A 71,422-nucleotide genomic window follows, 5' to 3' on the forward strand; every position below is an offset into this window, starting at 1 on the left:
TGGTATAAACTTGTTTGGGGGAAACTAACAGTTCCCAAGCACTCTTTCATTGCATGGCAACTGTTCAGTGGTAGCCTCTCCACGCAAGATAGGCTCATGAAGAAGAGGATCCTACACCACTCTCAGTGTTGTTTGTGTATGCAGGGTAGAGAGAATTCTCACCATCTTTTCTTCGACTGTCTGTACACAAAGGATATATGGTCTGAAGTTAAGAGACACTTAGGCTTAAACCCTACAGTTATGGAATCTAATCAAGAGTGGTATGATATCATGAGGATCACAAGAAACAACACTACTACATCTGAGATTATCAGAGTTATGGTGTGTGCTGTGGTGTATGGTATTTGGAATGAAAGGAACAGCAGAAGATTCAAAGGAAAGCAACACGCTGCTCATCATGTTGCCTATGACACTTTGAAAAAGATGAAAAACTACTTGCAACAAGTTCTCAGGAAGGCACCAGATTCTGACGAGACTAGAAGAATGGTGAGCTTGTTGGGGTTACGAACTGTATGGATCCCCAGAATGGTTAATCAATGTGTTTGGCAGAAACCTAGCTCTTTCATGCTCAATTCCGATGGAACTCTGCAACCACACTGTGCTGGATACGGAGGAGTGATTAGAGATAAAGATGGAAATGTACTTCTAACATACAACGGCAGCTCCAAATACAGGTCAATCTTGTTTCAGGAACTACTGGGTATCATGGAGGGCATCAAGGCAGCAAGCATGATAGGTATAAGGCAACTGGAAATCAACTCAGATTCCAAGCGAGCAATCAGCATACTGAAGGGACTAGAACCAGCACCCTGGTTATGTCTTAATGTAGTTGAGACTATCAGAATCCAAATGGAATGCTTTGAGAGGATTGAACTCAACCACATCTTCAGGGAAACTAATAGAGATGCTGACTTCATAGCAAAGACGTGTAACATGAGTAGTCATAGTGTCAACTATAGTATAGGGCCTTTCGATCAGAGACTATCTGTAATATTAGCAGAGGATGCGAATGGTACAATATACAATAGATTCTGAAATTAATGCAGGTTGAGGTCTGCCTAACCTCTAAACATTTCAAAAAAAAAAAAAAAACTTGTTACACTCTCACATACTCTTTCCCTAATGCATCATCAGTTACAATCCTCCTGAGTTCCTCAGAAAAAGAACTAGGCTCTATTTCCAACCAGTTTATATTTGGAATATGTAAAGCTAACAAATCCGCTAACCTATTAGCTTCTCTAAAAATATGGCATATAGTAAAATACTCCATTTGTCCTTTCATTCCTTCAATGCTTCTCATAGTCTTGTTTGCTATCCATGGGTGCTTTCCTCCACTCTGCATGAAGGATACCACATTGATAGAGTCTGTTTGTGATGCTAGCCGTGTTACATTATGTTTATGTGCCAGTTTTATACCTTGTTCCACACTTCGCCTAGCCGGATTCGATCACAAAGAATCTTGTGATAGTGAGACTTTCCATGTGCTACTGTTATTACTACCCCAATGTTATCTCTTATAGCAACAACCCATCCTCCTTCCTCCCCTTGAAGTGTTTCGATCACAGCAATATTGTGATAGTGAGACTTTCCATGTGCTACTGCTATTACTACCCCAATGTTATCTCTTATAGCAACACCCATCTTCCCTGTTTCCCACTTACATATCTTAGTTTCTCTTGTTATCACCTTAACATTTACATTATATCTTGACACAAAGTCTTGTAGTTCTGCTCCTTGTTCCATCTTTAGGCTCAGAGAGTGAAGCTTTGTCTTTACATCTTGTAGTACTCGTTGAATGGTGTGTATTGTGGAAAATTTAATGGTGTGTCAGATTTGTGATTTTTTGTTTTTTTAACTAACTATAACTATCAACTTAACTTGTCCACATTGATTTTTATTTTATTTTTCATTTAATTTGACCTCTAATTTTATTTTATTTTTAAATTGGGTAGAAAAGTATAAAGACTTTTTTGTAATTTAGATAAAATACAAAGACTGTTATGTAATTATCATGTAGTATAAGAACGGCCCTGTACTTATCGTAAAAACTAGTTACTGTTACGTAGTTTATACAAAGCATAGACCTAAAATTATAAATAATAATAATATAAACAAAAACTGAGAAATGATGAAAATGCCCCTATGACGGACAATGAAACGTCATCAACCCCCATATTTTTCTAATATATATATTGATTCTACGTCGCATCTATAGGCATTTTCGTCATTTTGCTTTTTTTTTTTTTTTTTTTATAATTTTAGGTTCCTATACTTTATGTAAACTATAGAACAATCCCTATTTTTCATAGTAACTAATGGATAGTCCCTATACTTTACAATAACTACATAATAGTCACTACACTTTGTCTAAATTAAAGATTAGTCCCTATATTTTATCCAACTTACATAAAAATCCTTATGCTCTTATACTCTCGATGTCCTATACTCAAATTGCCCCTATGTGCTCTCTTTTTTTTACAATATGTTTTGTTGCAATATTTCCACTAGGCTTTATACTATGTATCGCATTTTTCTCTTTGCTAATCTAAGGGCAAATAACTACTGGGACTGGGGGGGGGGGGGGAACTAGCCCATATGTTCACTGATCTTGGAAGATATATGATGAAATTGAAGAACAAATAAATAATGAAATTGAAGAATAGTTTATAAAAAGATAATGAATGGAGATTATCATTCATTATAAATTTCGTCTTCTTCATCATTATTGATCAATTTCACCTTAACACCCACCATTGTTGCTCCACCTTAACAACCACCAATGTTATGTTAAGAAACCTTAAGTATAAACTCTTAAACTTATGTGGATGGACAGTGATACGATCTAAAATATGACGATCATGATGTATTCCAATTGTTTGTAATCTCTTGTAATTTTTGATGTTGTTGCAATTCCGAATGGTATTTAAATTTTTTAACAATACAAAATTTCACTAATTTTAAAAATTATAACTATATGCATACCACATTTATTTGCTAGTAAGTTTAATTCATATCGGAGATGAAAATAGAAAGTGTGACCCGATTTGCCTTTCACAACAAAATAAAGAAACTAATTAACATAACCTGTTTCACTTTTACTTGAGACATTCAAATAAAAAAAACAACCAACTTTATTTTAGTATTTAGAGAAAAGACAATATACTAAAATAACAAAACATGCATCATTTACCCCATCAGAAATATAGTACTACAGTAAAAAAAAAAAAAAAAAAAAAAAAAAAAAACTTAAAGGGTCCTCAGTACAGTCAAAAACTTCACTTCAAAAATATAAGATTTTTTTGTAATTTTAAAAAAATATATATTGACTAATATTTAATTTAGACAAAATATAGGGATTGTTATATAATTATTATCCAGTATATCTACGATCATGTAATTACCATAAAAATTAGGAACTGTTTTGTAGTTTATACAAAGTATATACCTAAAATTATAAAAATAAAATAATTTTTTTAAAAAACTGATAAATGACAAAAATACCCCTGTGATGGACATGAAACATGGGAGGGATATAGGCACATTCATTAGCCACATTTTCGACATACAAATTAATTAAAGCCTAGTTTTTTGTGGAGATGATCTCCCCACCATAAAGATTATTCTCACAAAAAATCATAATATTTGGATATGTCTAACCATGTAAAAATTAATGTTCATTTGTGTTCATTTTTTAACTTTTCATCTAATGGTCTAAAAGTTTTGTGAGCATGTTCTAATGTTAGATTTCTTTGAATGAGTTGAATTTTTGTAAACATATTCTCCATGGTGGAGAGATCATATGTAACAAAAATCAGTCCTTAATTCAACTTTTAAATCTATGATTTTGCTTGGATTCATTTACAATGTGGCTATAATGTGCGTATAAAAATGTGCCTCTATCCCTCCCCATATACATTTTCTAATATAGTAAGATATAAAAAAAAAAAATATGGGGTCTAGTGAATAGTGATTCTACGTCACGCGTCTATGGGTATTTTTGTCATTTGTCATTTTGCATTTTTTTTTTTGTTTTTTATAATTTCAAGTTCCTATACTTTATGTAAACTATAGAACAGTTCCTATTTTTTATAGTAATTACTGGATAGTCTCTATACTTTACAATAACCACATAATAGTCACTACACTTTGTCTAAATTAAATATTAGTCCCTATATTTTATCTAAACTACATAAAAATTTTATGCTTTTCTACTCTCAATGTCCTATATTGAATATTATAAATTGCCCCTATGTGCTATTTTTTTTTACAATATGTTTTGTTGCAATATTGCCACTTTATACGTATTATGTATTCTATTGTTCTCTCTCCTAATCTAAGGGCAAATAATTACTAATTTTTCGGGGGAAAAAAATTAACCCAAATCTAATTATCTAACCTTAGTTCCAAATTTATTGGTTTTAGAATATATATGATGAAATTGAAGAACAAATAGATGATACATTATGAAATTGAAGAATAATTTAGAGCATCTCCAATAGGGAGTATGTAAACAGTATAAATTGTAATATTTACACCCCCCAAAACAAAAAACACTGTTCTAACGAAGAATGTATACCGTATCTAATAACTATCAACTAATAATAGGAGGGGGAAATTCCCTTCCACGTTTTCACATTGTTAAAAGTATGGATGTCACTTTAAGTGACGTGTGGAGCTAAAATAGCAAGGGCAACATTCGGAATGACGTTCCAGCAAACATGAATGGAAGAAAAAGTCGACATTGATTCCTTCTCTCCATCACTCCGTCTCATCCATCAATCCTCAACACAACGCAATCGAATCGACGGAAGCAACGTCAAAAAGTGAAACTAATCCAAAAGCACACATAAACTATACACAACATCAAGAATTAGGTTGTTTGATACTTTGATGTTGTTCTTCTATTGACTATTGTGAATCTGTCTACTTCTTTTTCTCACTTCATCTCTATTGCAAAAATCAAGAACTATATATAACGTCAAAATTTCAAAGTTTGATGGGGTACATTATTTTTTTATTATTAATTAATTAAATGAATTGTTGGATTTATTGAAAAAGACTGAAGAGGAAGACTTGTACGTGGTTATCTTGAATGAAGGAGAGATGATTTTAAAATTTGGGCATAGATAATTGTTTGAATCAATTGCCATTGAAGCTACTGTTTTTAGATTTGGAGCATCGGATTGTCGATTCTAGACGTTTCCATAATTTCACCCTTCTTGCTCTTTATCTTTCTCTGTCATTTGACGACAAATGAAGTAACGTCTTTATATTAAATAGCTCATACGTTATTTGAAACAGCGCCCCTCTTCTTAAGTTACACATTCATATAATTTCCCCATTGGAGAGAGTTCCGTGTGTAAATTTGCATGGTATTACATTGAAGTGGAATGGAGAGTGTAAAAGCCTAATAGCACCTATGTAGAGTAGGGGTGCAAACGGATAGGTTCGGATGCAGATATGCATGTATCCGAATCCGAAAATTTATACCGATATCCGAATCCAAATCCGAATCCGACGGATATTAAAAAAATTATCCGAATCCGATTTCGGATATCCGAAACGGATATCGGATAATATCCGATCCGAAAATTAAAATTAATTAAAATTTTATTTGCTTTAAATAATTCATTTTACCACTATAAAAACTAGTATATATATATATATATATATATATATATATATATATATATATATATATATATATATATATATATATATATTTGTTATTTATTATTATTATTTTGTTATTATAGTTTTATATTATTAGTTTATGATTTTATATAATATTTTATACAATAAAAAATTAATAAATTAATTATATATAATAATTATTAATTTTTTAAATCGGATCGGATATTATCGGATGCGGATATGGCAATATCTGAATCCATTATCAAAACCGATTAGGACATAAAAAAAATATTAGAATCAATCGAATATGAAATTTTCGGATAATATCCAATTTTTCGAATACGAATTCGAATCGGATTCGAATATTTTGATATCCACTTGCACCCCTAATGTAGAGTCTATATGTAGAGGTGTAAATTCACATACTCCATTGGATATGCCTTTGTAAAAAGATAATCAAATTGAAAAAAGTGGAGAGAAAATAGAGATTATTATTCATTAATTATAAACTTCATCACCATCATCTATCAATTTCACCTTAAGACCCATTATTGTTGCTCCACCTTAACTGTTGCCAAAATTATGTTAAGAATCCCTAAATATAAACTCTTAAACTTAAGTGGATGGACAATGATATGATCTAAAATCTAAGAATGTGTTCCAATTGTTTTCATTACTTTGTAAATTTCAATGTTTGATATTGTTGTTGCAATTCCAAATGGAATTTAGATTTTTCACCATTACAAAATTCCACTAATTTTAAAAATTGTAACTATAGAATTCCACTAATTTTAAAAACCAAAATTTCATAGCAACTGAATCTTTTGAACCGAATTTGTGAACACACTGACGTGACACTCATCAGGCAGGAGGTGCGTGTGTATTGCTCAAAGAAGTACTGCAAATCAAAGTCTCTCTGCTTGCCACGTCAATGTGTTCACAAATTCGATTCAAAAGTGTGTGTTGCTAACTTGCTATAGAAAGACTCTTTTAAAAATTGTAACTATATGCATACCACGCTCATCAAGCGCGCATATTTGCCAACAAGTTTAATTCACATGGGAGACAACTAACACGGCCTGTTTCGCTTTTACTTGAGCCATTCAAATAAAAAAAGTCAACTTGATTTTATTCTATAATTCGTACTTTCTGCCATGTTAATTAGGGCTTGGGGCTCAAATAAGTACTTGATAGTTTATTGTTACAGTTTTCTAAGTTCTAACATTGAAATTTGACTTACTGGACTTTTTCCGAAAACCTTCCAACATCTACCAGCTGATCCAACAAACTGTCTGTCAGTGATTGAACATCAAGTCAAAACAATTGGTTGGCAAGCACCATTTGCGTACAAAGTAGAGTCTTGTGTTCTACCAATACTTGCAACTTTGGAAGGAGGATTCTAATGGCAATTGCAAATAAATTACACTATTTATTTGTTTGCCACAGATTTGATATGTTTTTTACCCATAGCAAATATTTTTTAGATTTGCTTTAAGTTGTGATTTGCCATGATTTTGATGTCAAATTTTGACTGGAGGGGAGAAAGAGGTATGTAAAGAAAAAACAAAAGCCCGGGAAAATCTCACTCATGGGAGTCGCCCGCAAGCTCCAACGGTTTCTCTTCTTCTCTCTGTGTGTCTCTCTCTCATAGGTACCATTAGTCTTTACAACACGTGCAATTCCATCTTTCCATTCTCTATTTCTCTCTCTCTCTCTCTCTGTCTCATCAAATCAATGGATAGTTTGAGAACGAAAGCTAAACAAGCAATTGTACTGTGGTTTCTCGGTTTCAGAGAAGTTTGTTGTCTTATTCTGTCTAAGGTTTCCTCTTCTTTCTCTATTACTTGTTCTTTTTTCTTTTCTTTTAACTCAAAACTACTCATGTGGAGTTGTTTGTGGCATGCAGAACATCGAAGATCTATCAATAATGCTTGAATTAATAATTAGATTATGGTAAGATGCTGAGAACAGATTGCTATTGAAAGACCTTCTTATGAAGAATACTAACCAGGTAAACGATTTCGATTTCTTTTTGAAATTTCGATTGTATGGTTTTAATTTATTGATTTATAATGTTGTTGTAGAGGCCGAAAGTTCTTACAGTTGAAGATAAATTGATGCTTCTTGGGTGAAAGTAAGTTAAACTTTTATTTCTTGCATTGTTTTGTTAGTGGTTTGTTGATTTGGTTTTGAGGTTAAGGTGTTTGTTTGTGTCATTTTTAGAGATTTGGCGAAGAGGATTACCGAAGTTGAGATGGACTAGACATTGGCAAAGAGTCAGGGGTATCTTAGGAGCAAACCTAATAGTGGTACGAGACAAAAGCTTCTTGTTGTTATTGGAGTTTATACTGGTTTTGGTAGTCGGCTGAAACGGAATGTGTTCAGAGGTTCTTGGATGCCAAGGGGTATGTTGTCTTTTCACTTAATATTGTGCATTTGAATTGTAAAATGTAATGTATTCAAAATACTGTGATTTATACTTGCTAAATCAATCTTCCGAAATTTTACTTCTTAGAATCCACTTAAGGGACCATGCAGTGTTATTTGTGGTGTGAGTGTGTGCTGGCAGGTGGTGGTAGTGTGGTGTATGTGAGTGTGTGTGCAGGTGCTTCTACAGGATTATGCTTATAGGGCATTTGATCGTCCGAGGGTAAAGTCGGGTGATGTGTACAATGGGACAGTTCCTTTGAATTTGACTGGTATTAGGATTTCCGCAATGCAGCTTAGGAGTGGGAGTTTTTTTTCCAGAGGTGTGAGGTATTGGGAGTTTGAGATTCCAGTTGCAGTGGCTGTGAGACCATATGTTCAAAGGCTTGTTCTTGTTTATCAAAATTTGGGGAATTTGTCTTTGAGTTATTATCCGTTACAGGGTTATACTTACTTGACTCCAGTGGTGGGTGTTCTTGCTTATGATGCTATTAATTTATCTGCTGTGAACTTACCCGAATTGAGTTTAAGTGCACGGGGTAAACCAATCTTGATCAATTTTAGTCAAGTGGAATCAGTGCCGGATGGGTTAAGTGTGCAATGTGTTTGGATTTGATTTGAATGGTTTGCCACAATTCACTCAACCAGTATCAAGCAATGTCTGTTCAACTTTAAATCAAGGGCATTTTGTGATTGTGGCATTTTGCGATTGGTAGTCCATCACCGGCACCTCCCCCACCGATTGGTGAAGTGCCAAACGTGCCAACTGGTGGTACTAGAAATGAGGGAAACAAATCTAAGGTGTGGATAATTATGGGTTCAGTGGTTGGTGGGTTTGTATTGTTGGTATTGTTGGGTTTCTTGAGCTTTTGGGTGCAAAGATATAAGAACAGAAAGAAGATGCTAAAGATGGAAAAGGCAGCTGAAGTGGGGGAAGCTCTTCACATGGCTTCAGTTGGGAATACAAGAGCCCCAGTTGCAATGGGAACGAGAACGCAACCGGTACTGGAGAATGAATATGTGCCTTAGATTATTTTTTCTTTCTTTTTTTTCCCCTTTTTGTACAACCCACCTACCATTCATATTCAGTTTAATTCATGAAATTGTGATTTCTTCCTTTGTCCTTCAACTGTATCTTCTTTGGTTTTGCTGCTTCTGTTAGCATGATACATTTAATACAAGAATTAACTTTTAGCATTTACTCAGGTTTCGCATTGTACATAAGGCATTCTATATGCCAAAAGATTCATTAAAGAAGGATGAATTGTGGACTTGTGCACAGATGCACCTGTTTAAATGGTGAGTCTGCTTTTGTTAATTTATACCAGGTTCATGTCAACTTAGAAATATTTGGTTGTTTTGCTTGATATAACTTATTCAAGGGTTGCTTAATGCGAATTGTGATGTTATCAGGAAAAGCGCCTATTGCTTGGATGAATTACAGATATTAATAGAATCAATTATACTGGTAAAGGTATTGACAGGAATCCATTTGCATTGATAAAGTTAGGATGAATATAAGCAATGGTTTGCGGCGTTTAAATGGTGAGTCTGCTTTTGTTAATTTATACCAGGTTCATGTCAACTTAGAAATATTTGGTTGTTTTGCTTGATATAACTTATTCAAGGGTTGCTTAATGCGAATTGTGATGTTATCAGGACAAGCGCCTATTGCTTGGATGAATTACAGATATTAATAGAATCAATTATACTGGTAAAGGTATTGACAGGAATCCATTTGCATTGATAAAGTTTTAGGATGAATATAAGCAATGGTTTGCGGCTATTTGGTGCGGTAAAATCTACCTTAAATTCATCTCTAGCGACAGCTGGTTTCAATATATTTGCTGCACTGCTTGCATTATATCCCCCCCCCTGAAGTGGATTATAGCACCATTGTTTGACTTCATCCACAACGCCCATGAGATTTGAATTTGGTGAAGTCAGGAGAGTGGCTATAAATTTTAAATCTTAAATATATTAAAAGCACAAAAAATTTAAAAAAAAAATGAAATATTTACCACAGCTAATTTGGACAATCAAATAACAACAAATGGTTGTTTAAGTGGCAAATTTAAATTTGCCACAAATTACAATTGTCACATAGTGGCAAATGGTGACAAAATTTGTATTTGCCAGTCTTAGAGAAAAAATAAGGCTAAAACAATAAAAGACATTGGGAAAAAAAAATAAAAATAAAAACAATAAAAGAAATCATTTACCCATCAAGTAGAAATGGTCATTACTCATTAGTACTACAGTCAACCAACTTCACTTAAATGATCCTCATAAGTACTACAGTCAACCAACCAATATGACTAGTCATTAGTACTACAGTCAGCAACTTCACAAAATTCTCAACAGAAATACAACTAATCAACTTCACAAAATTCTCAACAGAAATACAACAGATTAAACATACCAAATAAGTCTATCAGAAGTTGTACCGATTAAACCGTTTCGTCTCCACCTTTTCTTTTTCTTTCAAAACTTCAAACATAAGACGCAAAACCGAGCTAGTAGCAGGGCAGTTGGGCAACTTCTGAGCTAGCTCCCGAAAAATGCCTTCTGTCACGAAAGTTATGAACTGACCACCAAAACGGTAAAGGAGCAACTCAAATAGCTTCAAAACATTTCCAGACCCCATGACCTCCGACGAAAGCTCAGCAGACACCAAGTCAATTGCTGGACTACCAACTCCAGTAATTGATGTGAACATCGTCAACACCCTCTGCTTCAAGTGATACTCTAAGAAATAAAACACAATAAATTTCATTAACTACCACAAAAAACCCAGCAAAGCGAAACATGTACATATAACTGTAATCAATATAGAACCACGAATAAAACCAACCAAATCTACCATGAACAAAACTAATACATATCTAGATGATGTCCACTATTATCAAGATGATCAAACTATCATCAGTTCAACAAACAATTGTTTTATTTAATAGTTAGTTACAAACATGTTGCACCCAGCAAAACAAGTATATAAAACAGCAATCAATATAAAATCACAAATAAAACCAAGCAGATCTACAATGAACAAAACCAATACATAACTAGATAATGTTCACTATTGTTCATGGATTGTGAAATTACACAAATAATATGGGATTATTTCATGCATTCTCTCAAGTTTCGTGGTGACGCATCACAAGGTCTGATGGGGGCAGTTCAACTGCAAGCCAGATGGTAGAATCTCCACTACCGGTCGGATATTGGCAAAGGTTATAGCTCACGCAGTTACATGGTCCATATGGTTGGAACGCAATCATCGAACTTTCGACGATGAGTCTAGGGATGTCCAACAGCTTATTGTGTAAAATGTAAAACACTTATGTGGGCATGGGTGTCTTTCTTACATAGTGTTAGTGGTTTGAAATTGGAAGACCTCATTTTTAGACGGGAATATGTGATTGAGGGGTAGCATTTATATGTACTTCTAGTAGTGTGAATCTCTCACACTACATTTTCATTATTATTAATATAAAATATTGTTTTGCTGATAAAAAAAAAAAAAAAAAAAAAAAAAAGATAATGTTCACTACTGTCAAGATGATCAAACTAATATGAACTCAACAAACACAATCGTTTTAGTTAAAAGTTACAAATATGCTGCAATAAATATAAACAAAACAATTTAAAAAAAAAAAACGTTTAATAAGTTCATAGTTACCAGATCCAGATGCAACAGTAGATGGTGGGGGAAGGTTAGCACGATGGAGAGTCATTGGCTCAGGCGTGGTCTTTCTTAACCCCATTTGCATACATTGAACAGCCACTGAACCCCATTTGCATACATTTTCTACGTCTTTTCCAAGTAAATCCAGCTCTGAAAGTATAGGATAATCTTTAAGTGGGTTAGACTCCTTGGTATCATAAACTTCAGTCGTCATCCTAACCCTAACATTCGCTGGACCGAGCAGAGACATCACCATCTCTTTCTCCATTGCGGCTGAGATTAGTTGAGTTAAGGTTGAATAGTAGGGTTCATAAAAAAACAAAAAAAAAAAAGACTTTATAGCAGTGAATCGGAGCTAAATTTCGGGTTTGGGACTCCAGGCCCATAAAAAACGGAGGCCCGATATTTCCAGGCGATATATCGGTTCCCCCGATAACCCCCCGCCGTGCTAGTATCGGACCACCCAACTTCATACTAGTCCACGGGTCTAAGTTAGGTTTGGGTCTGAATCAACTCCACGCCCATATAAAGCACCACACTTTTTAGGCCCATGTAAAACAGCAACACTTTTAGATCTCTAAAAACAGCCAAATGAAGTCAAATTGAAATTGAATCCCAATCCTTGGAGTTCTCGTACAACTTGCGCACACATATACCACGAAAACTTGATAAATTCCAAAGAGCATAACACAATTGCCTATCTTCCAAACCTACTGATCTCAACGGAATTAGAAAAAAATATCCCAAATTGCATTTTCTCAGTTGCCTCTCTCAATTGCAATTGGAAAAGGGATCCAGATCCAAAAGAGGGCAATTAGTTGAAGCAACAGAGAGATGAAATTGAGAGGCTTTGTTTTTCTTTTCTGTTTTTTTTATCAAGAAACTGAGAGGCCTGGTTTGTGAGAGGAGTTATACTTAATATGGATATATACACACACTCATAAATTGACACGTAGAGGTAAGCTGGGCTGGTTAATTGCTGCTTACGTCATCGTGGCCCACAAAATTCATATTTCTATTTTAAAATTTGCAACTGGGAAGGAAGGGAATCTTTCAGTTTTAAATTTTGTGACCCACAATGCCACAATAATATCTTCCAGTCTGTATCTTGTGGTTATGCGGGTTGGCACGCCGCGATGGAAAGCGAGTAATTATCGCAACAAATTTTATAGGAAAAGACAACTCGTGAGTCGTGACGGGCGCCTCAAAAGAAGTGATTGGTAACCCCTTTGGAACAGATCTACGAGATTCGAGGAACCTTTCAGACCTTAATTTTTTTTAGGCTGTCACACACGATTCAGCACAAAAACACACGTCAGAAGTCAGCTGTGATTGGGTGGTGAGGAGAGAGGAGAGAGATAAAAGAAAATTTAATTTATTATTTTAATATAATACACCAATCAGAATTGACATTGAAAGTTATTTTTTGTGCTGGACAATAGGTTTTTTTTTTTTTTTAGTAAATTTATTAACAGGAGGTTGATTTTAAAATTATAACAGGAATAATAGAAGAAAAAATTTATTCTATTTTTAGATGAATCCAAACCGGAACCATATATAGTGGTTATAGGTTTTAAAATATTAAACTCATTTAAAATAGATCTTCAAAAATCGACCCGCTAAATAACCAAACCCGTTAAAGCCAAATAGTAAAAAATCAATGGATATCCAAACTAAAATCGGAACCAATTAGTTTGATTTTGATATATAAAATTTAGTATTATATTATACTAAATAAAGACAAACCCAAACATTATTATTACATATAGTCTACATTTATTAGGTGTAAAATTATACTAAATATATATAACATTTAGCATAATAGTAAATGTATATTATTAAATGCATTTTTTATAATATTACATTAAATATGTGTATTATAAATATTAATAATAATGTTTACGTGTTTATGTCTACACGTATAGTCGTATACTATGAATTAACTAATGCACTGTCTATATTAACTAATGCAGTGAACGTGTACGTACTTGATATATTACATGTATATATATTAGATAACGAATACGTGCAATACTAACTAACAATTGTGGTACATTTGATATTTATTCTATATATGACGCATTACGTATAGTATAATATATATATGTTCGATTTAAAATATACACATGCGTATAATGTATAAGAATGTATTTAAAAATTTTAGATAACTTTCAAATATTATTATTGAATTTATTACCATTACTTCTTATGAGAGGACAAAAATATCGATGACAAGCGTTATAGTCGCCGTAAATAAACTTTTATATCGGTTATATAACTAAAAATAATAATTTTAGCAATAAAAATGTATAACCCGATAAGGAACCAAAATCAGAACCGGAACCGACTTAATTAATGTGTATGGGTCTGGGTTTTCAAAATATAAAAAAAAAAAAACCCGAAAAAATTGAACCAGATAGAAACTGCTAAAAATAGACCCAGAACCGAAACCGATAAGAACCGATCCATGAACACCCCTGTACGTAATGATAGTATGAAATATCCTAATACTCTTCTACGATATATAAATACATTGTATCTCATATGTACGATATTAGATATTATATAGTGATGTAACATTCGTATTTGGATAATCTAAAAATACATATTTAACTGAACTAAATATGATCATAGTAAAATATTATATTTCACATGTACGATATTATATGGTGTTGTTAAATGACACGTTTAACTGAACTAAATATGATCATAGTAAGACATTATAGCTCACTTGTACGACATTATGTAGTGTTGTTAAATAACATGTTTAATTAAACTAAATATTATCATATTAAGACATTGTAGCTCACTTGTACGATATTATGTGGTGTTGTTAAATTCGTATTTGGATAATCTGAAAATACACGCTTAATATGGTTTTCATCTCTATTGTTTGTCTCCCTTGTTTGATTTATCTTCTATTTTATTACATTTCATATATCAAAATATCTATATTTATATTTAGTCCAATAAAAAATGATTCTATTATTGTCACTACTGCTTTATGTCTTTTTTCAATAATCTAGTACTCATCAAATGTTCCTATCTCTACATGACTTTTCACCAAAAGTTGGTTTTATTCTCAAATAATTCGTATTTGGATAACCTGAAAATACACGTTTAACTAAAATAAAAATATGATCACAATAAGACATTGTATCTCACATGTACGACATTATGTAGTAATGTTAAATGACACGTTTAACTGAACTAAATATGATCATAGTAAGACATTGGATCTCACTTGTACGACATTATGTGGTGTTTTTAAATTCGTCTCATTCTAGCTAGTTGAGGGCTATTTTTCCTTAGCATTTTAAATCTTCATTATTATTGTAGAAATTTATTCTGAAAACGAACATAGAAACAACATAAACAAGGAATTAAGACATTATATTGGATACCCGATTATGATCGATAACGCCACCGAACAATGATACGTCCATAATCCTTTCAGTAACTCACAAGATTAGAGGGGTGTGAGAGAGCACTGATGACAAAGAGAGAGAAGTGGGAGAGAGTATTGGCCAGAGAAAAAAAGAAAAAGAATGAAAGAATATAAACGTAACAAACCGTTTGCTTTTCGTAGAGACCATGTCAACGGGGCTATTATGTCTTAATCTTAAATTCAACATCCGATTATTTCATTTACCCTTTTTTTAAGGCTAAATCTATGGTGTGCATAATGTATGGTGTGCCATCACATCTGGGCCACTCATATACAGGAGTGCGTGTGTATTGCAATACAAAAGTACTGATCCAAAGGCCCATACGACCTGCGCACCATACGACCTGCACCATACGACCTGCACTGAAGACATACTCTTTTTTTAATAGTTAAGATTTTTCAACAGCATGAGAATGAATCTAAGCATGTTACACAGTTTCACTAGCGAGTTATATGACCGTTATGTTGTGTTAAGTACATAATGATGTGTTACTTTACATCTAAGTGAACATAATACTCTCCAAAAATCACCATATGGCAAGGTGCCGTACTTTAGGATTGGATATTTGGATGATGGATCATGGATGTAGGGATCAGACAGCAGCAAGAACCATAAAGTCTGGACTGAAGCGGGGGTTTTGTCGTGGGCAGATGAATATATTGTATTAGGAGAATCTTCCAGTTTTTAATTTTGTGAGTCACAATAATATCTTCCAGTTTGTAATACAATAACTTTGTATTTTGTAGTTATGCGGGTAGTGACGCTGTGATGAAAGCGCGTAATTAATTAAAGTACTCGGGGCACAACCTATTTTATGTTGGGTAGACCCCAAGAATTTTTTTTTTTTACAAATTTGTCAATATCCTAAAAATCATGTTTTGAGTTTGTTCAGAATCCAAAACTACATAAAATAACCTATTGCAACCTCCTCTAGCCCTTCACCATACACCCACTAACTCACCAACAAGAAAGAAACAACTACATTATACATTCTTTTGCATATAAAAATACATATAAAAATTAGGATTGGGAGGAAATATTAGAATTCATCTCATTATAAAAGCTTTTTTACCAGATACATTCTTTTGCAAGTCAAAATTGAATTTGACGAATCTGAGACACTGTACAACATCTTTTCACAGTTGAGCAGGAGTCTGAGACACCGCAATGTAGAAGTAGAACTATAGAACAAACTAAACCATCTTCTCACAGTTTACAAGTAATCAGGTATGCCCAAACATTCGAATGAATCAGTGAAACATTCAGGTGTTAATACAAAGTATTATGGAAACCATATTATCTGTTATTTGTCCTTCCACAAACACTTCCATACTAATTCAATAGTCATCAAATAAAGAAATAAAAAGAAATCAGATACCTGTAACGTGAATTTGTGGTTCTTGTCATGACTACATAATTTGGAGGCCAAAACACTATAATACTTGTTGAAAACTTTCTCCTATAAACAGCAGTGTAGGAGCACTCGTATGATTTATTTCTCTATCCTGCATATGGAGATGAGATCATAATTTCATTTAACCAAGAAGTAACTGATGCGCTAGTCAAGATCACGAGAAGACTAAAACGGGCAAAAAATGTTGACCTGCTTCCCTGATAAATCCAACTTCAAAAGCATCTAAATAGTCTTTGTAAAGGTGTGGTTTAGCTTTCCCTTACACACAGTCAATTAGGGGACTGGAAAGGGTTGTTGGATGGACCGAGTTCGTCTAGGGAGCGAACTGCCTATGTATCTTGCTCTGGGTTTTTTTTGGGAGAGCAGAATCAGGTCTGGCGTAGTTCATAGGAGATGTATTTATAGATGTTGAGAGTGTATCCTTGCCCACCACGTGTAAAGGGTGTTACAAACGAGGGGTGGAGATCAGGAGAGCATGTGGAAACTTTCCTCATAGGTTTACTGTGATGATGTGGAGTGATAGTCTGTACAAGTAGCTTGCGGCAGTGGTCAGTGGCTGATGGCCAGGATCTGTGCAAGTGTACCTTTATTCATGATTGCTTCTGGAAGGGGTGTCTGAGTCGCTTCCTAGCGTAGTTCGCGTGATACTGCGAAATGTCTGGAGCGTTCTCCTAGCTCGCAGGTGCGACCTGTGTCCAAAGGTTGATGCGTTATATCCACCATGCGGGCACGCGTCTTTGGATAGAGAATATCACTCCCACCACGGCCCCCTACCGATTGGGTCGTAGGCGACTTCTCGAGAGAAGACAATAGGCGTGTGGAGCATGCCATGTGGAGAAAACCAACGATCTGTGGAAAATGGCTTGTGCCGGCGAACGAGTGAAATTTGGTGGTATGAGATGGTTGACACGATGGGGGGGCACGTGAGAAGATCCGGCGATTCAGCGGAAACATGTCGTCCCATTTTTTTGGGATTTGAAAAGACAGGACAGTTGGTTGGAAATCGTGTGTGGCTAGGGCAAGGTTGTAATCATGACACCTTGGAAACTGGAGGGGCGGTGGTTCAAAGATTTCGCTCGGTCTTTGAAGAGCCATTTTGTTGCTTCGCCTTGTAGAGACCACTTCACGAGAGCAACATCCTTTCCGAGTTAGTTTTACGCCATTGTTGAACTCCCCGTTTTCGGCGTCGTGCTTAGTCTTTGGTTTAGAGCTTGTTAGGGCCTTTCGGCTAGTCGATATTTATTTGTTAGGTCCGTAAGAGATAAAAAAGAGATGTCGACTCGGGCGACCGCCGATCTGATGAGGTTCGCGAAGTTTCTCTTGGTTGGGAAGATGAGGAAGATGAAGGCGATTCGGTTTGTAGGGTGAGTGAGGGTGATGATGGTAATGGTGGTGTTGATAGGGCTAAAAGTGGGGAAGATGATGCTCGATCTGCTGCGTCGTGGTTGCCCTTTGCCCAAAGACTTCAGTCGCGGTGAGGGTCGTCGTCTAGCGGGTTACCCTAGAGAGCTGCGGATCGCCCGTGCGTTGGTGGCATTCCCCTTTGAGGGGAGAGGTACAAATATAACCGTAAGCGATCACGGAGATCCACGAGCCCGATCGAAGACGCGACGGGTCTTTAGCGTCGTATACCCTCCGAACTATGGGGTTATAATCGTGAGGGCGGTGAGCGCGCATTACGACAATCCCTTTTTCGAAGTTGGTCTGCCAGTATCGGAACCGCTATGGCAAGGCGCCTGTTCAGTTTGTAGGTAACACTTGGCGCTTGTTTAAGGTGTTCGACCTGTTAAATGCAAGTGGTGAATACCAAATAGAGGTCGATGATGTGATCGAGCACTACTTGTTAAAGCGGTCCCGATCGTATAACTTTAGCTTGCAAATGCGACCTACACTTTCGAGTGTTATGATCGGTGTGAGTAACGAGTCTTGGGATAAAAGACCGTTGATGCTGGTTGGGAATTTCTGTGCTAGGGGGTTCAGTGTGGATAATACGAAATGTGACTTCACTGGTGGGTGTCCATTCTGTACTTGGGTGTTTTGATTCTCCGTTGGGTGAACTTTGTATTAACGTCTTTACTTTTTTTTTTTGTCGCCAGATCTCGCTTTGAGAAGGAAACGATCGTCCGAGATCGAGATGTTAAATCTTGGTTGAGTCGAAACAAAGAAACAAGTTTAAATTGCGAGGGATCGCGCATTTCTTTGAGGAAAGGGGAGGCCCCGCCATCAGGGAGAAAAGGGTAGCGCAGAAGGCGAGAGCTCGAAGTAAGGTAAACAAGGGCGTGTCAAGGAGGCCTGCCATGCACAAGCGTAAGAGTGACTTGGTGACCAGGGAAGATAGAGACCGAGGTCGTGCTGGGCCGAAGCAACCTACTGGTGGTGCTGGGTCGTCTGGAGTTGGGTTGGGGAGAGGTGAGGAGGACGCTCCCTACGACCTGGATGATAGCATCTTTGAGATCCCCGCGAGGAGTCGCTTGCCCAAGAGAAAGGGCAGCGATGCTGAGGGCCGGTCTGCTAAGGTCGCTCGGGTCGGGGTGACCATTCTTGGGGGTGGTTCTGGAGCTGGTGGTGAGGGACGTACTGGGGGGAGAGCGGCTTGCAGCTCGAGGGCGAGGCCAATGCCTGACTTTAGCGTTCTGGGGGAGGAGAGCACGGAGGTTGCTCCGCCCGAGGTCGCTGAAGAGGCTCCCAGCAAGATGAAGGGGAAGGCTGTGGTGAAAGGTGCTGGCAAAGGTCAATCCAGTTGTGGGAACGGTGAACTGGAGCGCAACCTGATGTACGTGGATGAAGTGACTGGTAAAAAACGCTCTGTGAGGAGGTCGGACTGTAGCTACAAGTCCGCCCCGATAGCTGCTTGCTTGCTTGAAGGGATGACGTTGGACGGCGATAGGAAAGACCTAGATTCGAAGGAGCTTGAGTCGAACCTGAGAGGGATGGATAAGGCGATATGTCTGGTAAATAACGCTTATGCTACGATCTGTCTTTGTTATTGTAATCTTGTAGGTTGTTATTTAATTTGTTATAATAATACGTGAGGTGTCGCGGTGATTCTTTGGGTACCAGAAATTGAAGACGGCTGCCCAGATCGTTGAACTGGAGAAGACGGAGGTCGAGTCTCTGAAGGACGAGCTTTAGATTTTGCGAGCTGTGCAACAGTCGGAGAAGAAAGAGCTGGATGCGCTGAAGCCCCAGTTCACTGCCTTGACTCTGGAGAAGACCTCTGCAGTGAACGAGTCGCTCGGACTGAAGCATGAGGTGGAGGCGTTGAGGGGCCAGCTAGTCGCAGCGAACACCTATGCTGAACGATGCAAGACTTCCACACTGCAGGCGAAAGAGGCCTATCTTGCCATCCGTGCTGAGGTGGAGGAACTGGAAAGGAAATTGGACGACTGCGGCGAGAGGAGGCGGGAATCGCGGAACCGGAGAACGCTGAAAGGCGGACTACCGAAGATGCTATACGATTCTGCATCGCGTGTCTTCCCCCCTTACTGGTGTGGTGAGTGATCAGCTTCAGGGGTCTGGCGAGCTAAATGTAGTCGCTGTCGAGGCAGTTGTGGCTTCTACTGGTGATCCGAGCTCTGCCCCAGAGTGGAATGTCGCTCTTGTAGAAAATCTTGATGATGTTGTGTGAAAGTGTGTTGGTGTTTGCGGTTGTAATTGGCCTCGGCGTAAACAATAAATTTGGTTTCACGGTTGACGGACATTTCGTTTTTGTTTTTATATGATAACTAGCGGCTAGCTATGCTGGATTTCCTGAGTACTCTCAGCAGCTTAGTTAGTCGGCGAACTAAGGTTGAACTATGGTCGTTAGTTCGCTAGTTTTCTTGTGTGAAGAGCATGTTGCTAACTTTGATTTATTATCCTTGCGTAATGTATGCCTCCTTGCATTGTATGAATTTGTGTTTGCTACTGTGGCTGGTTGTTAGAGTGACATAGGTTGTGCGAACTGTGCCTTTGTTGATCTGCCTTGCATGTTAGTTGATTTAAATGTTCTCGATTGAGATGGTTACGGGACGCTTCGAACGTTCTGTAAGCTATGGTCGCCTCAGCTATAGTGCGTGCTTGGCACGTGTGCGGATATGAGCGGTTGTGAGATATGAAATGATGGCTGCCAGGTGGGCTGGCGTTTGGCGTCTCGATGCCATAATGGTTTGCCTTGGAAAGAGACGTTTCGTGGGCATAAATATGCATGGTCCTGGGAGAGCAACGACATTTGCTCTGTTTGTTCTTTCCCTACTGCCGTTGCTTCTCTTCCCCTCTTGTGTTTTGCTTCACTTTTCTTTTCGTTCACTCAGGTATGTTTCTCCTTTCTTCTTTTGAATTATGAAGACGGTCACTGATCTCTCTAACCATCTTCTTTTTGCTTTCTGTGTTTAGCTTCTCTTATGGCCAGGTGCTTCCCGTACGTTAGGGGAGAAGGGAGTTTAAGAGAGAGTTCCCCTCTGTTAATGGAGGAGATGGAGTTCCGTCCTCATGTGCATGGGGATCGTGGCAAAAGAAAAGCTGTGGCGTCGGGGGCCAAGAAAAGCAAGCGATTTAGGAGATTAGGTCGCTCGACTGGCGGCGTTGTGTTCAGGTCGCCTCAGGGAGCAGAAGGCACCCGTCGGGCTGTTGATGAAAGCGACGACCTGGGGCAAGGTCGTGACATCGTTGGTGAGAGTTCGCTCCCTCGTGTCGGGGACGTGGGGAGCGAATTCCACTACGTGGGGAAAACGGGGGAGAAGCGTGCTATAAAGCGTTCTGATTGCAGCTTCCACTCGGCACCCATAGCGACTAGTCTTCTGAAGGGGATCGTGTTAGACGGGGACAAAGCTGAAGTCGAGGATGAAGATATGGAGACGCTGCTGGGGACCATGGACATGGCTAGTTGTTTGGTGAGTGCTTATCCATCAGCTTTGCCACTGTGCTTCTTAAGTGATTCTTATTCTTATCTTATACTTCTAGCTTTTGGCTGGGTATGACAAGTCAAGAAATTGCTCAACATGTCGATCTCGACGCCAACTCCCCGAAGTCGTTTTGGGATGTCGCGAAATGTATATGGGCCGACAAGAAGAAGTTGGATGCGATGACGAAGAAGTACCGTGCTGCTGCTGATGAGAACGCGAAATTGGTTGCGGCAATGGCTGAGCTGCAAATGGAGGTAGTAGAAGTCACTGAGTACGCCAAGCGATGTCAGGGGGTTGCCCGTAAAGCTCAAAGTGCGTATACCACGGCCTGTAATGAGTATGCCAAGCTGGATGAGAAATATTGTCAGCTAAAGAAGGCAGACGGGGCTCGAGGGACGGGTATGCGCGTTGTTTCGAGTACGTGGGGCCGCGTTCGCCGACCGATCTTTGCTCCCGGGATAAACACGTGGTTGCGGCTCCTTGATGGTGATGTCTCTTCTTTGTCTTGATAACAACTAGGTTTATTTGATAGTTAGTTGTGTCTGTCCTTCTCCCTTATGAGGGTTAAACATTAGAGATGTGTTGTCAGGCTTGCCTGAGCAGTTCGCCTTTGTTGATGTTGAGAACTGGTGTCCACGAAAGTGGCAGTTCGTTAATTGTTTCCTTTTGTTCCCCTACCCGATCTGGATTTTCTGGGTAAACCCAGCAGATCGGTGGGCTAGAACTGGTTATGTGGAGCTGATCGTGGAGCTCTTGGTAAATGCATGCTTAATATTATCTTTTGCTTGACTGCTTATAGCTATTACTCTGTTTATGAGGCTTGCTTCTGAGATGTATTCTCGTGAAGCGTTATGTTTGTGTCGTATTGCTCGGGAAAGCGATCTAGGAGATGTAAGTGCCCGATTAGTTTAGACTTAGGGGGCTCATGACCCTGTAAGTCCCTTAGTATGCCGCTCGTTCAGAGATCGTGTATAGCCCCCGTGTTGCTTTCGGCCGAGAGCTGTATGTAGCCCCCCGAGGGTGTCTTTGCTCCCGAGGCGTTCTCGCGGAGTTGATCCTAGGAGTATAGGTCCTCACTTGCGAGGCTTGGAGAGGCTAAGAGCCTGTAAGCTCTCGAGAGGCGTTCGCTCCATTTGAGCCGTATGTAGCCCCCCGAGGGCATCTTTGCTCCGAGGCGTTCTCGAGTTGATCCTAGGAGTATAGGTCCTCAACTTGCGAGACTTCGGAGAGGCTACGAGCTGTAAGCTCCCCGAGAGCGTTACGCTTGGAGAGTATGGAGCCCCGAGGCGTCTTTGCTCCTGGCGTTCTCGCGGAGTTGATCCTAGGAGTATAGGTCCTCAACTTGCGAGACTTGGAGAGGCTATGAGCCTGTAAGCTCCTGAGAGCGTTCTGCTCGCTGAGAGCGTATGTAGCCCCTGAGGGCATGCTGCTCCTGAGAGCGATCTCGCGGAGTTGATCCTAGGAGTATAGGTCCTCAACGTGCGAGACTCGGAGAGGCTATTAGAGATGTTTGCATTGCATATGTACTGATGGTGCTTGCGGTGTGAGTGGCTTGGCTTGGAGATGTGAGTAAATGCCGTAGATTTATAATAACAATCTTAATTTAACTACACTTGAATTTACAGCAAATGGGAACATAATTACACAACATGCTGATACTACTGATAGAACTTTTTTAACAAGTACGTGTTCCAAGGTCGTGGTAATAATTTCCCCTCTTGGGTTCTGATCCAGTACGCTCCATTGCCAACGACGCGGTCCACTATGTAGGGGCCTTCCCACGTTAGTGCTAGTTTAAAGTCATCTTAGGTCTTTTTCAAGACTAGATCCCCAGGTTGAAAAGATCGAGGATGTACTCATTTGTTGTAGGACCGCTTTAGAATTTGTTGGTAAGATGCTACTCTGATAGCTGCTAGGTCGCATCGTTCTTCCAGCAGATCGACTTCTCGAGCTAGTACTGAGTCATTATGTCCTGACTCGACAAGTTCAGAATGAGTTGTCGTGATTGTCAGCTCGGTGAGGATAACAGCTTCTGTACCATAACATAAGGAGAATGGTGATTCGCCTGTGCTGGAGCGAGCTGTGGTGCGGTGAGCCCATAGAATGTTCTCGAGCTGGTTTGGCCATTGGGTCTTGTTCTTTTCAATCATTTTTTTTTCAAATTCTCTAAAATTGCTTTATTGCTGGCCTCCGCCTGGCCATTGCTTTGAGTGTACTGGGGGGTGGAGAATGCATGAATGATCTTCCATTTAGCTAGGAACTCTCTGACTGTTTTGCCCTTGAACTGGGAACCATTGTCCATCACCAGTGTGTGTGGTAAGCCAAATCTGGTGATGATATGAGTCCAAATGAAATTCCTGACCTGTGACTCTTTGACGTGTGCCAATGGAACTGCTTCGACCCACTTAGTAAAGTAATCGATGGCAGCCAGGACAAAGCGGAAGCCGATGCTCTTCTGAGGGATGAATGGTCCCATAATGTCCATGCCCCACATGTGGAACGGCCAAGGGCTCGCGATGTTGATCAATTCGCGGGCTGGCTGAATGATGTTGTGCCCAAATATTTGACATTTTACACACTTGAGGACATATGTTTTGGCATCGATCTACATTCGGGGCCAGAAGTATCCTTGGGAGATCGTTTTATGGGCCAAAGAGCGACCTCCAGTATGGTTTCCACACTCTCCTTCATGAATCTCAGCGAAAATTAATTGACCTTGTCCTGGACTAATGCATCTCAGATGAGGTCCTCCAGCGGATTTGCGAAATAACCTGTTATTTACCAAACAATAGCTACGTGCCTGGTGTGGAATCTTCCTGGCCTTGGTACGCTCATCTGGGAGTGTACCGTGCTGGATGTACTGTATAATAGGCTGCATCCATGTTTGACTCATCTGATCTCCAGAGAGTGGGCACAGGTCACTGATCTCTAAGACATGGTCCGCTTGGTAAGCTGGTTGGTCGACCACTTCAATGGTCAGTTGTCTAGGGGCACAATTCGATGTATGAGTGGCCAGGTACGCTAAGCTATATGCGTGACGGTTCTCGTCCCGCAAAAAATGGTGTATCGTAGCTCTGCTGAAAGAAGGAAGTAAATCATTAACAATTTGAAGGTACTTGGAGAGGTTACCTTCGTGGGTAGTGTACTCTTTTGCAATCTGGCGAACAACCAGTTGCGAGTCACTAAAGATTTGGAGCTCCTTTACACCGAGCTGGATTGCCGCACGTAATCCCATTATTAATGCCTCGTACTCCGCTTCGTTATTGGAAGTCGCAAAGTCTATGCGAACTGCCTTCTCTACCATAGCTCCGTCGGGGGATACTAAAACAATTCCGATACCACTGCCTCCTGGGTTACTAGAACCATCGACGTAGAGGGACCAGACTGTTTTGATGTTTGCTTTTGTGGGTGCGACCTCTGCTTCTGACTCCCAACTGGGGTCGTCAACTGGAAAATCTGCTAGGAACTCTGCGACGACTTGGCCTTTCTGAGATATGCGGGGGACGAATTCGATGTGGTGCTCGCCCAATTCTTCGGCCCATACTGCCATCCTCGTAGTTTTATTCTCCTTGTGAAGGATCCACTTCAATGGAAGATCGCTAAGTACTTTGATTGGATAAGCTTGGAAGTAAGGTCTGAATTTGCGTGCCGAGTATAATAAAGTAAGCACTGTTCTTTCAATGTAGGAATAATTCTTCTCGACTGGAGTGAGCATCTTACTGGTGAAGTAGATCGGTTTTTCTGAGTTGTTTTCCTCTTTGAAGAGAACCGAACTGATGGCGAAGTCTGATACTGCCAGATAGAGCCCCAGTGTTTCTTCGTCTGTTGGTTTGGCTAAAACGGGAGGCGTTGTGAGGTATTCCTTGAGAGTGGAGAATGTTTGGTGACATTGATCGTTCCATGAGAACTGCTCGCCTTTTTTTAGGATCTGTAGGAACGGTCGGCACTTGTCTGACGCTCTCGATATGAATCAGTTGAGTGCAGCAACCATGCCTGACAGCTTTTGTATCTGTTTCTTTGTTTGTTGGTTGGACATGTCTAAGAACGCCCGGATTTGGTCTGGATTTGCTTCGATACCTCGCTGTGAAACCTGATAACCTAGAAATTTTCCGGAGGACTCTCCAAAGAGGCATTTCTCTGGGTTTAGCTTCAGTCCAGCTCGGCGTAATCTGGAGAACGCTTGCTCAAGGTGGGTAAGGTGGTCGCCTGCCTGTTTGCTTTTGATGACCATGTCGTCGATGTAGACCTCCATGGTATCTCCTAACATGTCCTGAAACATGTCAGTTACCAGTCGTTGATATATCGCCCCAGCGTTCTTGAGTCCGAACGGGAGAACGTTGTAGCAATAAATTCCTTGCTCAGTGATGAATGAGGTCTTCTCCTGATCTTCCTCAACGAGTGGTATTGGTTGTACCCACTGTATGCATCCATGAATGATAACAGCTCATGTCTACAAGTCGGTCGATCCTAAGTAGTGGGAAGATGTCTTTAGGTGTTTCTTGGTTGACGTTGGTGAAGTCGACGCACAGCCGGACTGTATCGTTCTTCTTCGGAACTGTCACTATGTTTGCTATCCAATCTGGGTAATCGACCTTCCGGATAAAACCGACTTGCTTGAGTTTATCGACCTCATCGTTGACTGCTTTTTGAAAACGTAATGACAATCTCATAGGTCGTTGTCGAACTGGTTTGGCACCAGGGTTGTCGTTTAACCTATGGCATGCAACGCTAGGATCTATACCAGGCACGTCGATATACGACCAAGCGAACACATCTTTATTCATGGATAAAAAGTTTACAAGATGAGCTTTGAGTGTGGGGTCGAGGTTAGCCCCGACATAGACGATTTTAGGGTCGTCTTCTGTTCCTAGATTCATTCGCTGCCTTTCTTCAGTCGGTGTCTGGACTTGTGCTGTTTGAGCGTTCTCTGGAGGATTGTACCTTGTAGATGTTATGCTGGTCTGTTGAGTGCCTGGAGTAGTTGTAGGAGCAGGAACGTCTTCTGTGGTTATGACAACAGGGTCAGAGATGACTTCTGTGGTTGTGACAACAGAAGCTGGAATAGTTCGCTGCAGCTGTACTAGTTGTATGGGAGCTGGCGAAGCGATCTCTAGGCTCTGCTTGCGTGGGATGCTCTCTACTGGGGCGGCCTCTAGGATTTGTAATGCTAGGACAACTGCTGCCTTAGTAGAGCTCGGTATCTGGGCTGGTGAGAGGAACTTCTTGCTAGAGCCCCCAGCGTTCTACTTTGGTGCAGTGGCTTTGACCTCGACCACTAAGTCTTTGGCCATTGTATAACTGGTGGGCTCGTTCCTGACGTTGACGGGAGTTTCAGCGATCTTGTTTGCTGCGAGGACCTGGTTACAATGATAGGCCTCGAGCTGGTTGCTCTCATGGCTCCAAAGATTCCCCCGGCCCTGGAAAAACGGATCACTTGATGCAATGTGGAAGGCACTGTCTGCATTTGATGAATCCATCGTCGTCCTAGAATGGCATTGTAGGACGACTTGGTGTCGAGGACGCTAAAGCGCGTGTTGAAGCTGACCTTGTCTTCTCGGGATCCCACCGAGACTGGGAGTATGATGTCTCCTATTGGGTCGGCCCTGGAGCCATTGAACCCAAAGAGAGGTGCGATCGGGTCGATGAAGAACGATTTTGGCAGGTTCATTCCTTGGATGGTATGGTAGAACAAAATATCACACGAGCTGCCAGGATCTATCAAAACTTCGCGGACGATCCGATTCGCTGATTTTGGCGTGGACTACGAAAGTGCATCATTGTAGCGGAGGCAAACCTTGTTGAGGTCGGCCGGCCTCGAGAAGGTAATATCTCTCGACTTGCGTCCCGAAGCTGCGTGGGTGCAAAAGTGCGGCTCGCGAAGAAAAGTTGTAAACTTCATGAAGGGCGCCAACGCGCCTTCTCTTTTCTCTAGAGGTTGGAACGGAACCATCCTGAAGTGTGATCATGTGGATGGTTCTGTCGTATTCTCGACCTGCTGACTGCAGACGACGATCTTGACGAGAGCGGTCTCGGGGACGTCCTCTGCTGTGAGAGCGATCTTGGGCCCTCCGATCATCGCGTCGAGGTGGGGACCTACTTCGTTCTCTGCGGGCCATGAGCTTGTGGCGCAGGTCACCGTCAGCTATATTGGTGTATTGCTTGATGTGTCCTGCTTCTATAAGATCCTGCAAGTAATGTTTGAGCCCCCAGCATGCATCGGTTTCATGGCACTTAGCTCGGTGGAAGCGCTTGATAGTAAATTTTGGGTCGGGCGATCTGGCCGGGTTGCTTTACCTCGTCGCCGGTAGTAGGCAACTCGTTTGATCTTCTCTAGTATGTAACTAGGAGATCGGGTAAGTATGGCGAACTCTCGATCGTTGCACGCTTTGAGTTTGGAGGGCTGCCCTTGTTGTCGGGATCGTTTTTTAGAGGATGATGTTACCTCGTAAACCTCTCCTTCTTCTTCTTCTTCTTCTTCTTCTTCTTTTGGTTATGATTTTTCAATCCTTCTTGTAATTTGATGTACCTATCAACTCGAGCATACCGCTCGGCCAGCGTTTCGGGCTGCTCCTTCAGGAGTGATCTGGTGAGCGCAGTGTTGCGGGTGCGGCAGGCGTTTGTGAAACCACTGCGGCAAATGACTCTTTGAGGCCGCTCTCCATGTCTAATAGTTCGGTTTTGAACCGACTTAAGAAGGAGCGGAAGGTTTCCTCCTTGCCGAGAGCAAGCTGAAAAAGTGAATTGAGATCTCCCTTCTTACGTCTGTTGTGGACGTATTGGCTTGCGAATAGGTCGGTGAGCTGTTCGAAATTCTTTATCGAGTCGGCCTCGAGGGAGAAGAACCAGTCGAGTGGACCATCTTTTAGACTAGCCGGAAATAGTCTGCAATGAAGGTGGTCGAACTCTGGTGCACTGTAGAGTGCTAGACTTTGAACGTACCGAGCTATATGCTGACCTGGACATGTGCGGCCATCGTACATTGGGAACCGTGGCTGGATGAAATCTGGAGGAGAGACTTTGCTGAGGACCTCAGCAGCAAATGGAGATGCGCGGTAGGTTTTCAGCATCTTTTGCACGATCTGGGTGGAGTCTCACTTTACTGTATTTTTGTCGAGCCTTTGGCTCAGCTCGTTGATCTGTTGACTGACGTTGATGACGTTGTCTTCTGCGGTGGCACCTAGTGGGTTCTGTGTGTCCACTTGTGCACGTAGTGTAACGTTCTCCTGCCTGAGTTGAGCTATTTGCTCGTTTACTGTCCCTAACTGTCCTGCTAAAATGTGGAGTTGAGCTTTGAGGCTTGCCATGCTTCGTGGGCTTGAGAGCTTTGGTTATTGACTTGTTTGGAAGTGGTTTCTCAAGTAATCGAGACCACAAATGGCGCCAATGTAAATGTGTGGTTTAGCTTTCCCTTACACACAGTCGGTTAGGGGACTGGAATGGGTTGTTGGATGGACCGAGTTCGTCTAGGGAGCGAACTGCCTACGTATCTTGCTCTGGGTTTTTTTTGGGAGAGCAGAATCAGGTCTGGCGTAGTTCATAGGAAAGGTATTTATAGATGTTGAGAGTGTATCCTTGCCCACCACGTGTAAAGGGTGTTACAAACGAGGGGTGGAGATCAGGAGAGCATGTGGGAACTGTCCTCATAGGTCTGCTGTGATGATGTGGAGTGACAATCTGTACAAGTAGCTTGCGGCAGTGGTCAGTGGCTGATGGCCAGGATCTGTGCAAGTGTACCTTTATTCATAATTGCTTCTGGAAGGGGTGTCTGAGTCGCTTCCTAGCGTAGTTCGCGTGATACTGCGAACTGTCTGGAGCGTTCTCCTAGCTCGAAGGTGCGACCTGCGTCCATAGGTCGATGCGTTATATCCACCATGTGGGGCACGTGCTGGAGAGAGAATATCACTCCCCTACAGTCCTCCCCACCCATTAAGACACAGAAGATACAACGAGATGGAAAAATAAAGATTTGTCACAACCTAAGAGATGGAGAGAGATAGACTGAGAGAGAGACTGCCCCTACAAAGAGAGATCGAGAATATGCCGCGAAGAGAAACCGAGAGATTAGACCGAATCAATCTTTAATTTGGCGGAGACCGAATCAATTTTTGGTTTTTAGTGTTTGGTGAATTAATTTTGCAGAGACTAAGGGTGATAACTGGTTTCTTCTTTGTTGGGTGTGTAACCGGTTATTTCCGGTTTGTTTTTGTTCGGGTTTGGTGATGGGGTCTCCAAATTGGGCGGGGTTTGCCCAACGCAAAATGGAGTCTGTAGGACCCTTAATTAATTACACATTACACTAACTTGAAGAAATTATACCTTACACTAGAGGAGACGTCAATCTCTCCGTGCAAACGCGACATCAATTGAAGAACCGTTAGATGGGAGTTGATTTAGAAAGAGTCCTTGTAAAGGTGTGATTTAGTGAGACCCTACTCTTATAATCGGAGAAGGACTCGAGATCTCTACAACCGGGTACAGAGATTATCTCTGTAACCATATTATCTCGCCGTTGATCCGAATCCGAGATGTGTGTGTGCCTTGATACCTGTGTGTGTGCTCCGAGATGTGTGTGTGTGCGCCGAGATACGAGATATGTGTGTGTGTGGTACAGAGATCAATCTCTGTACCCGGTTATAGAGGAACCGGTCTCATCAGAGATTGACTGAGCTATGGTACGAGATATGCTTTTCTCATCAGGTGTTTCATGCGATGAAAACTGAGCATGAAAGCTGAGAAATGAAGAGAAATGACAAATTGAGAAGTGATAGAATGGCAAAAGTAGGGATGGTTAGAACTGAGAGACATTTAACTATTCGGCTAACTTGCTACACGTGTAAGAAAAGCAGGGCTGGTTAGAACCGAGAGACAGCTTATTCAACATTCAACTAACTTGCTACACGTGTAAAAAAAGCAGGGCTGGTTAGAACCGAGAGACAGCTTATTCGGCTAACTCAACCACGCCACTTATAAGTAGTAGGGATGGTTAGAACTGAGAGACATGTAACTATTTGGCTAACTTGCTACACGTGTAAGAAAAGCAAGGCTGGTTAGAACCGAGAGACAGCTTATTCAACATTCGACTAACTTGCTACATGTGTAAAAAAATTAGGGCTAGATAGAACCGAGAGACAACTTATTTAGCTAACTCAACCATGCCACTTATAAGTAGTAGAGATAAACGATCTGTCGGGTGTCTCCAATATTTGGCCTTCGCAAGTAGATTGAACCATACAATTTGATAATTGCATCACATAAATGCCTCAACGCCTGGTTTCCAGTTTACTTGGAAATATATAATTGATCGTCAATTTGATCAGCCATCGTATAATAACCAAGAATACGCAAAGTTGTAGCCACCTTGATCAGAGGATCTATACCAGGTTTACCAACATTGTTAAATTAGGTTGAAAGTACTTAAAATGAATTTGAATATCGTTGAAGATGTGAAGGAATAAAGATTTTTTCATACGAAAGCGCCGTTTGAAATTCTCTTTCGGAAAAACAGGACGATCTACGAAGTAGTTGGCCTTCAAGATTTCCAAAGTCAAAGCATAGTTTATATGTTTCACTTTTCAACTTTTTTTTAACCACCATGTGGTGCCTTCGAAGCATGTACTTGTGCTTGTGCAAGTACAACCAAATGGTGCTTCATAAGAGGAATGACATTAACAAATTCTTCATCAAGACAATCTGTCGAGTCTTCTGTTGGAGAATATGAAGAAGAAGACGACGATGAAGATGAAGATGAAAATGAAGATTGAAGGGGGAAAATCCCATACACTTTGTAAGTGACATCCGTTCCACACTACAGTACATGTGTCCACATAACATGTCGTCCTCCTTCAGGTCGTCCAGCACCATCAGACCGTACCCAACGACCCAACACCCAGGTCATCCGAAGCATCAGTTACAGCCATTTATGGAAGGATATTAACTAGCACAATCTTGGAGTTCAGTTAATACAATAATCAAGAAGACATTTACTTTGTAACATCAGAGTAATGGCGAATCTCCAAGATAGCACACAAAGTGGATCTACACTTCATAATGGCCAGGAGCAAATAAGGAAGGTCAGCTCAAACATCTATAAGTAGATAGAGATGAACTACGTAAGACTTGATTCAAGTTTACCCCAAGAAACTTGATACGTAGGCAACTCTTATCCCAGCAAGAGTGCAGCCATTCCCAATTCTCCAAATCATCAAGTCGTTGTCCAGTAAACACAACATCTATATTGGCGTCGTCTATCGGTTCGTTTCCTTAAGAAAAGCACATTTACTCTTTTCTCAAGCCCACGAAGCTGGTAAAAACCACCATGGATACCTATCTTCAAATGTTGGCAGAACAGATGAAGACGTTACAAGATGCTTTCGTCACTTTACAACAAGAGAATCATACGATGCGCGACCAGGCCACCTCCAACACCAACAACGGCACCACAGAAGCAGTTGCGCACAACGCCATTGCAGCCCTCACCACCACTACTAATCAACGCTTAGAAGACTTCACCCAAAAATTAGAGAAGTCAAACGAAAGAGCCAGCGCGATCTAGATCGCTCAGAATATGCTAAAAACGTACAAGGCATCACCATTCACCACAGAAATCAGAGACAAGCAGCCTCCTTCAGAGTTCATCCAGCTAAAGTTCCCGTTGTACGACGGTACCTCCTGCCCAGGCGAGCACGTAGCTCGCTTCAGTCAAATCCTTGCACTCTATAGCCATCCAGACTACGACTACCTAAAGTGCAAGCTTTTTCCAGCCAGTTTGAAGGATGGAGCAATAGACTGGTTTTACACACTCCCTCCTAATTCGATCAACAACTTCGACAAACTAGCTGAGACGTTCGCAATAGAGTTCGTCCACAACAGAAAGAAGCGAGCCGACCAGGACTCCTTGTTTCAGCTCAAGCAAGCTCATGGCAAAACGATCCGAGTCTTCCTAAGACGTTTTAAGAAGGACCTCCTCTTGCTGGAATCAGGAATCAGTGACGGCTATGCAATTTCTACGTTCACAAACGCCCTTTTAGACGACTCCGACCTAGCAGGGTCCCTCATGCGTAACAAGCCAGAAACCTCAGCCGACCTGTATCACAGAGTCGACAAATACATCAAGTACGAAGAATGGATGGCTCAGCGCAAAGGCAAAGAGGTCCTCGCCGTTATCAATGAGCAAGACCCCAAGGAAAGCAAGCAATATTCAAACAACAACAACAACAACAACAGGAGATCTAGCTCCAGTAAGCCCTCATACACAAAGAGGGAATTCTCCAATTTCTCCAGGACGCCGAGTCAGATCTTGAAGAAGATATATACAACACCATACTTCAAAGTTCAAACCCAACATTAACAAGGTGATCGCCATACTAGAACGTCCATACTGCCATTTCCACAAACTCCACCACCACGACACCAATAATTGTTAGAGCCTAAAGCATTACCTCCAAGACTTAGTGGAGAATGGCAAATTGAAAGAGTTCCTGCCAGAAAGCGACCTCAGGCACAAGCTAGATGCCAAGCGCTACAGAAGCAAAAGACGTAGCAATGAACGGCCTGCCAACAACAGAAGCAGGAGCAGACCAGCCCGATGATCTAAATCTCCAGGTTGGTCGAGGCACAACAGGAAAAAAACACTCATCCGACCACGATAAGGAGAAAGTAATCAACATGATTACAAACACCTCCAACGATGAAACCTCAGGTCGGGAGAAGCGTAGACGAGTAGGAGCACTTCAAGAAATCTACCATCTCTCACATAAAGTTGAGATGATCAATCCCACCAATCCTCAAATAGCAACAACAATTTCATTCACTGAAGAGGATCTAGACAAGGTGTGCCTACCCCACAATGATGCCCTGGTAGTGCACGTCAAAATTAATGGGTGGACAGTTATAACACCCCGTGTTTTTTTATACGTATTTTTCTATTTAATTAATTAATTTAATTGTTTATTTTAAAAATTCGTCGGATTGGACTCGGGATATGTGGGCTTGGTTTTGGGCCCGAGTCGGTGTTGGGCTTGGGTTTCGGACCCAAGTATATAAACACATTTTTCTAGAAAATAGGGTTCAGAGAAATAATAAAATAATGAAAATGGAGGCAGAGATGAAAATTTGGATTTCGGAGGTGGAGCCGACATTTCGGTTCGGAGGAATTCGTAGGAGTCGCTTGCGGGTGAGTAGCTATTTTGCTATATCACCGGATTTTATCGTTTTTGAATATCGGCATAATCGCCTAAGGTTTCGTTTTATACTTTTTTCATTATATTGTTTTATTCGACGTCGTGTTTCATTCGAGTTGTTAAAACTCTAGTCAAACATTTGTTAACTGTTAAAATGTTGAAGCTTTGGAAGCTTGAAGCTCAATGAGGCGTTAATGGCGGCGTAGACTTTGAACTTAAACTTGTTGTAGCACTTGTTCACGCCTCAAAGCGCTAATGGTGTCCGAGGAAGCGCCAGTTTTTGTTGTGAAACCGCATCGATGGTGGCGGGTTGAACTCGTTTTGTTGTTGGTGTTTGGTTGTGGAATGATGAGTGGGTTTGATAGATTGTTGGGGGTTGAGTACGGTGGGTGGGCTGTTGGGAGCCTTGAGCGGCGTCGATGGCGCCGAACACCATTATCGCGATCATCGAGGTTTTGATTTTTATGTGAACCGTTGTTGTGAACTGTTTTGTTGGTGTCGTGGGTTGTTTGTTTTCGAGGAAATGGGGTAGTGAGTGAGGGCATTGATGGGGGCTGTCGAGCTTGGAGCGACCATTAATGGCGGTCCAAAATTTTTTCTGATCTAGTTTTGGGTAAATCTAGATTAAAGGATTAGAGTTTTGGTTTTATAAATGTTGTTTGGTTTGGTAGGAGGTCAAAACCGCCTTAGGATGATGGAGGTGGTCGAGTGGTGGTTAGGGGTGGGGCCGATTGGGGAGAGAGCCGGTGATGGATTTGGAGAAGAGGACATCAGAGTGTGGTTGGGCCTTGGGCCTAACCAATTAGCTACTTGGGCCGGTTTTAGTTTTAGGGCTTTAGGTGGCTGTTGGGCCAGGCCGAAATGTTTAAGTTCTTTGGGCCATTTTATTTTCTTTTATTTTGTCTTGGGCCGGTTTCAGTTAATTTTGGGCCGAACCCATTTGTATTTTTTTTTGGATCAGTTTAATTAAGTTTTGATTGGGCCCGATTTTGTTTTAATTTGTGGACCAGTTTAATTTAAAGTTTTCGGACCGAACCACTTAACGTTTTGGGCCAAGTTCTAATATAGCTTGGGACCGATCCTAGGGACTTAAATCGATCCAATTGGGTGGGGTAGAATTAATAAGTTGGTTTTAGACTTTCGGTTCTAAGGTTTGGGCTTGGCCACCGGGTCCAGGTCACTATGACCTTAACCATGAGCCCATCGAGCCATGCACATTGACCTTTAGCCATGAACCATGGCTATGACCCCAAACTTGTCGAACATGGAAATGACAGTTTGACTTTGACTAGGACAGTTTGACTTTGACCATCGACCGTTGACTTTGACCTTTGACCATGACGGTTGACTTTCACCTTTGACTTTGACTTGGGCGGTTTGACTTTGTCGGTTTGACTTTGACTAGAGCCGGTTTGACTTTGACCATGACATGTTGAGTTTGACCTTGACCATGACATGTTGAGTTTGACCTTGACCATGAGGTGTTGACCTTTGACCGTTGACTTTGACTTTGACTGTTGACCGTTGACTGTGAATGTTGACTTTTCCAGTTTTTCATATGTTTGTTTATATGGATATATATATAGTAATAAAATACTGTCGGATATTGTATAACTTGGTTGGTAAATTATCTAATTTAGATTTTGACGTGAGTAGTGTGTAAAGCATATTGGGCTTTGATTGTGGACTGTGGATTGTTTAATTGTACTACGTTTTATGTGTATATTATATGGACACATATAGTAATAAAATGCTGTGGAAGCTTGTATAACTTTGGTTGTCATTTATCTAAGAAAGATTTGACCTTGATGATTGGGTATTTTTGTTAAACAAGAGAAAGTAAGTTCTGTGCGTCAGCTTTGCAACACAAAAAGCTTCGATCGTTTTGGATACGTGGAAAGAGTTGTTCCATTCGAAGATATCCGTCGAAATCCATTTCTTTGAAATTAGGATTTTGACCGTTTTCAACCTAAATTTTCTTTTAGATGGGCTAAGGTTGGGACTTCGAGTTCTACATGAAAAAGTATATCTAAATACCTTAGTTTCTAAATAATTAAGTTACATGTCATTTGGATGAATGTAGGAAAAACCTTAGCATTGATTATGTGGTGATAAGAACTACAAAGGGCTTGATTCCAATCTTGAAAGATTTGGATAATGAAGGCGACTTTGAGCAAAAGTGCACCCACTACACTATATCTATAATATATATATTAGTTTGTGTGATAACTATGTGATTATGTTAGAAATTATTGTTGTTTTGAGACTACATAAATATCTATGTGGGAGATAGAAGTTGTATATGAATATAGACTTTAGTATATGTGGATATGTTTTAGACATTAGTGTGTGTGGACTTGAATTTGGGCTAATGAACTATTTGTTTACGATATTGTATATATGAGTATGGTTATATAAATTGTATTTGTTTGATTATAAGTCTGTTTACATTTAATGATATTTAAGTGCTTGATTTGCCTTGACGCGCAAAAGTGACTCTTTGCATGTGTGGTCTATTTTGACATGAGTAATGCTAGTATAATTATAAGTGATAATAATGTTTTAATGTGTCGCCCACATCTTTAGAACTCTCCACGCCTCAGGATTTGGTAATGAAAAGAAATGTTTATGACTTGTGATGTCATGTGATAGATGGGTATTCATTGAATGTGCCATGAATGACCGGTATTCATTGAATGTGCCATGAATGACCCAATCGTTTTGGACTGCCCTATAGAGGAACTAAAGCCTTGGCGGGTTGGTCGTATTCCTTGAATGTGCGGGAATGTAGGTTTGGGTATTCCTTGAATGTGGCGGGGAATGACTCGGGGCATTCATTGAATGTGCCATGAATGGCCCGTTAGTGTTATGATGGGTATTCCTTGAATGTGGCGGGGAATGACCCAAGGTATTCATTGAATGTGCCATGAATGACCCGATATTTGTTATGCCCAAAGAGGCTTTGTGATTATGTGTATGGAAAGCCCGAGATGGCCGTGACTCACAAGATTACGAGTTTACAAGATGAAAGTATGTTTCGGAGGCGATATCCCGCTTGGGACGTATGTCTTGTAGTGGTACTTTCGGTGTGAGTGAAGGCGGACGGATATGTGTGATTTGGCAAATGTGTGTAGTGCAAATCGTGGAGTAGGAACTAAAGGTGGGCTGTGTCTTTAAATAAATGAGTCAACGAGATAAGTAATAAGCAAAGTAAAATATTGATTTTCGTGTGATGGAGTTATTGCATATGATGTATATGATTTCTTATGATAAATGTTTACGTGGTTTGTATGAGTTGATACTCACAAGGGATGAATGTACTCCTTGGTTGTGACTTTTCCTCGTTCTCATAAGTAGGCGAAGTGATACTAAAGTAAAAGTATATGAATTGTGTGATGTTATGGATATGAAGTGTGACGATTGAATAATATTAGTAAATGATTGTAATTTCTATGTGGACTGTGAAATGACTATAACTTGATATGTTATTACGAAAATATTAATGACTTGTGATAGTCCGAGATCTATGGTTATGCACACGAAACTTTATGACGTAATCTTTGTCATATGAATGACTATCATTGATATAGGTATTATGATAAGTGGTATTCCTCAAAGAATCCGGACTAAACGGGTTATATCAATTAGACTTCAATGTCTTAAATGAGGTTGGGTCATGAATAGAATTTTGACCGGCTGAGATAAATCAATTTATTGTGATGTCTAACTCTGTTTTCTGGGGAGGGTAGGAGCTATTAATCTTTTCTCGAGGGACGTAAATATCCTACCCTAAGGCGGCGTGTTGGCTTAAAGGTAAGGTATACCAAACTCATATTTAATTAGGTTATCATATGTGCAGTTAATAAATGAAATGTAAGTGGCATTGTATTGTGAGTTATCTTGGAAAGTGGGAATGACGAAAGTAATATTATATGAGATTCTTGGAATTTGTATGTTGGGGTGGAATCTTACTTGGGAAGAAACTACACCGCTTTTGGAAAACGGAACTATATTGTCTTCAAGTTGAAATTGTTTGAAATGTTACATTTATTCATTTGAAATATTATTATATATATTTTGTTGTTAGTCTACTCATATACCAAAAATTCAATTTGTCGACCCATGTTTGCTTTGTTTTGCAAGCGTGGGTGTGTTCTTGGAAACATAGATGGTGGAGTCACGGTGGATGAAGACACGTGACTTGGATTTGCTCTTGGAGTCTTCCGGGTTTAAGTTTTAAAGTGTAATACGGTTTTGAATTGAAACAAATGTAATAGAGTTGGTTAGTAAAAATTTTATTTGTAAATGAAGCGTTGTTCTTTCAGTTTTAATCTGATCTCAGAGTTTAATATCGTGGTTGATAATATGTTAGTGGGTTTTGTTTCACCCCGGGTTTCCAGGTGAGTGAATATCAGTTTTAATTATTCTGGAAATTTGGGGTGTGACAACAGTCAAAAGAGTCCTCATCGACCCAGGCAGATCGTGCGACATACCTTTCTATCAAACTTACAAGGACATGCGCCTGCCAGACTTGGTGATGATATAATCAAACGCACCGCTCTACGGGTTCAACAGAGATCGCACAAATGCCATTGGAGATGTCATCCTGCCAGTCTCCATTGGAGAGAAGGAAGACATGGTCAAAATTTCCACACGCTTCAGTGTGATCGATGTCAGGTCGTCCTACACTGCCATTCTAGGACGCCGTTGGATTCACAAGATCCAAGTAATTCCATCAACCTTACACTAGGTCCTGCAATTTCCCGGTCCCAGAGGCATCATGGAGGTTAGAAGCAACCAACTGGAAGCTCACCGATGCAATCAGGTCAGCACAACGATCACACCGAAGCCTTAGGTCTTTGAAGCCAAAGATGTCCCAAAGAGGCAAGATCCTCAAACATCCAGCCCTCCAGCAACTGCATCTGAAAAGCTCAAAGGAAAACAAGCTCAAATAGAACCAGGAGAAAAAGTCAATTTGGGCACAACTGATGACCCAAAATTTGTCTATGTAGGGGCTGATTTAGACCCCAAGCTCAAGGACCAACTTATCAAATTTCTATCTCTCAATAAAGATGTTTTTGCTTGGTCATATATCGATATGCCAGGAATCGACCCTCAGGTGGCCTGCCACAAGTTAAATGTAGATCCAACTATTAAGCCTATCAAACAACGACCAAGAAAATTAGCACTCAAGTTTCAAAAGGCCATCAACGAAGATATAGAAAAGCTTAAAAATGTTGGATTCATCAGAGAAGTCGAGTACCCGACCTGGCTAGCCAACATTGTAGCCGTTCCAAAGAATAATGGTCAGGTACGGCTTTGCATAGACTTCACCAACGTCAACAAACACTGCCCAAATGACAGTTTCCCCTACTAAGGATCGACATATTTGTAGATCAAACTTGCGGTCATGAGCTTTTGTCATTTATGGACGCATACAGTGGGTACAACCAAATACTGCTTGCAGAAGAAGATTAGGAAAAGACGTCCTTCATAACCGAGCAAGGTACGTTCTACTACAATGTAAGACCATTCGGCTTGAAGAACACAGGTGCGACCTACCAAAGACTGGTCACCAAAATGTTCAAATACTTGCTAGGAGACACTATGGAAGTCTACATAGACGACATGGTGGTCAAAAGCGAAAAGGCGGGAAAATCACATCTCCCACCGGCAAGAAGCCTTTGAACGACTTCGCCAAAATAAAATGAAGCTCAACCCAGCCAAATGCGTATTCGGAGTAGCCTCAGGGAAATTCTTAGGTTACCTCATTACACAAAGACGCATTGAAGCAAACTTAGAACAGATACGAGCTCTCCTTGAAATGCCAAAACCAACTACAAAGCAACAAATCCACAAGTTATCTGGCATGGTTTCAGCCCTCAACAGGTTCATCTCAAGAGCATCTGACAAGTGCAGACCATTCCTGCAAATACTCAAAAGGGAGCAACTTTCACTTGGACAGATGAGTGCCATAAAGCCTTCAACGACCTGAAAACTTATTTGTCAACTCCACCCGTCCTATCCAAGCCAGAAGAAGGAGAAACACTGGGGCTATACCTTGTAATTACCGACTTCGCAATCAGCTCAGTTCTCTTTTGCAAACATGATGGAGTCGAAAAACCGGTCTACTTCACCAGCAAAACGTTGGCAGATTCAGAAAAGCACTACTCTCCAATGGAGAAAACAATGCTTTCTTTACTATACTCAGCTCGAAAGTTTCGACCTTACTTCCAATCTCACAGAATCAAGGTCATCACAGATATACCCATCAAACAGGTATTGAGTTCCAACAATAAAACAGCCCGCATGGCCAAATGGGCTGAAGAGCTCAGAGAACATCACATCGAGTTCGTTCCCAGAACGTCTCGAAAAGGCTAGGTCGTTGCCGACTTCTTGGCAGATTTCCCCGTCGAAGATATCAACTAGGAACCCGAGCCAATCACTTCACTCCATTAACAAGCCACCCCAGACACATGGCACCTCTACGTAGATGGAGCGTGCAACAATAATGGCAGTGGACTGGGGGGCTGTGTTAACTTCACCAGAAGGAGGCCAACTACAAAAATCAATCAAGATAGATTTCGCAATGTCCAACAATGAAGCGGAATACGAAGCATTGATCATAGGACTCCGCATGGCACAGCAGCTACAAGTCCTAAAGCTTAAGGCTTACAGTGACTCCCAGCTAATCGTCAAGCAGATCACCAAAGAATATGTCACAAATGGAGCAAACCTAGTAAAGTACGCTCAGGTCATCAATGACCTCATCAGATCGTTCAAAACATTCTCATTAGAGCACATTCCCAAGGAAGATAACAGACATGCAAACAGTCTAGCTTTCTTAGCTTCCAAGACACAAGAAGCATGTCCGACCACAGTCTACATTGACGTCTTGGAGCGACCTGCATACCACAAAGAAAGTGTCAATAGCCTCACAGATTTCCAACCCTCATTAGAAGAAGAAATCAGTCAATCTTGGATGGGCCCATTTATCAAGTTCATTTTACATGGCGAACTCCTATCAAAACAAATAATACTTCTGCAATACAATTTCGAGCCCCAAGATACACAATAATCAACGGACGATTATTTTGCAAATCTGCAGGAGGACTCCACCTAAAGTGCATAACTCCACGCGAAAGCCAGCTCATTTTCGACGAAATCCACAAAGGTGAATGTGGCAACCACGTAAGAGCAAGATCTCTGGCACATAAAGTAATAGCCCAAGGGTATTATTGGCCAGACATGCATATCGAGGCAAAAAGGTATGTTCTTAAATGCTTCCAATGTCAAACATTTGGCCACAACCACCTAAGCCCAGCAAGGGAATTGATCAATATAGCCAGCCCATGGCTTTTCCACATGTAGGGGCTAGACATCATGGGACCGTTCATCCCACAAAAGAAAATAGGTCTCAAATACGTCCTAGTAGCCACAGATTACTTCACCAAATGGATTGAAGCAATTCCACTAGTCCAAGTCAAAGAAGTCAATGTCATCAACTTCATATAGACCAATATCATCACAAGATTTGGTCTACCCCACACCCTTGTCATGGACAATGGAACCCAATTTGCTGGCACACAGGTCAAGGCTTTTCTACAAAAATGGCATATCACTCAAGCATTTTCTACACCTAGATATGCACAAAGCAATGGTCAAGCAGATGCCACAAACAAGGCCATCAAAGAAAACCTCCAAAAGAAGTTGGAGAGCAAGAAAATCCAATGGCCAGAGCAGCTCGAGAACATTCTATGGGCATACAGAATAACAGCCAGGGCCAGTACAAATGAGTCTCCTTTCACACTTTGCTTCGGAATAGAAACAGTAATACCATCAGAACTCACACTCACAACCACACGTTCTGACATCGTCGAGTCAGGAGACAATGACACTATCTTGGCAAAAGAAGTTGATCTCCTAGAGGAACGCAGAGAAACAGTTGCAATATCCCTAGCTCGGTACCACCAAACAATCCAACAATGTTACAATAAGAAGGTCGTCCCAAGATCTTTCCAAGCTAGGGACCTAGTCCTCAAAAAGGCACTGGCCCCAGCCAAACTCGACCCAACTTGGGAAGGCCCCTACATTGTTGACAATGTCGTTGGAAATGGCGCATACTGGATCAAAACTCAGCTCGGTGACATGCTTCCCCGACCTTGGAATACAACTCTCCTAAAGCGATTCTATCAATAAGTCTTTCTCCAAATATATAAGTCAGTATGAATAAAATTTCATTAACATTTTGTGTACAAATATCATTGTTTGCATTACATAAGTACGATGCATCTCACACTGTGCAACCTGACCTACGTCATCATAATGACAGGTCGTACATCAAAGGCGGAGTCTACAACGACTCAACTACAACCACACAGTGGTTAAATTTCAATCAATTCAAACAAGGTCCTCCAAAAGGACCTTAAATTAACTTAACACCAACACTAGGGTTAAATATGATTCAACTGTAATTGTCATTCAAAGGCCAATTATCAGACAAATACAATATAGGGGACCCCCAAAGGGACCCCAAGTCAACTTACGACCTCACAAAGGATTTAAATTAGACTCAAATATAATAGCCACTCAAAAGCTAATTATATCAAGCAGAAGTTCCCCCAAAAGGAACGAATCATGGCGTACACCTAGGGACAAGACGAAACCAAGGTGCTAACTATGCAAATATACCAGGTCGTACACAAACACTTTACTACCTGTAACAATCAGACGGCCTAGCAAAGTCAAGCAGTTCATCAGTACGACTACTATGCAACACAGGTCGTCAAACAACATATTAAAAACAACAGAAGCAACAAATGCCTGTTTCAAACAATTTTAACAAGTAAGTAATTTAAATATTTCTACTTAAGTACAAATTCGGTTAGATATTGAGGCCCCCGGTTATCCAAGGAAAATGACCTCAATACCCCCATCATCATAGAAAAATATATTATCGTCAGTAGCAAGAACAAAAACATTAGGACGTTGTTCAAAGAAATAGCCAACCACAAATTCAAACCAGAAGAAGCTCAAACAACACGAGATACTTGATCAACATTCAACGGATCCAGCTCACAACCCTCTTCACCTACCGAGCCACTAGCTGGATCAGCAACAACTTTAGGAACATCAGAGACATCAACAACAGGAGGCACAACTGGAAGAACCGTTGGAGTAGAACCTAGGTCGGTTGGCAGGTTAGATCGTTTACTAGCATCTACACCAGTATCTTCGATAGACACTGTTGTAGCCCCACTTTCAACTGACATCTTTAGGAGCTCATACCTACAATCTAGATCCAGATAATCATCTACTATAACGTAAGTATCACCACCCTCCACCAAATTAACAAGGTTGTTATATTTAGTCTTAGCTCATTCAGCAATGACCCGCTGCTTCTTGCACTCGGCAACCCATTGCTAAACCTCCAGCTTTGCAGAGTCAAGAGAGGGTTGCAACAGAGACACTTTCCCACCCAACTCTTGCACCTAAGCGCTCAGCCCTGCAACCTCAGTCATCTCCACTTGCTGCTCGGCCACCAGCTTTCTATAAGCTTGCTTGCTGGCATCCAGCTTCTTCTTGTATAGATTGGAGAAAGACGCCATCTCCCTCAACTTCCTGTACATGGCTAGAATCTAACAAAAAAAGACATATATAGAGATTAGATGGGATCAAAATGGACAAAACCCAAAAGAAGCAAGCTCAGAACGGAAGAACACTCACATAGCACAGCGACCGATCCATCTCCTGCAAGCTCACATCCAAATCCTTACCATCCAGCTTGCGCCTATCCCCATCAAGCACAATACTCTCCAGCAACCCCTCAGTAATCAACTTGGACTTGAAACTACAGTCTCCATTTTCCACAAACTTCCTCAGCCCACTAATAGGGTCGTCATACATAACCAGCCTATCCAGAACGTCACTTGCACTCTTTTTACTTGGGTTCGCACTTCTTGACCACTGTTCAGAAGTAGGCTCAACATCATCAACCTTCTTCTTTCCACAGGCCTCAGCCACCCCAGCGTCAACAGCCAAATCAATCAGGTTCATCTTCTTCAGATGTACCCGACGAAGAAGTCACGATCCTCAAGAAGATTTAGGTCGTTCTTGGACTTCGGCTCGGGCCCTCTTAACCCCCTCAGACTCAACCACTTCGGAGCGCCTCTTCAGAACAGACCTCTGGAATGAAGTGGGAGCATCACCTTCTCCACCAGCACTCCCACCAAAGAAGAACACCACCAAAGACTTCCAAAGACACCCGCGATCTCCGGAGGAGCGGTTAGATGCAGAGCGATCTGCATCACCAGAGAAGAAGCGGTTGGATGCAGAACGTCCTACATCCACCAACTCAGAACGTTGGGACACCAACCGATTTGCATCACCCAACTCAGAGCGTTGGGATGTCAAATGATTTGCGTCACCCAGCTAAGAGCGTCTGGATTGCGTCACCCCTCTAGCCGTTGTCGCCACCCCAAAACGGTTTTCAGCAGCTCCTCCAGCCGTCCTAGCCGCTCCAGAATGGCTATCACCAGCCCCTCCAACCCTTTTCCCTCCAGAAATAGGTGCTTTCTTTTGGCTCTCCCTCTGCATGACAAAATCCGAGCTAGAATCAGAAAGATCAACCACTACCTTGCGAGCCCTCGCCTTTTGCTCCAGCCTCTTACGGTTGATTTTCTTCCCTCCACGCTTCTTAAAGTAATGAGCAACCTCCCCAAGCAAAGCTCGTTTCTCCTCCAAGCTCAAACAAGCAAACATTTCTATAACACAGTTATGGGTTCGATCACGAATAAAAACCTCTGCAAAAACAAGAACAATTAAGTCAGAGCGTCCAAATCATAATATACCACACACACATTACGACCTAAAACCAACAACCTACCAGCAAACTGTACAACACGATTGGCCAACTCCAAACGAGGAGGACGATATTTACCCACAGCCAAAAACGGTCTACGACTCCATTCCTCCTTACTCACCCCCACTAAAAGGGGAGATTTCCCCTTTCCAACCTGAAAACTGAAATTTATTGCACCCGACCTCCTCACGACAAAGTGCTCCAACACATCTTTATAACCAACGTAATAACCCCTTTCATTCAACAGATCCAACACATTGAAGATCATCCAGCTGTTCCCTACGAACTGACAAGGGGTTTTTCCTAAAAAATTAAGCACCTCAACAGTAAGACGGGATTGAGGCAACCTCATCCCAGCATTCAACTGACCATAACAAAAAACTATTCCTCCACCCCAAGGAACGTAGTCATTATTAAACACATTCCTCTCCCCCCTCAGGTCGTACATGGACAGGTCGGCCTCCACCCAACCAAACTCCTCCTTCAGAGAAGCATAGCAATCCTCCGACTTAGGCCTCCTCACATCCTCAGCCTTCGTCTCCAAAAATGAAGACGACGAGGCCTCCACACCACTACCAACCCTATCATCAACCTCTTCATCACTTACCGTTCTCTCTCTCTATTCATCAACTTCAACCTCACCACTCAAACTATCACTAGTCATAGACATTTCAAAGTTCAAAGAAAGATTAAAAGATCAAATGTTTAAATTGACAAAAACACGAACCTGATGGCAAATGAAGAGAGAGTTTTCTTTCCTTCTCAGTTTCTTTCTTTTTCACTCGTTTTTCCTTTTTTCCCTTTGCTTGAAAAGTGAACAAATGAAAAGCTTTTACAAGTCAAAACCCCTCAACTTCCCAAAACCTCGAGACAATCAAAACGTTTCGTGTTCCCAAAATCTAAATCATTACTCACCCACAATCGCCATAATTTCAGGCCCACGAATCCAGCCCAAACAGTTCCCGCACATTCCCCAAAACCTAAATTCAAAACAAAACAACTATCAGACACGTACTTTCAAAACTTTACTTTTTAACCGTTCTTTCTCCATGCAACAGCTGTCCACATAACGAATAAAAAATAAAGGGGGATGTGTAAGTACCCTCCGTTCCGCACTACAGTACATGTGTCCACATAACAGGTTGTCCTCCTTCAGGTCGTCCAACACCATCAGACCGTACCCAACGACCTAACACCCAGGTCATCTGAAGCATCAATTACAGCCATTTATGGAAGGATATCAACTAGCGCAATCATGGAGCTCAGTCAACGTAATAATTAAGGAGACATTTACTTTGTAACATCAGAGTAATGGCAAATCTCCAAGATAGCACACAAAGTGGATCTACACTTCATAACAGCCTGGAGCAAATAAAGAAGGTTAGCTCAAACATCTATAAGTAGAGATAGATGAACTACGTAAGGCTTGATTCAAGTTTATCCCAATAAACTTGATACGTAGGCAACTCTTATCCCAGCAAGAGTGCAGCCATTCCCAATTCTCCAGATCATCAGGTCGTTGTCTAGTTAACACAACATCTACACACTTCATGATCAATTTTTTGGCAATGTGTGTGTGTTGTTTGTTGAGGATTGATGTGAAATGGTTGAGTTTTTTTTTATAAGAATGTTTGAGTTTAGTGTATGTAAAATGAAGAAGGAGATGAGTGTAGATATATAGATGTAGAATTTTGGCCGTTTTTTGCTTTTTTTTTTTCCGTTGGAGCATGCAACATTATGAGTGGCGCGCGACAGTACCACTGGCGCGTGGTGCTGGTCAAAAAAAAAAATTTGGAGCGACATTACCACTGTTGCTCCGCATCCGCATCCGAAATGCCAAATTTGCGAACAAGAATGTGGTTGGACAGGTGATGCGACCGAATTTGCTTCCACCTAGAGTTGGAATTCCGGAAAATTCCAAGTTTTAGAAGCAAATTTGAAGAATTTGAGAGGTGATACTACCACCTAGAGATGCTCTTAGGTTAATGGCACTAGCAAATATGCATGTGGAAATGTTTGCACTTTCCCAGTTGTTGCGTGAGTTGGGTCCGCTGGTTATCAGGAACAGATATGTTGCAGGAGATGGAACGAATGATAGAGCAGTTGAAGAAGGAACTGAATGACAGAATCTGAATCTGCAACAACAAAATCAATTGACGAAAATAAATTGACTAAGCAGCCGAACTTGCATTTGAAAATACCAATTCAGCACCAACTGGGAAAGTCGAGTTGATTTTGTCCAAAGCGATTTTGTTAAATTGTCTAACACTGAAGTCGAGTTACTTATTTTAGTCCAAAGCGAAAAAATAGACGAACTGAACAGGTAATTCAGCACCAACTGGGAATGTCTAACACCGAAGTGGACTTACTTTAATAAACAGATGAACCGAAAGTTTATCACAATTGAACTGCAACAAAAGCTTCAATCTAAAAGTGGAAAAACAGATGGAACGAACTGAAAATTCAGTATAGTTGAACCGCAACAAAAGCTTCAATATGTAGAGATTCGAAAAAGAATAGTTGAACTACAAGGAAACCTTCAATTTGGAGAGATGGGAAAGAGATGGAAGTGGAGCAGAAAAGGTTAGGTGTTTCAAGCGATGAAAACTGAGCATGAAAGTTGAGAAATAAAGAGAAATGACAAATTGGGAAGTGATAGAATGACAAAAGTATGGATAGTTAGAACCAAGAGATAGGTAACACTATTCGGCTAACAGAAAATTAGTCTAGAGGAGTTAGTTATAAATATTTAGTAGTCCTAAGACTCCTCTTAAATTTGTTTAGAATTTAATACCCCAATTGGACCAGAATATGGAACTAACCACCTGTTATCCAACTTTACCAGGAATAGACGAAAATATCCTCACTTGGAAACAAACATAACCGACTATCTACCTAGTAACATAGTGGGATACAAAACAAAAAATTGAATTTCACACAAAAAATTCACTTATAACTACTTGCCTTCACATTTTAAAATGCATATAATGAAAAGAGGGCATCTAGGGGGCATCAGAGTGTATGAGTGCGCAGGAATGAGAGCCCTTGGACAATACTTCTTTGCTGCAATACACCAGTACTTGTGCCTATATGAGTGGCCCAGATGCTATACGCTGAGTACACCCTGCGCACACTAGCTTTTCGGTAATGAAAAAACTAAAAATATTATGCCTCCAATATTTTGTAGAGGCATTTGACACTAGTCCTTAAGTCTAAACTCCAAACCACTAGACACTAAACCCAAAATCTTTATAAACTAGACCCTAAGCCTAAACCCTAAACCTTAAGACATTAAACCTTAACCCCTATAAACTAGACCCTAAGCCTAAAGCCTAAACCTTAAGACACTAAACCCTAATCTCTATATCCTAAATTTATAAACATTAAACTCTAAACCAACCCGTTTCATTTAATAGTAGTTAATCAAACCCACAAAATAAATAATCAAATGCATTTTGTATCTGCATTTTAAAATGCGTGGTGTGTATGCATTTTAAAATGTATAAGTTTATAACGTGGTACATCTGCATTTTAAAATATATAAGTTTATAACGTGGTGCATCTGCATTTTAAAATATATAAGTTTATAACATGGTGCATCTGCATTTTAAAATGTATAAGTTTATAACGTCCATATTCGGATGAAAACAGGTAGTGTCAAATTTAACTTTTGGAGCAATACACGGTACTTTTTGCTAAATTCTATTCAAACCCAAAATCTACTCTTTTTGTTATATTAGTTATCTTATCTAAAAGTAGTTATCTTATTCAATCTTTATTTTGGTAGTTATCTTATCTACAAGTAGTTATCTTGGAAGGGTGAAAAAGAGAATAATTTATATTAAAAAATAACAGGTGGCACCTGGTCTCGAGTCAAAAACTTAGATTCTAAAGATTTTCTATAAAAAAACACTTATGGCGAATAAAAACAATGTAGGGGTATTAAAACCCAAAAAAATTATGGATAGGGCTTTAGAGTTGTTTTTTTTTAAATGAGACTCTCTAGCCCAATTTCTTGATTCGGCTAACTTGCTACACGTGTAAGAAAAGTAGGGCTGGTTAGAACCGAGAGATAGCTTATTCAGTATTCGACTAACTTGCTACACGTGTAAGAAAAACAGGGTTAGTTAGAACTGAGAGACAACTTCACTGATAGGTAGTAAATGATCTGCTAAGTGACCCAACCAAACCGTGACCGGGTCACAAGTTCACCAGGTCGGGTCTGATAACACTGGTTACGATAATTGTGTCGGGATCACTAGGTATAAATTTTGTACGAGTTAAGGTAACATCTAAACAGATCGGATTTGGAGTTTTCAGAAAATATTCCAATTTTTTTCGGAATGGAAAAGTTTTGCCGAATCCGATCCAAATTGTTTTCAGAACTGAAATTATTTGCCGAAATTGGAAACTTCGGATATTCGAAAAAAATTAGAAATTGAAGATTTTCGGTTTACCTTGTGGTGTTGGCAGGCTGGCAGCCATGAAAGACAGATGAAGAAAAGAAAATTTATCTATGAAAGCTTGACAGATTGAGCCCTATTCAAATATAGAAGAAATTGATGGTGCAACAAAGAAATAGGGACTTATCCTTGTTCATGTTGTTTAAGAGAGGGTAAGAACTAAGATCATCTTTAGGAGAGCAAAAAAAAACACCAACCATCTTTAGGAGTAACATCAAATTTTCAACATTAAATGACGTGGTTTTGGATAAACTACGCCATATGACCCACGCGACTTTCTCAAACCGCGCCATTGAAGCCCATCTTAAAAGCCCAAGTCCACGCGGTTTTCCAGAAACCGTGCGATTAAAAGCCTAAGCTCATGTGGTGTTGGAAAAATCGCGTGATTTTGGCAAAATCGCGTGAGAGATTTGATACAGCACCAAAGCTGAAACCAAATATTGGTCGGTTTGGTGTTTGGTTTGGTGTTTTTTTTGTGTTTTCATCAATATGTGACTCTCCTGAAATTGGAAAAACACCAAATTATTGGTGTTTGATGCTAGGTTGGTATCACTCCTAAATATACTCTAAAAAGTAAGAACACGGACTTCTCCTGCTTTAAGCAAACATATATCTTAAAAAAAACTCCTCACGTAACAGTTCCCTTTCCATGATTCCATCAAACAGATTTATGATATTTCAACCCGATTAGTAATGAATGCCAATATATTCATTATTTAGTCGGTATGTTCTTGTTTTGTTATCTGGTTAAATAGGTGAGGAAGGAGGAAGAAAGGAATGGACACATGTTGGAGTCCGATTGAATAGGACACTTGAGTGAAGACTATATAAAGAGGAATCGTGCCAAAGAAAGGGGATCAGATTCATTTCCATACTTTTTTTCTGTTCTGTTTTCAAGGAGAGAGATTTTATAATCGCCATGAAAGTTGATTATCAAAGGTTGATTAGTAAAGAAGATAACTTCTCTTGACATCTACACATTCCCCGTCGAATTGAACTCGCTACAAATGAAAAGAACCAAATGGCGCCACTTTAAGTGGTGCAGAAAAAAAATTAATAATCTCGTTTGGCACCGGTTGAAATGGGATAGAAGCCGTAGAATTGAATGGGTCCCCATCAAACCATGGGTTTCAAAATTCAAACTATGCCAGTTGGAGCGCGTAGTATGTTCCAAAATCCAAACCATTACACACAAAAATAGTACTCTATTTTTAAAACATTGTTTTTCGCAAGTTTTAGAGATACACAGTTGTTTAGGATGTCTCTTGTTTATCGACTCCAACTGGTGTGAAAGTCAATGTTCCAACAGTAATATTGGAATTACTTAGACAATGTTTTTTTCTTTTGGTGGTTGAAACTGCTAAAATTTGTATGTAATCTACTTTGGTATGATCTTATTGGTGGAGTGGATACGTCTAATTCCGCAATAATAATGGGCAGTTACCAAAAAAAAAAGAGATACTCAGTGGTGTACCATTGGACTCAGATTTATCGGGAATTGTGGACTAAGCAGTAAACTTAACGTTTATGTTGGTGTCATACTGTCATCCCATGCAAAATTTTAATCCTTCCCAACAGGGCTAAGCTAATGTCAAATAGTTTGGTGACAAGCTCCCAAACTTGTAATTTCTACTTATTTAGGCCTTTCGCTGATCAAATGATTTTTCCAGAAAAAGAAACTGATGCTTGGATTCTAATTATTAGATCCATTGAACGATGGCTTGCAACTTGCTGCATTGGTAAATGACAATGTCAATTGGGAATAGGGCTGGAAATGGTGCGGGTTTTGACCCGAATCCGATCCGATCCAAACCTATTTCAACGGGTTTGGACCTTAATAATGAGTCCGAATAAGAAAATGGGTCGGATATGGATTATCCATTTTTAATTCGGATTCAAATATAGTTTTACTCTAAACGGTTCGGATCCTCCTAGATCCGAATCCAAAATATAAAATTTTGTTAATATATCTTCCAAATAATAATAGGTCTCTCTTGTTTGTAGACCGTGGGTGATTGAGAACTTGTGGTTCACAATTCGGGTCGGGTCGGGTCGGATCCGATTATCCCATTTACAAAAATGGTTCAGATATGGTATGCTATTTTGGATCCATTCGGGTCATGGATCCGGATCTGGTTTTGTATTGAAAAAATGGATATGGGCATGGATATAGTCTGATCCGACCCAAACCCGCTCCATTTCCAACCCTAGTTGGGAAAATAGCGAACAAAATTTGGGAGAAGAGCCATAAGCATAGCATAGCAGTACATAACCTCTTTTTCATCTTTCATGACGACCTTCATTTGTTGCAAAAAAACTGTGAAGGGGCGGAAACTGCTTAACAGTTGACTCATCGAGATACCACTATGGCACTAACACAATACCACTTAGAGCATCATCAACGCATTTCCATTTTGCGTTGTGACACCTCATCAGTTTTGACAGTTCAAAATCTCTAAAACCAAGAAAAGAACCAACCCATTTTGGGCAAAATTTGCTTTTTAATTTTGGACGGGAATAGTTGTCCCGTGCCAAATTACAAAAGCCCAACAGTCCAAAAGGCCAACGGTACAAAATCGAGCCATTTAGAATTTTTTATTAAAAAAAAACAAAAAAATTTATAGACGGCAAAAGTAGTCCCGTCCCACTCTTGGACGGGTCAAATTGTCCCGTGCGAGACATTTCTATTTTGGTTCTAGATTTGTATTTTTTATTAAAAAAAAACAAATAAATGCTGGAAGGCTAAAGTAGTCCCGTCTCACTCTTGGACGGGTCAAGTTGTCCCGTGCACACCATTTCTATATTCTTCACCAATTTGGCTCCAGTTTTGACAATTTTTAAAATCAAAACGATCATTTGACAACGCGTTGGTGACGAAAATTGCTATAAAAATTGTCAACTGTCACATTGAAAATGAAATATCACAACGCGTTGATGATGCTCTTATTACCTAGTAGAGCCTTCTAGTTTTTTCCCTAGTACCTGCCATTAACCCTTCAATGTAGGCAAGAAGAGTGTACTGAACTTCATATCTCCATCAGATCAGGTAGTATTACTAATTTACTAGACTTGTTTGAGAACAAATGTTCAACAGCACTAATCAATTTCAAACTATTTTGAAAAGCGCTGATGAGTAAGCTTTCGAGGAACAGATGGAAGTCTCTCCAACTGTAACACTCCCTAGAGTCTTCTCCACTTTAAGCTATTCTTTCCTATAACTCTTCTAACCAATGAATTACTTGCTAAGAACCCATCAGGATGGCCTGCAATGCTAACTCAACGGAATATGTTTCTAATCCTATGCAAAGAAGAGCAGCAAATCATTGGTTGTCAGATCAATGGTTTCCCATCTAGGTTATTTAGCACCATGACCTGCTCTTCTCCAGTTCACACGGAGAAATCAGGTACACAGGCTTATTGTACAAGGAGACTTCAAAGATGCAAGTATCCTGGGCAGCCTAAACCAAACAAAAACCTAATTCCGACTCTGAGAAACATTAAAATGTTAAAAAGGAACCTAAACAGAGAGAGCTAAATTAGTGATACTAGTGAAGAAGCTTGCAGTAAACTCAGCCATAATCCATTTAGGGATGAAGATCTATACAAGTCAGAATCGATGGGTTCACATGGAAGAATGAAGCTTTGGGATCCAATAAAAAACTACAGTGAAAAAGAAGCCAATTTTTTTTTTATCTATAAAAATAATAATGCAATGATAAAAACATTAACAATAAGGGGGAAAAAAAGGAAGTAAAACTTCTTTTTCTTAATGATTTCGCAGTTTCTTAAATAAAGCTTTAATAAAAAAAACTTGCAAGTTAAACTAATATTTTTTAAGTGATGATTAACGCAAAAAAATTCAACAACAGGTTCAACAGAAGAAACACAGAATTATAAACTTAAGTAACAAGTTTTTGCAATTAATGGTTCACCACTTCATCTTTAAAGGATAGAACGAGTATATTACATTTATCATCAATCTCCATTGCAAAATAACCTCTCAATGTGCCTACCGCTTGTTAAAGAATGGATGTGCAAGGGCTTCTCGAGCTGTCAGTCTCTCAGATGGTTCGTATTTGAAGAGGCATTGCAAAAGGTTTATATAATCGCTAAACGCGGGAATACGGTGAGTTTTCACTGCTGCATAATCCTGCAGAAGATTTCAAAACAGACTGGTACAGTCGGATTATAACCTCAAAACACATGAATGGTACAGTTGAACCAGAAAGCCAAGAAAACTTACATTAAGTGTAGGCATCCTCTGTACTTGTTCTACGTTCTTCCTCTGAGCAATCTCTGGCCAGTGTGCTAAAGTCCACTTGAAGCACTCAGATTTCCCGCTGAAGTATACATTAGTATTAGACACAATCTCGAAATGACAGCTAGACAAAATGGGGGGAGAATTATATAACGAAAAACCTTCGTAACATGAAATGGATAAAATTCAAGGAGATACATACTCAACAGTATTGGCAGGGATATATTTATCAATAATGTGTTCTGGTAATGGGCCTAAAAATCTCTGCATCATGGCAAGGTGCTCAAAAATATCTAAAGTCGGAAAAGGCATCACCCTCTATCAAAAGAAAAAAAACAAAGATCTTCAAAATTGCAATAGGTCAATCTAACATTCTAATTTCCAAAAGAAATGGGTAAAGAACCAAGAGCCGAAAGAGAGATATTACAAAGAGAATCTCGAACAAGATACAACCAACACTCCATATATCACACGGAAAACTCCATTCAAGACCTGCTAGAAGTAATACATACCGTCAGTAACACAAATAGTCTTATACATTTGACTTGTGTGGAAACCAAATAACTTCAGATATCATTACATACCGAGCAAAACCTCGGGTGCACTATAAGGAGGTGTACCAGGAAAATAATGAAACGGCCCACTGGAATCGTCAACTACGGAGCATCCAAAATCTATCAGTTTGATTACCTTCGATTCCCAGAAATACTTTAAGCCAACTGGACCCTTCGATGACTGGGGAAATTATTTTAACGTTTATAATGAGTAAACAAAAAATTAATCAACTTCAGTAAAAAGCACACAAAACAAAAGAGCTAAAAACCAGCAATAATTGAACAAAAGAGAGTAATAAATACTCATACAGAACATACATTGTCCAATAGCATTTCCACACAATCTGGTGACGTAAAAAGAACATTTTCAGGCTTCAGATCAGTATGTACAACCAGATTATCATGAAGAACTGAAAATGTCGAAAGAAATCATATCAGGATACCACCATAACTAAATCAAATTATATCAGCCATATATTTTGTGATACTTGGACCCTATGACATATCAGGTCCAAAGTAATGGGAGAACAGCCACAAAAATATGTTATAAACAATTGTTGAAAAATAAAGACCCTATATATATAAAAAAATATATATGCTGTGTGCTAGTTCAGTTTCGCTTAAAAATGAATCTCTAACACGGAAGATGTAATGAACTGCTACGCACATGCAACACACTCCAACAGTTGTCTGCCAAGGTTCTGTACTGTTACACCATCGAAAAGTGGTATACCGAAGCTTTTGTATATAAAACAATCTAATGTTGGTCCAAGCTTCTCAAACACCTGTTGGCATCACTCAAATCCACTTGAATGTATTAATCACAAAGGATATAGATATGAGGTTAGGGCAAATAAATCACAGAACAAAACAAACACTTACAATGCAAAGATGGTTATAGTGGTCAAAATAGTTCTGCATTTGTACATAACTGTAAAAGGGTAATAAACTTAAACAATATATGGGATTGTGAAGAAAACAGTTATCAAAAGAGAATAAAAGGATACTCATGAAATTATAACATGATGGAACTTACTATGCTCCAGCTCCATCCAGCTTTGCCATATATTTAAGAATCAGACATTCACGCCTTCCGGATTCGGTTTGTACATCAGTAAAAACTTTTATGGCAACAAACTGTAACTTCTCCTCATCCCAACATTCTACAACACTCGATGAAACACCTGGAAAAATAAAAGTGTTTCGCCTAAATTATTTGTTTAGACATAGCAGGAATGAACACACACACACACACACACAAGAAGGGGAAAAAACAATGAGAAAAGTAGGATATGTACTAGGATAAGTATAAAAAATAAGAGAAGTAACTTGCCTTCACCAAGTAGTCTGTAAATCCTATCTGCAAGAGGACAGAAAAAACCATAAACAAAAGGCTGTAAATGAATAAATTTCTTTCGAAACTCACTTAAGGAATGTAACCAAAAGAGGAATTTGATTCCGAACAAGAGAACAACAATCTACAATTCAACAGTAACATATCCTATACCAACAACAATAACAATATCGACAGCATGAACAACGATTAACATTGGAAGGGAAGAGTACAAACTATATTCAAGGACTTGGGATAGTAAACAGCATAAACTAGCAACAAAACACACCTAATATTTCAATTCTTTTAAGCCGAAAAACGAAGAGAAAGTCAAGACTAATACTCCTGTTATGTAATATCAACATTGACAGAACATGGTTTGACAAATGAAATAGAAAAACGAAGGAATTTTAAGAGATCATAAATACGGGTGTAATAAGATGAAATACTGCAAATTAATGTACTGCAAGCACAAAGAATAGATGATACAGAGAGTTAATCCATACAACTAAAACGAAGGTACAAAAAGTTTAAATTATTCAAAGACAAAGCAATGTACTAAATCTCATTATTAAGTAGTGATCAAAGTGGTAATTACAGCGAGAATGTAAAAGCTCCCCAATGCGTAACAAGGGGGGTTTTGCTTCCTCTTGCCAGAGCTGTTCAATAACCTAGTGACAGAAGAAAGGATGGATTATCAGACAATAATAATCTTGTTAGCATAATACAAAGACTACTTTAAAGCCAATATTCCACACAACAATTAATTTTTCTCATCTAAAATACAACTAACTAGTGACCACGTACAATCCAAGTTCTACCAATCCTACAACCCGTGCGAACAAAGAGACCAGTGCCTCTGAGGATCACATACGCAGTGAGCCTCAAGGCTTTGATGTGTTTTTTTGAACACTGAAACTGGTTGCTACAGAAATAAGTAACAAAGTGGAGAAAGGTCATTATCAAGAGCAAACTTGTTCGCCCGCTAAAAATGTATAGTTGGCTACTAATAAAGGCTCTGTTTGCACAACCAATGCAGCTGTACTCAAAGTGTATTCCACATGCAAATTATACAATCTATTTTAAGAGGGGTATTAGACTTGTGGTTGTACAAAATTGCTAAGTCTGAAACTTTTGCTACTTATTCGAGAGACTGTCACCATACAATCAACAAAATTTATTTTCATAACTAGATGCCCAAATCAAATGTCCCCGAGTAAACGTGCCCCTCGCCTCTCAATCTCTCATAAATATTTGACCTATTTCCTTCTTAGTGGTGGCTGATGGATAAACTGTACTTATTATTATTATGTCAAAAGTCTCTCTTTTACTGGGAAAAAAAACGAAATAAGATAACCTGCTTAATAAATACTTTTAATAGAAAGTAATTAATGCAAAGTCACACGAATCATAGACACAATGAAGTACCCAGCTAAAAAGTTACCCTAATTCAAAAAATTACCTCGGTTGAGGCATCTGACGAAATTAACGCGCTGGGCTGAGGAGGACGCGGAATCACTGCAGAATCCATCGCTCCACTGTTTTTTTTTTTTTCTCCTATCAAGTACCCTAACACAGACTTATGAACAGAGAAACATGTACCATATATATATAGTTTTGGGTGCCCAACACTCAACCGACTAATTATCGACACCTAATGGCCGAACTTAGCCCACAAGTTCATAACTATCATTGCATGGGCCTCGGCCCGCAATGTACAGCCCTCGTTGGTAAGTTGTAGCAGACAAATCAGACTTGCTCCACAAGTCCATTTTAGTCATGGCTCACGACCATTTCCATTTTTTTTTTTGGAGTTCACGTTGGAATTCGGAACTTCAGTAGTTTTTATCTAAGATAAGGTTTTTAAATGGCCGGGAACTTTCAGATTTTTTGTTGGGGAAAAAGGCTTCGTTTTGAGAAATCACAATCTAAAATGTACCCAACAATAGGGATAGCAAACATAGACAAAAGAGACACTGCTAATAAGTAATAACTGAAAACAAAGACCTAATTGTGTATAAGTACCATTTTTTTTTTATCACCATTAAATATAATATATATATATATTTTTTGATTGGTAAGCCTGTTTTTAAATGAGATCAGTAACTCTTTGATGCTGGCGGGGTTCGAGCCCTAGACCTCTGGTATCATCACCCAAAGATTTTACCGACTTTGCTTGTCGACACCTGTATTAAATATAATATCATTGCATAAAGGGTCTATAAAGTCCAAAAACATAGATGAACCACTTTCAACTGCAATCAAACTTTCAAAACTGAATATTACTAAAAGTATTTACATGTTCAACTAAATGGAACAATTTCCAATTAATCAGGATCATTGAAAGTACTTTCATAAACGTTTTTATTGTCACCTTCAAAGAGGACATGATGTAAGTTCAGTTGTTTAGCAAGTAACACCACCACTTCAAAAAACTCCTACCCACAAACCCATTAACAATGTAACTATGATGGTATGCATCAATGAAGAAATAATGAGCAGTGAATTTTTTGTTTATGTTTTTTTAAAGAAAAAAGTGGAAAAACGTATATTTGAGTTTTGAGAATAACAGGTCTTGGATGCAATTCAGAAATCCTTAGTCTACCATCCAATATGATACCCCTACAACCCATTCAAAATGTCAATAACCACACACAAAGAATATATAATAAAGAAAAAAAAAACATATCATACAATAGTTAATTACCATTATCCTCTTTGCAACATTGCATTTACCGAAAACAACGCCATTAATATCGTGGAACTGCTTCACAATGAAATCCTGATCTTGCCTCTTGATCTCGCCTTGATTAAATATATAGGAATGTTTATTATACATACAAAAGTAAAGTGCATCAGTAAGCCACAGAACCACACCTTTAAGGTACATAAGAAGAAAATTATGGACCATAGCACAACATAGCATATTATTCGTATTATCAAACAAACGTATATAGCCCGAAATCTCGTTTCTTTTCTGGAATTGAATTTAGTGCATTTGTAGATGTAATTACCACAACATCTAATACTTATTGGAACTATCATCTGTTGATTTTTGGGTTGACGTCTTCTTGGATGTAGAGATTCAGAGATTCCAAACAAACAGATCAATTAATTTGTTGAAGGAAATATTTCTAAACCGGCAGTCAGGCACACTAAATTGCTAAATGAAGATAACAAACTTTTAAGCCAATTACTAATCTTCAAGTCAAGCTCGCCTCTTGATCTCACATGTCGTAATGCATGTGTATCGATGACTTCTTCAATTCCGGCATTCACCATCGTCTCTTATACATATAGGATTCACTTCCACTACCTAATGTGGCCTCTTCACTGGCAATTGCTTACGTCAGGCCATACATAATTAATGTGGCCTCCTCACTGACAATTACTTATATAGACTCCTATTTACACCACTAATCTACAATCTTCCTTCCTCACGCTATTTAGAGCACATAAACAATGCGGATTAAGAAGACAAACAATAATGTGGATCAATTGGTGATACCACTCAGTAGCTACTAAAATCAAGGGATGTACATTGTATCAACAATGTTAAGTAAATACATAATTGGCGTAAAAACTACTAAATCCCCAAATCAAGACTTCTTTAATTGAAATAATAATATATCATATAACCATAGCCTAAATATTAGAGAGTATTTCAATCTAAAATAGCCTCCTGCAAATAGATAATTGATTTTAAACCGGAACAAAAAATAATCAAATATGAATTTAAAGAGTGTAAATCAGACTTATTCTATGTTGTGTATTGGCGTATTGCTTTATTCAATTAATCTAAATTAGCATGTATTACTTCATTAATTATTAGAAAATCAAGTTAAGCCTTTTTCATATTCTAGATATAATCATTGAGTATGAATCTATAGCACTCTCTTAGCTATGATCATGCTCAACAATAACTGCACAACTACTTGAAACTAAATAATTAAATAATATAGAGAGAGGTGATATTATGATAAGATTTGGGTTTGATCATATTACGGGACTCTTGAACACCTCGAAACCATATTCTAATAAAAGCATAACAAGAGCTCTCCTCTAAAATTGTTAGAGCCCCATAGAACACTTACAGGAGAACTAGATGACCCTCACTTTCTACTATTACTAGATTTTGGATCCGGGCATACGCCCGGGATCTTTTAGATATTTTACTCGCTTAAAACACTTTTAATAATAAAAAAAAAAAAAAAACACCAAAATTCCTCATAGTTAGATTCCAAAACTAAATTTTATGTAAACTATGTTTGTGGTAAGCAAATAGTTTGGTCATTTCCCTTTGAATCCGATATTTGTAAAAATATGAGAGAAGCACGTAAGATTTGTACATTTGGAGTATTTAATTTCCATAACATGTCACTGAGCATTTGATCTACTTCTTTCATAATAATAGTTAGAGTTAGTGCTTATTTGTCATGAAAGTATACATAGAACTATAGAAGTGAATTATGTACATGAGTAATTTGAAAATACTACCAAGCTCGACATAATGACCCTCGAGTTCTATGTTACTATGAATTTTGCAAAAATTCACCAATGAAAGATTCCCAAACGTCTATATTCAGGTTAAACAACATCTTTTCAATGAATTTCATGGTTTCTTTCAAACATTTTGTACTCCCCAACATGTTTTTTACACTTAGATAATGCTACATGGTTGCTCATTGATTCAAACTGCAACATCCCCTCATCAAATAGGACACCACATGTTATAAATATTTGTGCATCGGGTGTTAGTCTCAATTCTTTGAACTAATTAAATAGATTGATGACATCTTCTCCACACCCATTTTTTGCGAGACCCATTGTCATGGTACTTATAATAACGTTGTTGAGTAGCAATATAACACTTAGTAGCGTATAAAGTAAGATTTAATATTTGGAAAATTTGTTTTCGATTCTGTGAGTAAAAAATAAGTTCTACATTATCCTAGCGTGCTTATACAATCAACCTAGTTAGTTAAGAGTTAAGACCCATTATGATAATTAACCTCCAAAAGTTTTCAACAATATAAAAACCTTCTAAGAGCATCTATAAGTGGTGGTAGTATTTTCTTCAAATTTGAAGGTGAAATTTGGAGAATTTGGATACAAATTTTGACCAATTCTAAGTGGTTGCAAATATCGACCGCAAATGTGATTGTTGAGCCCACCACGCGCGCCATTAGTAATGTCACACGCCATTACCAATGTCGCATGCTATCGAGTAGAATGTTGAGAATTTCACAAATTGCTTCATTCTTACCCAACACTCCAAAACTATCTCCACAACCATTTCATTTTACCATGGCTTATTCTTCATCATTGCAAAAAACTAACCAACATACCGACGTTGGCGAATCAACTTAACAATCATGTTATTTTGATACATTCGATCAAGAGAGGTGCCTAATTTGTACCTCAAGAAAACACCTTGCGTTATCATGCAAGTATCTGAATGGAAGGTGTCCTAAAACACCACATTGCCAAGGTTATATGCTCATATACAGAAGTTGTAACGAAGATGGTGAAGAAGTAAGATTTTTTAAATGCATATATATATATATATATATATATATATGGAGACAGTTTGTTGATATGCACGTGTTGTGGCGAGGATGATCATTGGTATAGGTATTGCCTCTATGCACAGATAGCATGCCCAAATAGTTGTGATGGTGTTAGATAGCTGAAAAAGTTCGTGAACCTTGAAGGAAAAGATCTTGATCTATTGAAGTGTTTAGTGTGTAGAAAATATGGGTGGTTGGGTGCTGTAATGGAAAAGATTAAGAGTGGTTAATCATTTTATTTTCTATGACTATGTAATATAATATGTTTTTTTAATATGAATAAACTTTTATTTTATATAAATATATGTTAGTTTAAATTAATATATAATAAAATATATATTAATTTAAATATATATATATATATATATATATATATATATATATATATATATATATATATATATATATATATATATATATAACATTGTTTATAAAATATATTGTTTATTGATGATTAAGAATAAATATGCATCAACTTAAATTAAATTAAATTACAACAATCAACGCCGGTCATTTAAAATATGTATTTATTTATTTATTTATTTATTTATTTATTTATTTATTTAAAATTCGTTGGATTGGATTTGGGATATGTGGGCTTGATTTCTAGGCCCGAGTCTGTGTTGGACTTAGGTTTCAAACTCAAGTATATATTCTTATTTTTCTAGAGAATAGGGTTTTGAGATAAAAATAAAATAAAAAAATGTAGGCGGAGATAAAAGCTCGTTGGCTAGAGCGTTGGAGCGCGACGATTCGGACTAGGAGGGATTCGTCGAGCTGTTAATTAATGTGAGTAATTATATTATTTTTTTAAATCGATTTCACAAAAGCTTTACTGTTAGAGTTTTGGTTCTCGCTCAATTTTTCTCCTTTCCCTATTTTTCGTTAATTATTTTGCTCCTCCTGTGAAATATTTGGACTGGTTAGGTTAGATAGTAGTATAGTTATTTACTAAATCCTTGAAACTCTGGATTTAACTGTTGGAACTCGGAAGGAGTCGTTAATGGCGTCGCGAGTCCAACAACAAGAAATCGTCCTATATTTTGGTGGAACTCTTCTGTGGTGGTGTTGATATTGTAGTTTTAACTGCTATACTGTTGTTGTGTGAGTGGATTGTATTTTTATTTGGTTGATGTTGGGGACGTCGGGATGGGAATTTGGGTGTGCTGTTGGAGCTTGAGAAGGCGTTAATGGTGTCGAACGCCATTGGTGAGCAGTGAGTTTTGTTTTGGATTTTTGAGTATACCCTAAAGTTTTGGTTGTTGATGGGGATCAAAACCCAACGATTTGGTGGTGAGTGTGGGTTGGACAGTGGTGCAGAGGAAGCTTCGACGGGCGTCAATGGCGGTCGGGGTTGAGTTTCGCAGTATGAGGGAATCAGGTTTTGTTGGTATGGGAAGATTGGGTTTTTCAATATGAGTCAAACCGCTGGGATGAGGGGTACAAGTGAGGAGGCCGGGCCGGTGGTGGAAGTGGTGGGAGGAGAGAGTCTTTGGAGGAGAAGATGACCGTCATGCGGGTCAGTTGGGCTTGGGCCTTGGTTGGTTTCTTTGGGCCCGATGTTATTTTGTTTTGCTTGGGCCGATCCATATTAGTTTAAATTGTTTTGGGCCTTAGCTTGTTTAGTTGGTTGGGCCAGTTCTATTTTGTTTCTTTGGGCCCGGTTTTAATTGTTTGGTCGGGCCAGTTCTATTTTGTTTTTGGGTCAGACCACTTTAGTTTTTTTTTGCCGAACCAATTAAAGTTTTGGGCCAGTTTCAAGTTTGTTTTGGGGGCTGGTCCATATAACTTAAAATAGATCTAATTGGGTCTTTAAATGTTTAGACTTTTGGGGCCGGGTTCTAAGGTTTGGATTTGGGCTTGGCTAGTTGGGTCCGAGCCATTTTCCTTAGTCATGAGCCCCTGAGCCATGAACCATGGCTATGATCCTGAACCTGTTGAACATGGAAATGACAGGTTGACTTTGACTTTGACCGTTGACCGTTAACTGTGGAATGTTGACTTTTTCCATATTTTCACATATTTAAGAATATGGACAAATGTAGTAATAAAATATTGTCGAAAAATGTCTAACTTGGTTTGTCATTATCTAATTGAGATTTGACATGAGTAGTGTGTAAAACATATAAATATTGGCACGTAACAAGAGGGGAATTCTTATAAGACTTAGATATATACATTTTTATGAGGATTAAATTATATACGGACTTAGATTCATGGACTTTAGTATTGGGCTTTGATGGTGAATTGACTTCACATAAATATATTGAATGAATACATTACATGATTGATTACTATTATGAGTTGCTACTTAAATAAATTGTAGTATTTATGAAGGCTGGAGATATTCCATATGGTGTAGTGCAATATATGATTGGCACGTGAAATAATAAGTTTTGAGATTTGATATAGAGATGCTTGGATATCGTGCAATAAATAGTATTGGCATGTGATAATGTGGATTTTTATTATAACGAGAAACGTTGAGCTTAAGTACAATTAAGTATACTGGTATGAGATAGAACAAGAATTATTATTGAGATTTTTCAAATATGGTGGCTTAGTGCAATAATTTATTTGGCACGTGATAGAGTGAAATTGTTATGAGATACTAAGGTATGACACCTGAATAAATTACGTAACAAAAATCCTAGAACCTAGCTACCACAACTTCATGTGATTTGGCCCTAGTGATGGGCGTATGTGATATGATTAGCCCTTTGGGCATTTCAGTTAATCTGAATGGCCCTTCTGGCGTTTCAGTGAAGCTGAATGGCCTTTCTGGCGTAGCCGAATGGTAGCTTGATTATTCCGTTCGCAAAAATTAGAACGAGACGCGCAATATTTTATGTCGAATAGTGGCAGTACTTACATAATGGCCTTCGTGTGAGGGTTACTTGGTGTGCGGTATCCTGCTTAGGATAATTGCGCACGGAGTGGTCCGCTATGTGAGGGGAGGCATGTGGATGTACATGTTCGGCGTTGGGTAGCGATTGTGGTAGCCAAGGAAACTAGGTAAGACATAGATACGACGTAATTTTAGGGACACGCAACGAAAGCCTTAAATAATATAATTATGGTAATATGTTGGTTAATAATATATCTTTATATATATGATTGGATAGAGTTTTTTTGCGAAGGGTGGGTCAAACTAATTACTTGTGCGAGACGACCCACTCTCAGAATTGAGCATGAAATGCGGTAAGTATAGAATATGCTTGGTGGTTATTAGTTTAGTTAGAACCTAAAATTTCGTGGAGGAACTAAATGCCTTTTATTACGCGTATGGTTTGTTGTGTGGTTAGTGGGAAATTAAGGCACCTCGGTGGAGGAACTACCGCCTTACTTATTGTAGTTAAGAATGTTGTATTAGTTATTGGAAGTTAAGGCCTCGGTGGAGGAACTAACTGCCTTATGGATTGTGTATGTATATGTATATGTTGTATTTTAGAACTACTCACACCAACATTTTTATAATGCTGACCCGATTTGCATGTTTGCTTATCGGGTGTATTCATTAAATGAACATAGTTGATAAGTCTTGACAGGTTTAGTGTTGAAGAAGGTTGGTTGCTACTTGTGGTTTGCGTTAGCGTCGCATTTCAAGATAGGTTTTGTTTTCCATTGAGGTGAAATAGATTTTCAGTTGAGACAATGTTATTTGTATTTTCATTTGTAATTTTAATTAAAGAGTTATTGAAAGGAGATTTGTAACCTAATCTTATTTGTGAATTTTTGTAATGAAGAGGACTTTTGTTTAATTTGAAATTTTTATTGGTTTTTCATTTATCCGCATATTTAAACTGTTTATGGGTTTTTGGAAGTTGAGAGTACGTCGCACCTTGAAAATCGAAGAGTCGGGAACAAATATTATTTTTTCCGAATTCTGTTGAAATTCGGGGTGTGACACTAAGCTCCATAGATGCTCGACAAGGTCGTTTTTAAGTATACCATGCATGTATAGTCTTTGATTGAACTCATAGAGTCCCCTCAATGTAGTGTTCTCAAGTAGGTGGGATCTGTGGTTGCCCTTCTCGATCAGGAATGTACTTCCTCATTTCATAATTTTTATTCTTAGCTCCGATTATCATATTGTGCAATATGATACATGCTCTCATAACAGTACCCATTGTCTCCACATGCCATAATTTGCAAGATTTTGTCAAAATCCCAAATTTAGATTGCAAAACCCCAAAAGCTCTTTCAATATCTTTCCTTGCAGCTTCTTGCATCGTTGCGAACCACTTCCTCTTTAGAGCATTAGGTTTTGAAATTGTTTGTATAAATACCGCGATAGTCGGGATAGATACCATCAACTAAATAATAACCCATATTATAGCTATGCTGATTTACATCAAAATAAATAGGTGAAGAAGTATCATTGATCACGTGCTCAAATACCGGGCGAAGTTGTCCAACACGTTGATGTCATTGTGTGACCGCATCCCAAAGAAAGAATGCCATATCCACAGTGTCTTGGTTGCAACAACTTCGAGAATAACATATGGTTTTCTAGAATGACCACATACTGTAAGCACCTTGCCATCCAGTTGGACAATTATGTCATTCCCAATGTATGCAATCAATACTTCCCAACACACCCGGCCATCCACGTTTGGCAGAATGTGCAAGCAAGCGTTCTGTATCTGTAATATTTGGCATTCGCAAGTAGACTGAACCATACAATTTGATAATTGCATCACGTAAATGCCTCAATGCCCGGTTTCCGGTTTGCTCGGAAATTTATAATTGATCGTCAATTTGATCACCACCGCACCACCATAACAAAAATATGCAAAGTGCAACCACCTTGATCGAGGATCTATACCAAGTTTACCAAAGATTATTACATTTAGGCTGAAAGTACTTAAAATGAGTCTGAATATCGTTGAAGATGTGAAGGAAAAAAGATTTTTTCATACGAAAGCGCCGTTTGAAATCCTCTTTCGGAAAAACAGGACGATCGAGGAAGTAGTTTCAAGATTTCCAAAGTCAAAATATAGTTTCTATGTTTCACTTTTCGACCCTTCTTTGAACCACCATGTGGTGCCTTCGGAGCATGTACTTGTGCTTGTGCAAGTACAGCCAAATGGTGCTTCATAAGGGGAATGGCGTTAACAAATTCTTCATCAAGACTATCTGCCGAGTCTTCCGTCAGAGAAGATGAAAAAGAAGACGACGATGAAGATGAAGATGAGGATTGAAGGGGAAAAATCTCATACTTTTCATGATCTATTTTTTGGCAATGTGTATGTGTTGTTTGTTGAGGATTGATATGAAATGGTTGAGTTGTTTGATAAGAATGTTTGAGTTGAGTGTATGTAAAATGAATAAGAAAATGAGTGTAGATATATGGATGTAGAATTTTGGCCATTTTTTTCCCGTTGGAGCACACGACATTAGTAATGGCGCGTGACATTAGGAGTGGACTAGCGCGGTGTGCTGGTCAAAGTCAAAAAAAAGTTTGGGGCGACATTTGCAATGGCGCACGACATTACCACTGTCGCTCCGCATCCGCATCCGAAATCCCAAATTTGCGAACAAAAATGCGACTAGACAGGTGATGCGACCGAATTTGCTTCTACCTAGAGTTGGATTTCCGTGAAATTCCGAGTTTTTGAAGCAAATTTGAAGAATTTGGGAGGTGATACTACCACCTAGAGATACTCTAAGACATACTGATTGCATAGTTATAAAAAAAACAGGTGACAAATATATGGCAATAAAGTAGGGAAATAGACAAATAAAACATTATTTGTACAGGACATAGATAGAACATTTTCTCGGATTGTTTGTTTGTTCAACAACTCCCACAACTGTCACGCCTCGAATTTCGACAAAATCGGAAAAAACAATATTTGTTCTCGGCTCTTCGATTTTCGAGGTGTGATGCACTCTCTACTTCCAAAAACCCATCATCTACTTAATTATTTTAATAATTTGAAACCAATAAAATTTTTAAATAAACAAAAGTTCTCTTCATTATAAAAATTCTCAAATATGATTAAGTTACAAATCTCCTTTCAACAACTCTTTAATTATAATTACAACGGAAAATACAAAACAACATTGTCTCAATTAAAATCTATTGCACCTCAAGGGAAAACAAAACATATCCTGAATGAGACGCTAGCGCAAACCACAAGCAGCAACTAACCCTCTTCAACACTAATCATGTCAAAACTTATCAACTAGGTTCATTTTATGAACACACCCGACAAGCAAACATGCAAATCGGGTCAACATTATAAACAATGCTGGTATGAGTAGCCCTAAAATACAAAATATAATTATACATATAAATACACAATCCATAAGGCAGTTAATTAGTTGTTACAACCCTTTTTCTACTACAAGCACTATCCCCTAGCTCTCAGGCACTTGTTACAACTCAAATCTCGTTCCTCTCACTATTTTTCCTCTCTTCAGACACTATTCCTCCTCTCTTTCTGATGGCTGCCTTCTCCCTTTTCTTCTCTTCACTTTCTCTTTATATCCTTTCCTTTCTTCATCCGGGCCCTCCACCTATCCCTCCATCTCGCGGTCTCCTTCTCTCCGCATATAGGGTTTCCGTACTACGACCACGTGACTTAGCCCTGATCCAGTACGCCGCGGCATGCTATCTTTCGTTAACTCGGGCGCATCCTCTCTTTGATACTTTGGGCCCCCAATACTACCACTATAGATGCCCCCTCTCGAGTCCGCGACCATTTGGTGATCGGGGAGTCGAGAGTCCATGACGTCACGTTTCCATCCGCGGTGCCCAAAGATTCTTTTTTTTCGCTGGACTCACGAGTCCCATCGCAATTATAACCTGCGTCCCCTCGTTTCTTGCGCATCCACGCGTCAATCCCTGACTGATCCCTTTTAGTGTCGCCTCGATTTCAGCCCCCTCCAATTACTCTTTTGCCCCTTCCTCTTATAAAAAGCCCGCTCGATTCTTTCCTTCTTCCATTCAGTCTTTCATTTTCTTCCTAACTACTCTCCATTTCTTTCTACTCTTCCCCCTGGTTAACTACTCCGGTCACGCGCGCGGCTATTCTTCCTGTTTTCTTTTGTGGAGGGTTTTGTTCCTGCTGCTTCTCCCTTCCCTCAGGTTGGTCCATTTTCCTCTTTAATCCATTATTTGCTATATTGCGTGTTTCTCTCTTGAATTTGAGACTATTAAGCTTCTTCTCTCTCCAACTGGTCTTGTCTGTGTAACTTCTTCCCTGACCTTGATGTCGACTTCCAGATCCGACACCTCATCCTCCTCCCCATCCCGTGGTGTCGCCCCCCCCCGACCAGATCGGGGCTCCTTCCACCTCTGGGCGCCCCTTTGCCCTTCCTCAGCCCCCACCCCGCAGCCGCAGACCTAATCTCGAAGTTGTTAAGGCGGCTTACGGCATACCCGCTGACGTCATATTGGAACATGTCCCTGTCTTAACCTACTACCCTCACTTGGTTCCCTATAAGCCGGGCTGTCTAGTTGCCACGGTGGGGCAGATTGTAGCCGGCCTCCGTTTGCCCCTCACCCGTCTTGACGTCGATGTATGCAATCACTTCAACATCCCTCCTTGCCAAGGCATCGGCAATTTCTGGAGGGTTATGTATGCTGTGAACCACTACAACCGGTCCGAAGTCCCCAAAATAACAGTCCGCGACATGACTGCTTATTTTAACATAAAAAAGAGCACCAAGGATGTCAGCGTGGGATACCATTCTTTCTGCGTTCGACCTAGGAAGCAACATTTTATACTCCGTGTCACCTCCTCGGACAAGTTGTGGCACCATTACCCCCTTTACATCTCTAGGAACTTCCTCTCCGCGGATCTTCCTCCCGACTTGAACCTTAATCACCTGGCTTTTCTCCCCAGTGGTGAGTCTGCCTCTCTACTAATCCCTTGGTGTAGGTCTTTTTTGCTCCCCCTTCTGACTTGACCGTTTTTTTTTTCAGGTTGGCGTCCGGACTCGAAGTCGCAGCCCTACGACAATTTCTTTTCCACCACATTCCGGAAGATTCGCGACTTGGGACAGGCCCAGTCCGCGGTACTAGGAATTGATCCAGTCACTGCCACTCCCCTCCTTTCCGATCCCCAACTGAAGCTTATTGGAAAATATTGTTTCCCTTTTTATCGCCCCCCACCGCCCAAAGAGAGAAAGCCTCGGGATTCACCCCCTCCCAAGCAAGGCCCAAAATATCGATATCGATCAATATATCGGTGTACCCAAAAACCGATATATATCGGATATATTGGATATTTCGGATATATCCATTTTTTTGGTAACCAGTCCAAACTATTTAAAATATCGGAAATATCGGATATATCGGAAATATAATATCGGAAATATTGGATATATATCGGAAATATATTGGAAATATCGGATTTATATTTTAAAATGGTCAAAAAGTCAACCGATATATATCGATTATATCGGAAATATCAATTATATCGGCGATATAAAGTTTCATATCGGAAATTCCGATATATATCGGAAAAAAAGGATTCTATATTCGGTGGATATATGTCGAAAATATCGATGTCGGTGTACCAAAATACCGATATATATCGGCGATATATCGGATATATCGACGATATTTTAGTCCATGCTCCCAAGAAGAAGAGCCACACCAAGAAAGCTTCCCCCCACCACCGACCAAATCGCTGTCCCCCTCATTCATCCTCCGCTTCCCCACCTCATTCCGCTGACCCTCACCCTTACCGGTCCTTGACCACTTGGGAAGACCAATACTCTTCTCCTCATTCGCTCTCCACTTCTTCTCCTCATCCCGACATGGGCGCCCACAAGCGCAAGCTTTTCGACAGCGACTCAGACGATGAGGATGTCTCCGTTGTCGTCCCTACAGCTGCCGCTCAATCCTCCCCTCCTCCGGCTTCTAAGCGTCCGCGGACTTCTGCATCTGAAGAGGACCTCGCCCATCAGTCCACGGACCAACTTGCTGCTCCCTCTCGTGTTGAGCAGCGGCCTGGGAAGGAAGTGGCCCCCCGCTCTGAAAGAGGGGGCACTGAGTCCATTCCTACTTTCTGCCCCACCTTCAAGGTTCGGAACCGCACTCTCAACATTCGCGATTCGGCCTTGGACAACGCCGCCGTGGCCTCTTCTCTGTTCTATGGGTCTCATCTCCCCAGGGACAAGGCCTATGCTGATGGGGGAACGTTCGACTCTCACCGGACCTCCTTTTACACTGGTTAGGAGAAGGTACTCTCTCCCTTGTACTGGGTCTCTTTCCCTTCCCCCCCTTTGAATGCTCTAACTACTGTTATTTCTTTTCAGATGAGCTTGGACATCTCTTACATGATCCGAGGCCTTTTTGGTGCAAGGGCCCGGATCGACCAGTTGGACGGCGACGTTGTCCGCCTGGAGCAAAAGAATGCGGCCGCGGACATAGAGAAGCTCAAGGCCCAGGACGAGCTGAAGACTGCTGAGGCCGCCCACCTCGCCTATATGGATAAGGTTAATGACCGCCTGAGTAATCAGCGGGAAACCCTCCTAGCTCGATATCTTTGCCGCCTCCCTCCTCCGAAGCACCCGGGCTGAAATGGCGGCGCTCCATAAGCAGCACGACACCAACATGGATGAGCTCCAGGATCACTTCCGTGCCCAGGCCGACAAGAGAGTGGCCAAAAAGATTAAGGAGGAGCATGAGCGGCTTGTCAAAGAAGGGCGACTTCTCCCTGAAGCCCCGACCGCGGCCCCCCCCCCTTCAGAGGTGGCGGCGCCACTTCGGAATCTGCTCCAGCGGTCGATGATGCCGCTGTCATAGTGGCCGGGGTGATAGACACTGCTGCGGATGCCGCCCTCGAGGAAGCCGCCGAGTCAGTGGTCTACGAAAGTGTTTAAGTGTGTTTTGCTTGAAATGGCCTGTTTTGTGCCCTGGCCAAGCTTCTTTGTTACTATTTGTAGTACTTCTGATACCTTTTGTTTTATTTTTACTCTCTCTGGTTGAGGATAACCGATTGTGGATATACCAAATATTTTGTCTTTGTAAATCCCAAGTGCCCTTGTCGGTATCCGATATTTGCATGACTTTAGTGATAATGATCCTCTATCGTCGTCTTCACCCGTTTGGTCGGGAGCCTCGCTCCCTTTGCCACATGTTCAGGTCGGGGCCACGCCCTTGACCTCTACTCATGTCGGACCCCTTGTCCACGGACAGAGGAAGCCTCTTCGCTTCCCCTTGCCGGCATCTCATATCGTGTTTGGGGCGACTCCTCTGCGCCCGGCTTCGCTGAGAGATCGCGACCCGTCGTGGACACTCTTTTTGCCCCGACCGAAGTTTTAGACCTCTCGCCCTCGGAAGGCTCTCTCCTTCCCTTCCTCTCTACACTCAAAGGGTAAAATTCATGCGACATTAACCATCTCAAAAGTGCTAAAGTTTTATATATGTACAACTAGCTCATGCGGTTTACAGCCACTCCCCATTACATTTACTCATGAAATTTTTTTAGCAGCCTTACATTCCACGGTTTTTCAACCGCTCTCCCTTCCAAGGTTCGCAACCTGTAGGTGCCCGACCCTCCCACCTCAATCACCACATAAGGCCCCTCCCATGTTAGACCCAGCTTTCCCTCGCTCACCTTCTTGGTGTTGGGGGTTACCCGCCGCAATACCTGGTCTCCCACCTTAAAGCTCCTAGGCTTCACCCTCTTATTGTACTGCCGTTGGAGGCGGCGATGGTACTCTTCTAGTCGGATGCGCGCGGTGTC

The 71,422-nt window shown here is 39.9% G+C and overlaps 6 protein-coding genes and 1 pseudogene across 10 annotated transcripts in view; 2 read left to right on the forward strand and 5 right to left on the reverse strand.

The window, feature by feature from the left end:
* LOC147483552 (uncharacterized) overlaps window positions 1–1,035 on the forward strand; it is a 1,431-nt gene extending 396 nt beyond the window's left edge. Inside the window, exon 1 of the mRNA XM_086579592.1 lies at window positions 1–1,035. This exon is cut by the window's left edge and continues 396 nt beyond it. Within this exon, the coding sequence (XP_086435718.1) occupies window positions 1–1,035 (1,035 nt within the window).
* A 6,002-nt stretch (window positions 1,036–7,037) lies between these two features.
* Window positions 7,038–9,256, forward strand: LOC147483553 (uncharacterized; annotated as a pseudogene). The gene is made up of 5 exons (XR_015205655.1): window positions 7,038–7,455; window positions 7,541–7,645; window positions 7,719–7,768; window positions 7,858–8,039; window positions 8,240–9,256. The product of XR_015205655.1 is annotated as an uncharacterized LOC147483553 (transcript).
* Window positions 9,257–10,278: 1,022 nt separating this feature from the next.
* LOC147483554 (uncharacterized) lies at window positions 10,279–12,648 on the reverse strand. The gene is made up of 2 exons (XM_086579962.1): window positions 11,744–12,648; window positions 10,279–10,809 (listed from the first exon to the last, which is right to left on the reverse strand). The coding sequence occupies exons 1-2, from the start codon at window positions 12,015–12,017 to the stop codon at window positions 10,496–10,498; spliced, it is 588 nt and encodes a 195-aa protein (XP_086436088.1). The 5' UTR covers window positions 12,018–12,648; the 3' UTR covers window positions 10,279–10,495.
* Window positions 12,649–42,590: 29,942 nt separating this feature from the next.
* Window positions 42,591–43,730, reverse strand: LOC147483555 (uncharacterized). The gene is made up of 2 exons (XM_086579593.1): window positions 43,401–43,730; window positions 42,591–43,312 (listed from the first exon to the last, which is right to left on the reverse strand). The coding sequence occupies exons 1-2, from the start codon at window positions 43,728–43,730 to the stop codon at window positions 43,166–43,168; spliced, it is 477 nt and encodes a 158-aa protein (XP_086435719.1). The 3' UTR covers window positions 42,591–43,165.
* Window positions 43,731–43,955: 225 nt separating this feature from the next.
* On the reverse strand, window positions 43,956–47,178 carry LOC147483556 (uncharacterized). Of its 2 annotated transcripts, none has more exons than XM_086577653.1 (4): window positions 46,905–47,178; window positions 45,451–46,670; window positions 45,263–45,340; window positions 43,956–44,476 (listed from the first exon to the last, which is right to left on the reverse strand). In XM_086577653.1, exons 2-4 carry the CDS (start codon window positions 45,503–45,505, stop codon window positions 44,106–44,108), a joined length of 504 nt encoding a protein of 167 aa, XP_086433779.1. In that variant the 5' UTR covers window positions 45,506–46,670; window positions 46,905–47,178; the 3' UTR covers window positions 43,956–44,105. The 2 variants fall into 2 exon arrangements, with proteins under 2 accessions (XP_086433779.1, XP_086433778.1); XM_086577652.1 differs by having other exon boundaries at window positions 45,451–45,515; window positions 45,638–47,178.
* A 5,631-nt stretch (window positions 47,179–52,809) lies between these two features.
* On the reverse strand, window positions 52,810–56,737 carry LOC147483557 (serine/threonine-protein kinase AFC2-like). 3 transcript variants are annotated; one of them, XM_086578387.1, is made up of 12 exons: window positions 56,606–56,737; window positions 55,742–55,814; window positions 55,144–55,170; window positions 54,847–54,994; window positions 54,693–54,741; window positions 54,478–54,595; window positions 54,129–54,220; window positions 53,877–53,991; window positions 53,684–53,751; window positions 53,459–53,574; window positions 53,242–53,338; window positions 52,810–53,148 (listed from the first exon to the last, which is right to left on the reverse strand). In XM_086578387.1, the coding sequence occupies exons 1-12, from the start codon at window positions 56,672–56,674 to the stop codon at window positions 53,008–53,010; spliced, it is 1,113 nt and encodes a 370-aa protein (XP_086434513.1). In that variant the 5' UTR covers window positions 56,675–56,737; the 3' UTR covers window positions 52,810–53,007. The 3 variants fall into 3 exon arrangements, with proteins under 3 accessions (XP_086434513.1, XP_086434512.1, XP_086434514.1); XM_086578386.1 differs by having other exon boundaries at window positions 53,684–53,748; window positions 53,841–53,991; XM_086578388.1 differs by having other exon boundaries at window positions 52,810–53,170; window positions 53,684–53,748; window positions 53,841–53,991.
* A 14,406-nt stretch (window positions 56,738–71,143) lies between these two features.
* LOC147483558 (uncharacterized) overlaps window positions 71,144–71,422 on the reverse strand; it is a 444-nt gene continuing 165 nt past the window's right edge. Inside the window, exon 1 of the mRNA XM_086579594.1 lies at window positions 71,144–71,422. This exon is cut by the window's right edge and continues 165 nt beyond it. Coding sequence (XP_086435720.1) covers window positions 71,144–71,422 — 279 coding nt within the window.

Source organism: Coptis chinensis, chromosome 8, assembly GCF_015680905.1.
Source record: "Coptis chinensis isolate HL-2020 chromosome 8, ASM1568090v1, whole genome shotgun sequence".
Lineage (NCBI taxonomy): Eukaryota > Viridiplantae > Streptophyta > Magnoliopsida > Ranunculales > Ranunculaceae > Coptis > Coptis chinensis.

Bases quoted from the DNA above. Each gene is read 5' to 3' on its own strand.
- LOC147483554 (XM_086579962.1), bottom strand. From the start codon at position 12,017: ATGGAGAAAGAGATGGTGATGTCTCTGCTCGGTCCAGCGAATGTTAGG. The intron at 10,810-11,743 runs GTAACTATGAAC...TTTATTTCTTAG, and splicing joins TACTGTTGCATCTGGATCTG to AGTATCACTTGAAGCAGAGG.
- LOC147483555 (XM_086579593.1), bottom strand. From the start codon at position 43,730: ATGAACCTGATTGATTTGGCTGTTGACGCTGGGGTGGCTGAGGCCTGT. The intron at 43,313-43,400 runs GTGAGTGTTCTT...TTTTTTTGTTAG, and splicing joins TGGATCGGTCGCTGTGCTAT to ATTCTAGCCATGTACAGGAA.
- LOC147483556 (XM_086577653.1), bottom strand. From the start codon at position 45,505: ATGTGCGGGAACTGTTTGGGCTGGATTCGTGGGCCTGAAATTATGGCG. The intron at 45,341-45,450 runs GTGAGTAATGAT...TCACTTTTCAAG, and splicing joins TGAAATTATGGCGATTGTGG to CAAAGGGAAAAAAGGAAAAA. The intron at 44,477-45,262 runs GTTCGTGTTTTT...TTGTTTTTGCAG, and splicing joins CTCTCTTCATTTGCCATCAG to AGGTTTTTATTCGTGATCGA.
- LOC147483557 (XM_086578386.1), bottom strand. From the start codon at position 56,674: ATGGATTCTGCAGTGATTCCGCGTCCTCCTCAGCCCAGCGCGTTAATT. The intron at 54,596-54,692 runs GTAAGTGTTTGT...TGATGCCAACAG, and splicing joins ACTATAACCATCTTTGCATT to GTGTTTGAGAAGCTTGGACC. The intron at 53,149-53,241 runs GTAAGTTTTCTT...AATCTTCTGCAG, and splicing joins AGAGGATGCCTACACTTAAT to GATTATGCAGCAGTGAAAAC.